Source organism: Cajanus cajan, chromosome 9 (assembly GCF_000230855.2).
Source record: "Cajanus cajan strain Asha chromosome 9, NIPB_CcT2T_4, whole genome shotgun sequence".
In the NCBI taxonomy this organism is placed as follows: Eukaryota; Viridiplantae; Streptophyta; class Magnoliopsida; order Fabales; family Fabaceae; genus Cajanus; species Cajanus cajan.
Window position 1 is genome coordinate 48545731 of NC_138525.1, and position 68365 is coordinate 48614095.

General features: G+C 33.9%; 3 protein-coding genes and 1 long non-coding RNA gene across 9 annotated transcripts; 1 reads left to right on the plus strand and 3 right to left on the minus strand.

Annotated features, from left to right (window-relative positions):
• Window positions 1-761: 761 nt before the first annotated feature.
• FAP2 (Chalcone-flavanone isomerase family protein) lies at window positions 762-7362 on the minus strand. The gene is made up of 10 exons (XM_020368333.3): window positions 6642-7362; window positions 5757-5979; window positions 3469-3544; window positions 3201-3303; window positions 2446-2514; window positions 1872-1908; window positions 1703-1777; window positions 1565-1616; window positions 1380-1424; window positions 762-1264 (listed from the first exon to the last, which is right to left on the minus strand). Exons 1-10 carry the CDS (start codon window positions 7106-7108, stop codon window positions 1167-1169), a joined length of 1245 nt encoding a protein of 414 aa, XP_020223922.1. The 5' UTR covers window positions 7109-7362; the 3' UTR covers window positions 762-1166.
• A 2151-nt stretch (window positions 7363-9513) lies between these two features.
• Window positions 9514-25325, minus strand: LOC109805973 (G protein alpha subunit 1). 5 transcript variants are annotated; one of them, XM_083062985.1, is made up of 15 exons: window positions 25079-25325; window positions 24837-24996; window positions 23755-23927; window positions 23591-23663; window positions 23190-23227; window positions 23013-23102; window positions 22771-22848; window positions 22158-22265; window positions 21950-22051; window positions 21274-21329; window positions 11460-11594; window positions 10904-10997; window positions 10659-10718; window positions 10496-10575; window positions 9514-10011 (listed from the first exon to the last, which is right to left on the minus strand). In XM_083062985.1, exons 3-15 carry the CDS (start codon window positions 23839-23841, stop codon window positions 9834-9836), a joined length of 1179 nt encoding a protein of 392 aa, XP_082919111.1. In that variant the 5' UTR covers window positions 23842-23927; window positions 24837-24996; window positions 25079-25325; the 3' UTR covers window positions 9514-9833. The 5 variants fall into 5 exon arrangements, with proteins under 5 accessions (XP_082919111.1, XP_020223878.1, XP_020223874.1 ...); XM_020368289.3 differs by having other exon boundaries at window positions 23755-23822; window positions 24837-25325; XM_020368285.3 differs by having other exon boundaries at window positions 24837-25325.
• Window positions 25326-40038: 14713 nt separating this feature from the next.
• Window positions 40039-45808, plus strand: LOC109806592 (S-adenosyl-L-methionine-dependent methyltransferases superfamily protein). Of its 2 annotated transcripts, XM_020369045.3 has the most exons (13): window positions 40039-40174; window positions 40273-40388; window positions 40459-40520; window positions 40730-40780; window positions 40881-40907; window positions 41246-41350; window positions 42127-42234; window positions 42992-43063; window positions 43152-43202; window positions 43834-43896; window positions 43977-44101; window positions 44321-44528; window positions 44860-45808. In XM_020369045.3, the coding sequence occupies exons 2-13, from the start codon at window positions 40298-40300 to the stop codon at window positions 45574-45576; spliced, it is 1680 nt and encodes a 559-aa protein (XP_020224634.1). In that variant the 5' UTR covers window positions 40039-40174; window positions 40273-40297; the 3' UTR covers window positions 45577-45808. The 2 variants fall into 2 exon arrangements, with proteins under 2 accessions (XP_020224634.1, XP_020224633.1); XM_020369044.3 differs by having other exon boundaries at window positions 40108-40388.
• A 2044-nt stretch (window positions 45809-47852) lies between these two features.
• LOC114916389 (uncharacterized) lies at window positions 47853-49736 on the minus strand. The gene is made up of 2 exons (XR_014429543.1): window positions 48473-49736; window positions 47853-48124 (listed from the first exon to the last, which is right to left on the minus strand). It is a non-coding gene; the product is annotated as an uncharacterized LOC114916389 (long non-coding RNA).
• Between the last annotated feature and the right edge of the window lie 18629 nt (window positions 49737-68365).

The following is a 68365-nucleotide window of genomic DNA, read 5'->3' on the forward strand; positions in this document are numbered from 1 at the left end:
AGGTTTAGGCCTTAGGGTTAAGTGAGTTATTTTCTTCTTTGCTTTATAGATCTATACTTCATTAACCAAGTTTAAATAATTGTTTAATTTTTCTCCCAACTGAAAAATGACATCATTTGGTATTTCCTGCTTGACAGATTTGCCGTTTAACTTGCAGGGACTAATGTGATAAACAGTTTTAGTAAGCTAACGGAACTAAAATGAATTTTTATGAGTTAGGAATTTTTAATTTAAATCTTACAAAGTCCGAGAATGGTGATTTACTCCACCTAACAAATCTAGTTGATATGAAAACAACGAATTTTGAGATGAAAATTTTACTGATGCAAGGGAAATTACATACCTTGTCAGCCGTAGAAATTTCCCCTACCTTGTTCGCTTCGGGAACCATCTCAGGTAATTACCTAAATGGTCATGTACACTTTGCATAAGAATGATCGAGGGATCTCAATGACCTAGCCGTTGCACCGTAACAATATTGCAAGAGAAATATTACCGCATAAATTCAACCTTGTATTACGCATTCCAATGATCGAAATTAAAGCGATCTCATACAGAAATGCTGCAAAGTCAAAAGAATATAATGGATACTCTGTATAGCTTTTCCCGATTGTATAAAGCTAGTTGAATGCATTACTATACTGAATATAAAGGTAGCATATACTTATTTGCTTGAGCAAACAGGCACAAACATTTTTATCTGCATTTTTTTTTCCTTTCATTATTTAAAATATAAGTATACATCTAACAAGAGGGATACGGACATTAAGAAGATGAATATAATGATATAAAAAATAAGAATTCCAATTTTCTGTAACTCCTTTTCACGGATTCGACTTCTATATATATAAAGTGGTAATCTCAATTGCAATTCCCTGTCCAGGCCAGTGATTGAATATCGATCTTTGGTTAAGGAACACAAATGAGTGACAAACCACTTGTACTATCGTACTTTGCTCTATGACATTTCAATTTAAGGTATCCTAAAGACTTCTATGATTCAAAAGGCAAACCGTGAAAAGTAATGCCTGCATATGATTTTGAATGCAGGTTTAAATCAATTTCACGAAACCAATGATTCTACTATAAGTTAGGGTATATGCCATGCCACCCGTGTCCAATTGTCCATTTTAAAAGTAGGACAACTGGATAGAAAATGAATCAGTTTAGCACCTCCTAATAATATTCGCAACGTTCATGCCGATGTCTTTTTTAGTTTGTTCGCACACGGGGAGATCTCCAATGTACATGTCAAAGAAAGCCCCTGCAAGTTAAAACTTTAGGTCATGAGTTCAGTTTCATACTCTAGAGTCTAGACAAAACAAATACAGAAACTCGAGTAGGTGCAATGCAAGCACATATGTTTGAACATGACTTACGACACAAATCTTTGCTGTGGACACTTCCTATCTGATTGCCACTAACTGTACAGGTAAAACGAAAACTCAGTTCAAACATCAGAGAGAAGACAGACAAAAAGAATGAGTTTAATCCCGTCTACCCCAAGGCAAACAGCATAAACATGGTATCAAAGGTCTAATGCGTGTTGACAAATATTACTCACTATTAGTGATCAGACGTCCATCAACTGTTCGTTTGAACTCAATTACTGTACCCTGCAACATTGCAATACATCTAATGTAACTCTGACACCATTAATGATTTTAGTATAGCATAAAAAAAACATTGATAAATTATTTACCAAAGGTATGGAGATATTCTCCGTGAAGAATGAACCAAATGTCCTTAGGCAATCAAAGTCCGTGGATGGATTTGTCTGACCAAATTTGAGGTTCACGGATGTTAGAAATAAAATTAGAACTAATTCAATGTAGAAGTACCAAAAAATCATTTTCAAGGAGGCAGAGTACCTTTACTAATCTAGCTCGTAGTGATTTTTCAAAAGCACTGCAACCAAGAATACCAAAATAAAACAAAATCAGTTGCCTGTTGCTTTGCCATTATAATTTTATAATTATAATCAGTTATATGCCTAATATCTTTATTAGAGGCAGCACCAGCAAGACTGCATTAGATGAGCATCAGACCGGCTCTTTTATAAATTTCATCCAATTGTTCCAAAAATCACTCAAAAATCTAAATCATGTTCTAATTCAAACAAAGTTCAGCAAAATCTTGGTGGGATAAATAAAAACTTCTCAATATTAGTACATCCAGATTTGTAAAATCGCAAGATGCAAAACTGAGCACAATTATTTTGACTTAAGAAACATGCTAAAATATTGTTTGAAGACAAAACAGCACGTAAGACTAACTATATTTTAACAGGAAAAAAAATAAAGTTTATCAGACACAAAAGGAATAAAGAACAAGTAGGAGAGGATAAGATATCTTCTAAAAGAATTAAACGAATGCCAAATCAAATTGTTAAAAAATATATAATTTAAAAATTGCACAACTTAAAAAAATAAAATTATTACTTACTCTTTCACGCTGTTAATTTTCATACCCCTGCAATTTACAACAAGCCTGACAGTCATATTGATATCCTCCCTGCAATGGTAGAAAGCACAACAATTCCATCAAAATTAAGATTAAATACCATAAACATCAAATCAATCAAACTGCTTATTTAAGTTTGAAAAGCTCAGAAGTAAATAATATTTATCCAAATCCAGCTGGAGGATATCCAATTGATTAACTCGACTTAGACTTTTATATCTATACCATATAATATATATATATATATATATATATATATATATATATATATATATATATCATATCATATCATATCATATCATATCATATCGTCATTATCATTATCATTATATTATTATATATATAAAAGGAATACCTTTTTTATTAACTACTTTTTTGGTCTCCAATTTTTCTGGAAAATTATACTCTTGATTAATAATTTTACACATAACAATTACCTCTCAACTGAACCTACGCACTTCACTCTTAAAAAACTGCTCCACTGGAGTGGGTGACTACTTATATATAAATAAACCACCCACTATTATTTAACCTCTATTATTTCTATTTTTATTTTTTAAACAAAATACATAAATGCACAAAGTACCTCTTCCACCCTTAATTACTTATAATGTTCCGTAGAACTCCACCAACTTTCACATGTACTTTATAATAATCAATGTGATTAATTGTCATCACCAATACCAGAAATCTTTCCCTCAAAATTTTACAGATTTATTAAAAAAAGTGTTTGAGACCTGAGAAGATCCTTGTAGAAGTCATCACGGTTATTCAGTTCATCGGCAGAAATTGATGCGTATTTTGGCCCCAATTTCTCACAGAGAGAGAATGGATGAACATCTGTTAAAGATCAATAAATTGTTAATAATGATTCTATATGGGCATCTGAAAAAGGAGTGACTCGATAAATGGGCACTTTTGCTAATAGTATTACACAAGAAGCATCAACAACGATTCTTGCTCTCTTCCAAAAGAGAAAATAATTCAGTAAACAAGAAAACTTACAAAATCCAAAAGCATAGACCTTCAGTGACTTGATTTTAACAATTGTCATGGTTCGGGATCCTGTTCCAACCAGGACCTGAAGCAGATTTAATTAATCAGTTTATGTAAAAACATAAGGTAAATATGGCATCTCAAACAAATCATGAGGTAATATAGGCTCATAAATTCAATTCAAAGGGAATCGGAAAGTGGAAACTAATACAAGTTACCAGATCACACAACTGATGATTCATGGATCACTACAAATAATGCAAGGAATTAAGAAATAATTTTACACTTCTCATGCACCCAATTACCTGTCCCATCCATAAGTCACCACATATGGTTCGTGGTTGAGTTTGACTAACTGGAAATTAGTTGGTTGGTAGCCAGTTATTACCATAATAATAAGTCGTAAGCTAAATTTCAGTTTCTTCTCACAATTCTCTCTCTCAGCAACCATGTTTTCCAACATGGAAGTATAGCGGTGTCATCTTCATCATTTTCTTTTCTACTTTCTACATTTTTTATTTCCTCAAAATATGTATCCAAATTTTCCCTTCATTTTCCCTCAGACTCTTCCATCAAATCAATTTTAATAATTCTCAAAATTCTAGTTCAATTTTTATCCTTTTTTCTGAATCATTAATTGCTTTTGGGATTGTTTAGCATCACAATATGATCTGATTGGTGTCCCACGGAGTCCAAATGTCAACTGATTGGTGACCAGTGATAACTCTAACAATAACCCTAGTGTGAAACTCATTTCAAATTAAAACTCAGTTCTTTTTCACTTACGTTAATTCTAGCATGATTCATTTTGCTTGGGAAGTAAACCATTGAGATACAGGAATACCCTAAAGAAAGGTCTAAGACTTTTTGAAGTTATGAACTTCAATTAATACAAAAAAAATCACCATTAAATTTTAGATTTTCTCTCTGGTTAACCAATTCCGATTACAGCATAAATAGTTGTATTTTGCAGTTAGTGTTTTTTGTTTTATTAATATATATATATATATATATATATATATATATATATATATATATGTATGTATATATGTATGTATTGTTCATCCAAAGTTGCAATGCTAGAAACACATCCTCCAGCTGGGAGGTACTATCACATGGCTCGTTGGTTGAGTTTGGTTAGTTAGATGATGGTGATTAAGTTAAATGATTAGTTATTTCTCTACTTGAATATAGGTCACTTTGTGCCCTCCATCGTAAACACTTTCCTCCTTCATTGAATTTTATTTTCTTCTCTCATCTTTCTTCCCTGAATTTTTCTCCTATCCACCACTTATCCAGTACTGCTAGCTATTTCTACAAGAATTTACAAAATGAGTGCCTCTACACAATTCAAAGATGCTTCAACACAATTACATTCACGCAAGAAGCACTGACACACAAAAGAACCTTGACAATGAAGGTGCATAAGGTGTTGGACAATGCCTCTAGAATTTCTCCAGGAAATGTGCTATCATGTGGGATGGAAGACTTTTTAGGAGAGGAGCAACTCCACTAAGTCTTTAGCATCTTTATAAGTGGTCCTTGTTGGGTGTCGGGTATATGTACCCTTAGGCTTGAAAAATAAGAGAAGAATAATTTTATCCAAACTTAATGCCCCTATACTTAGCAAAGGACTTGCATTTGCATCTTGCAAATACAACTCCCAACCATGCCAGGTTAAGAAGCCTAAACAAATAGACTTGGAAGGCACCACCTTGGCCATTATAATCCTCTTATATATACATACCCCTTCTAAACTGTAAACACACACTTAACAACCCAACACCAAGAAGAAAGCCATGGCCACTTTGGACCCTGTCCCTCAAACCTTTATTTAAATCTTCTACTTTCTTCATGTCATTCCCTCTTATAAGTATTTTCAGGAACAACCTTCCACAAAACATTGGAATCTTCGGTTCTTCACTACAAAAATTTGGTGCTCATTACTATTCCATAGACATGGATCTTCAAATTTTAGGCTCCTAAGCTATCCTACCAAACATTTCCATTGGTTGCCTCAACTGTTCTTTCTACCACCCAGTAGAAACTATATTCTCTATATATGTGTACATCTTCTTGCTCCATGGTAACTCACGCCAGCAAACTAGTTAGCTAAATTTCTAATCAACTATGTATTTGACAACAAGCTTTAACTACATGACATCAATAATGCGAAGAATCTGGCAACAGAATCTTAAATAAAACTTAAAAACAGTTGCATGGAGCACAGGAATCAAGCATACAAAGAGCAGAAGGCCAAATAAAACAGAAAATAATTTTGCAAACAGAATATTAACCTCAAAGTTGAATCCGTAACTTTTCTCCCCAGCAAATATATTGTCTAGAACCAAAGGAAATTCAATGCCAGTTTTAGGCTCCACCGCAGGTTTTGTCTGGCTCAACTCGATAAACGATAGGAACGGACATCCTTGGCCTTCAACCTCCTTAGACATTTGGTCAATGGCTCCATACATTTTCACATCAGGATTCTGCAACGGGCTACCTAGTACATTTGATGACCTATATGTAAAATTAATAATAATAAAAAAAATTACTTAAATGTCCCAAAATCAGAAAATGACATAAAAACCAAATCAAGGCTTAAATTGGTGAAAAAAGACAAAATGTAAGGGAATGCAAATGGAATGTCACCCCACCAATTACCATGTTTCAAAATTCTCAAAGTTGAAAGGAACACAATGGAACATGATAGACTCTTTTACTTTCCATTCCTCCAACACTCTTATTTTTCTCTCCCCATTTTAGGGATATGCATATATTATTTTTTGTATAAACTATAGACATCCACCATTAGAGACAATCTTGTTCAAGCCGAGTAAAACATTATAGATAACAAAACTCTCCATCTGAATAATTAATACAACTGCTCGAACTCAACACCAATGATATATTACTTGAGTTTAATTTTCATGCACAATCACCATCATCAAGACATCAACTAATCAGAAATCATTGAGGAATAACTTTTAATGCAATTACTCTAAAAGTTATCAAGCTTCCAACAATGTGTGATTGGATTCGCGTCAGTGCATCCTAGTTAGTTTCTAATTTTACTCCATTATATTCTATTCAATTCAACCGACCTTTCTCATCATTAGACATAAAAAAATATCCCAAAAAACTCAATGAAATCAACATCTTAGTTTCCAAGTGCGACATACAAGTTTTGAAACGGCGGCACCAACGCAGCAGCGAGCGACAGAACGGGAAACGACTTAAACCTCTCGACCTCTCTCCAAATCACCCGCACCGCCAAACTCGAAATCTTCCCCAACCGCAGAGGCGAACGCGACTTCCTCTTCGGCCCTACCGGAAACCCGAACACGCGCACATTCGACGACACAGCCTTAAGCTGCACGGTACCAAACGAAGTAGTAGGAGGAGGAGGAGAACCGCGCAAGGAGCGCGCGACATTGGAACCGGACGCGCGCGAGAGCCACATGAGCAACGCGCCGGCGAATCGCGACACGTGTCCGAACGCCTCCTCGAGCGCGAAGCTTCTGGAATTGTCCAGGAGCGAATGCAGGAAGTGCGAGCCGGCGAAAGTGCGGTGCACGAAGGGATCCAAATAGGAGAAGGCGTCGGGATCGGAATACAGCGACGGTAGCCAAATCCAATCGTTACTCATCACGCGATCGGTGGTTTTTCCTTTGTTTCAGCTTCGAGCGAAAGGAAAACGAGGGAATGAGAAAGCGGAAGGGAGAAGAAGAGAACGAGTAAGGTCTTGTTTGGTTTCGGGTCCAAGGATTTATTGCGATGCGATTGGGCTTTTGGCGTTGTCGTTGCGATGGAAAGGTGAGAATTGAGAAAGAAAGGAAAAGGGAATTGGAGAATATGCTTTGGAGTTTGGACAGGGAAATAGAAGAAGTCAAGGGGGATTCAAAGCAATACTTTGTGGGCAAATTTGGAAAACTGGAAAAGTGGAAAAGTGTTTTGGGTCGCGCCGCCTGCGTTTTAGTGTTCAGGAGGTTGAATGACCCCACCGTTTTGGGCTATGAGAACGCGTGAATGACGTTTATGACCTTTGGAATCTTTTTCAATCACGTGAAGTGAATGGTCTATTAACGGCGTCGGTTGAGGTCGGTTGGTACTTGCTTCTTTCTAGATACTTTCTGGAAATACTTATTGTGCTTTTTTTTTTCTTTAATTAGACAGATGTGACTTATATCTAATTTCTGTTTTGAAAATTTTAAATTGGGAGAGAATAATTATAAGTGGGTTTACTTGAACAAAATAGGTGATCCATTAGGAAATTTTTTTATAAGATTGATAAATAATGTTTTCTATAGTAAAAATAGATGATACCAACCCATTATATATATCATTCATGTAAGAATAGATCATAGTAATTTATAACTATATTATTTATTAGATTTGAATGATATGATAAAATCAACAATTTAAATTAAATTAATTTTGTTTGTTTTTAATAATCAAATCAAATTTGAATAAAATCAAGTAAATCTATAATATTATATTCATGTAATTATATAATTTATTACCATATTTATATTCATTAGTGTGTTCGTTGGTTTGGATGATATGATAAAATTAATAATTTAAATTAAATTAATTAAATTTGTTTGATTTTTTCTTAATTGAATTAAATTTGAACAAAATCAAATAAATCTTATTTTAATTTATTCAGATCACATATTTGTATTTTACAGATTTAATGATTTGAGAATCAAAATAATTAAAATTATTATTATTATTATTTTAATTATTATAATTAATATCTTAATATTATTTTATAATATTACGATTTTATTAATAATACTATACTACACTAACAATTTGACCGAATTGCAATAGTTCTTTTATAATATTAATATATTTTATAATATTATTATTTTATTAATTATTCAACACTTAATTTAAAATATTAAAATACTTTAATTTCAAATATTAGAGTGTTATATTATACTTTGTTTAACTATTTTAATTTCATATTTTTTACATTACTTTTTTTTGCTTATACTTGAATGTTATTTACACTCTTTTAATAATAAAATTTTATTAAGTCTTAGGATGAAATAATGTATATATTATGTTTTAAAAAATAAAATATTTTTTCAAGAAGATCGATTAATCCAAACTAAATTTTGGTTTTGTTTAAATCAATTTTTTTTTTTTTTTACAAATCCAATTCAAACCAAACTAATCAAAACCTTAAATCCTAAATCTTAAACATTACATTAATATATTTGTTGGTATTTAGAAAAATATAACATTTTCTTATAACAGTTGAAACCTAAAACCTTTCATATACTATTCTAACCCCACCACTAAACATGCTAATAGTTCTTATACATTTAATTTAAATGTACTAGTTAAAAGATTAAGATGATGAACATCCTTTTTTTATATATATATATAATAAATTAGAATGTACTGATTAAAAGGAAGTAAAAAAAAGACTAAGATGATAAGCACATTTTTAGAAGAAAAAAAATCACTCTGAACCTTGTTCATATGCCAATTAATATTTTTTTCAAGTTAAGACTAGTAATTAATAAATAGATAAAAGATAATAATTTTACAAAATTTCATTCATTTTCTATGTTGTAAACAATGCAATACCAATAATAATTTTATAAATGAAAAACAATAATTAATATTATATTAAAAATTAAAATAATACTTATTTGGAAACTTATATTTTTCTCTTATACAACGAAAGAAGTTATAAAAGTATGAAGCGAATACTTATTTGGATTCCATAACATACCCCTAAAAAAGGAAGAAAAAAAATTGCATTTTAAGATAAAATGAAATAGACTTCTTCCCATCATAAACCATTTCCGTTTGTATTAGGAAACAAAAGTTCAGCACGGAAGCACAAGTCCATAATAGCCAACGGTAATGATTCCAAAACAAAACGTGTACATGTAAATAATATGTTAAAAACACTCTAGTATCAGTATTCAAAGCAAATGAATATAGGTTTGAATTCAGAACAAAGCATGCATATGACACATGGCACGTCTCCAAATTATTTACACGTGTGCATGCACACCAACACAGCACCACTGAGACAAAATATAATCACTAACATGAAATATGAAATATATCATATGATTAGTGACTTTCAATCTATAAAAACATTATCACAAATCATGATATGAAATCTCGAAACTTGAGTAACAAATTTGCCCTTTGAAGATGGATGTGGAGATTAACCACAAGAGAGGGTCTTCTTCTCCACCCACTCATTCAACAAGATTTAACTTGAAATAAAAATCAACAAATCGATTTAATATGTAGTAGTAGTATACCTGACCCCCAGTATACCCAAAATCTGATCACCTCTTCAATGTAAAAATATTGTTATCCCTTTTATAACATATGGTTCATAACATGCCAGCCTCTAAGAGATTTCTTCGCCTCAATGTCTCATCAACAAGCTTGAAAGTCTTCTTCACTACCTTCTGATCAAGAGCAGTGGTCCGGTAGATCTTAAAGACTCGGTCTACGCGATCCGGTGCAGTGCTCTGGAAATATGATTCCTCAAATTTTTTCTTTACAAACCTGAAAAATGAAAAATAGATTATCCAAGTGAATTAATTGTGTTGGTTATGAGAAATCAATCAAGTACTTGGAATTTCAACTTTATAGTAATGGACGGATCATTTGGATTGAAAAGACATTCAGTTTTTACATGTTAATTTTACATTTATTTAAAAATGTCACCTTATTTTCAATTTTCTTTCCTCTTTTCAAAAGTTTGTATAAGAATTAATGAAAACAATAAAAAGTTGTTTTCAATGTTCCTATACAAATTTCTCAAATCAAACTTGCTTACTATGTTATAAACATGCATCAACATATGTTTTCTGATGGGAACACAACCAAGATTCTTCTGGCTTGTTATGCAAATAGAAACAGTTATATAGAACAAAGCAAGAATATGTCTGAATTTGGAAGGCCTCTATTGGCCAGGATCAACTATTTTTCCCTTCAGCAGGGTCCTTTATTCTATTATATGTCTCAGCAATATAAAGAAGTTGCTTACTCATATGCATGCTCAATCTCTTGTTTCCCTGTTGAAACCGGTTGGTAATCTTTGAACCACTCACATACATTAAGTGGAACCTGCACAATGAAAATACATTAGACTGAAATTATGATAACCTCTTTAGCAAGGATAAAATGTACAATATTAAGATGGTTCTTACTTTCAGGATCTTCTTCTCAAATATGTCAAACTTGTTTAAGAATAACATGAAGGATGTTTTCTGTGTATGGAAAAGAGAAGGACATTATTATTTTCTGAGATGAGAAGAAATCTTAACTGTGAAAAATATAAAGCTTTCAGAAGCAGGTATCTTATAACAGAACCAGAGAAAGAAAAAGCTGACATAAGAATTTTTCACATAATTGTAGTCGAAGTTAAAGTTAATAAAGACTATAAAAAATAAACCTCAAAACACGGTTGCTTCAGGACCCACTCGAAAAGTTCCTTAGTCTCCATCATTCTGTTTCTGTTTTCATCCTCAAAAAGTGTTTGATCATACCTGAAGGCAAGTGTGATTCAATACAATTTTAGCTTCGAACATTTTATAATTATGACGCTCTCTTGCCAGCAACATTGAAAGGATACAAGAGTTAATTAATCCACTCAAATGTCCTAGCACAACAATATTTATGTATTCCAACATTTTCATTATTATTAGTAACTAAACTAAACATACACAGCGGCAAGACTACAAGGAGCTCAACCTTCACTTTTGAGTAAAACCTGTATAAAATTAACTGCTGAAGAAGTGAAAAACAGAAAGTAATAATATCCAATAGTATCTAACAATATATGATCCATCTTCCTGCCCCCCCTCAAACAAAAACTTCAACTAGACATTGTATGTTTAAACTTTTGATTTGGTATGAAATAAAATCAAAGCACATCTATATGCAAAAACTTCATAAACGTATTTGAGACTTAACATCATATTAAAATAGAGTCAAATAGTAGACCATACTCGCTAATTGCAGCACAGAATATTACAGCCGACACTCCTTCAAACAAATGGATCCATTTCCTCCTCTCATTTCTCTGTCCGCCAACATCAAAGAGTCTATAGACTTCACCACTTTTCTTATTTTCCCCAACAGGGCTGTCAAAATAGCAAAGACAAACCAATATATGTTGAGTAGTTCAACTCTATATTCATGATCAAGAAAAACGTAAAGTGACAATAGACATATCAAGTAACAAGAGCACAATAAAAAAAGGTGGCTTGATATCAAAGTCAATCACTCACATACAACTACGACAAGCATGACAAATATCATTTAGAAAAAAAGTAATGCAACCAATTCTTTATTGCTTTTAACTATTTATCATGTAGTCAGGATAACAATAAAAGAATAACATAGAATCATAAACAATGAAGACCAATTACAGCAATTAAATGTGAGGACAATGCAAGAATGACAATTGTTAAAAGATTAGAGGTTTGGGATTAGGAAAGAAATGAGAGTTAGTTGCAACAGCTAAAAGTAATAGATTGAAAATATAATTAATGTTATACATCATCTTAACTTAATACTTATATTAAGACTAAGAATTAGGTTGAATACTAGCACTACTAGTACAGCTCGAAGCTCACTAACAATAATCTAAAACCTATACATATCAAGATAGTTTAGATAACTGCAAATATTATAATATTTCTTAACACTAGCCATGAAGCTAAACCTTAAAGAACACCAACCCCTCATGTCAACGAATGTAGGGTATTCATGTTCCCGTGAACAATAGAACCTTCAATTCAATACAAAACTCAATAACCTTCACTGGAAACTTAAGATAGATCCAAACAACCAGACAGAAGAGAAGAAACTACAACCTATTTTAACAAGAAGTCATCACTAAGAAGAGAAGAAAAACTCAACAGTAGCAAATCATAAACCATTGAAACACATCATGTAAAAAAAAAAGCAAAGCTCAACCATTCCTTTGTTGTCAAACTTCTAACTCATAAATTCAACTTAGAACCATAGAAGTTTGCCATCCAGGTACAAAGATCTAGTTAACTTACATTACAAATCATTTCTAGAGAGTGTTGTGAATATCATAGATATTTAGCAGGTCAAAAAAATGGTGTTTGTTTCTCTGTTTCCTTATTATTGTTATTTCCTTTTTTATACATAGCCATTTACCCTATAAAGGAAATTAATGAACGTACAAAATATACAATTAATACAAAATCATTTCATTTAAACTTGGTATTAGAGACCCTGATCTTGGGAGTGTTGTTTCCATTGCTCCACTCTTGCCGGCTATTATCGTCACCCTCTTTGCCACTGTCGCCTTCCAAACCCAATGATCAGGTCAACCATGACACAGGAAGTTTCTAGGTAAGTCTCCAACCCGCATGTTATCACTCTTCCTAATGCATGTAGGCCACTCTATATGATTGACTATGATACCATGCACCAGTTGAACCTGTCCAGATAGGCTAGTTGGAGCCTTCCCAGTTAATTCTAGGGGGTGGGGTCACCCAAATCCATGCAGTGTGTCCTAGATCTACATAAACTTCCACCACTTTTTCTTGTTTGCTGTGCTTTTGAGATTGTTTCGAAGCATATGGATTCTTAATTTTTGGGCAACAAACCACACAAACTTTATAACATACACCAAAACACTTGAGAAGCAACTTACAATTGCTAATGAAGACCATGTCCCTATTATTGGATCTGGCAACATCCAACTCCAATCATCTCTATCCCTATACAATGTTCTTCATTTCCATAAATTAGCTAATAATCTCATTTTCATACATAGGTTCCCTCAATACCTGAATTGCTTCGTAACCATTTTCATTGAGTCACTCAAGACCTTGCCTCAAGAAAGACAATTTTAGTTGTTAAAAACAAGTGGGTTTTACTTCTTGCAACATAAGAAGATTGATGATAGTATTAGAATAAAGGAGATGTCTTCAACTCAACAAGCAATCTCAAACATTTGGGCTGCTTCACAAATTTGGCTTCACCATAAGCATTTTGGACAGTCTGTTAAATTTACTTAAATATACATTTTCGCATTTGTTTTCAAAGGAATCTATTAAGTTCTTCAATTGTGATATTTGTCATGTATTAAGCACCATCATGCATCTTTTTTACCTAGTAATAATAAATGGTCGTTCCTTTTGATCTTGCCCATTTTAACTTATGGGACTTGTTAATAAATCTTATTCTAGGATTAGATGGTTTGTAACTTTCATTGATGATTGTATTTGTGTGACTTGAACAGGCATTGTGAAACACAAATATGAGATTTTTCAAATATCAACTTTCTTTGTTTTGTCAAAAACCAATTTGGTAAGTCAATTAAAATAATTTGGTCAGACAATGGTTCTGAATATGTTAATCTAGAATTTTATAAGTTTGTTATGGATGAGGGTATTATCGTGAGCTAACTAGTATCAATACCCCCAACAGAATGAGGTTGTCAAAGCTTTACTCTTTCAAATGACATTTCTAATGTTTATTGGGGAGAAGTTGTCTAACTACCACCTACCTCATTAATAGGTTACTCGTGTTTTTCAAGGAATTAATCTAGTTGAACACATGTCATTCTTCCCTTCTTCTCCCCTACTATTGAGTCTCCCATGTTGTGTGTTTGGTGTGTTACATTTGTCCATTCTCATAGTCTTTATCATCGTAAGTTAGACTCAACAGCGGTCAAATGCGTCTATAATATATTGGTTACATTTATCCATTGATATCACCTTTCATGAAACTTAATCTTTCTTTGTCAACCCTCAATCACACAAATCAATCAAGAATCACATCCTTTTCTGCAAATTGACCAAAGCTCAACTACAAAATAAGCCCCATGTTCATCAACACGTTACAAAGGAATGATTCATCTAACAGAGAGCTTAGAATCATGACCTATAGGAGAGACAAAAAGTAGAGTTCTGTTTCAAACTCCAAAATTTATGTTATGTTCTAGCAATTTCAATGCTGCTATTTAGTTTCTCATTCACTATTGAAAGGAGTATGTGCATATCCCAAGTTATTCAAGGTGAAGACTAGGTGTATTTGATGTAGAATACATTGTGGATGAACACTATTTTTGAATATTATTTTTGTCTTAGATAATAAAAAGTCTATGGAAGCTCCATTAATTCACATTGAATCTTGAGTTTGAAAATCTTGGACCACTCAATCTCCAAGAAGCAGACTCTTAAAGATGTAATGTACATAATATATAATATAACCATTTGTGTGTCTTCACCAACAGCTTAAACTTTTGGAATAGTTGGTTCGTGACATGGTACCAAAGCCACCTTGATGAAGTTGAATTTCATCACAACATAGGTGAACTTCTGCATTATGTACGCTTTAAGCCAAACTGATCCTCGCATGAGGCGATGCTAGAAATGTAATATAAAATTATTCTTGTGTCTTTGCCTAATGTTTAAGCTTTAGGATAGTGGGTTCAAAGAGAAATTAGGAAACTCTAGCAATACCTCTTTTCTAGTTAGCCAAAACCACAAGAGACAACTCTTGCTGCTAGACTTTGATCCTATTATGGTAACTGTTGGAAAACCACCTTATTGCGGTTACCTCTAGCTTGCCTTAGTTGCAGCCCCTTTGGGGCTACCTTAATTGAAGCATCAAGGCGGTTTAGTTTCACATCAATTAGAGATATGGCTTAGGTAAAGTTTATAAAACTTGGATAGTCCTCACTCCTCACCTTACAAGCCAATTTTGTAGGTGTTAAGATAATTCTGTTTAGATATACTAGTTTATCTTCTCCTAAGTTCAAGTTTAGTTTCCTTAGTCAGTTTTATCTAAATCCCTAAACTTTAGGGATTGATTATATTTTATGCCTATTTATTTTATTGTACTCATTCAGATTCAATAATAAGAAATTATTCATATTCAAGTTGGTACCAGAGCACTCTGGTCCAGGAACCCTAATCCAGCAGCCAACATCTAGGGTTTCTAGGGTTTTCGAGTTTTGTTCGCGGTTGCCGGAGTTGACACTGCCTGCACACTCAGAGGTCGCCGATCGGCCTCCCCGTCGCGAGCCACCGTCAGCCGCCGTCTCACGCGCGGTTATTGTTGAAGAAGCTCGTCGGCGCGTGGGCTTCACGCGCCACCCTCCCAGCCTCCGTTTGCGACGCGGTTCACTCCGTTGGACTCGCCGGCCCTCCCTCTTCCCGTTTTGACCCTTTTCAGGTTGTGGGTCACACTCTAGGTGGTCTGTTGGTGGTCGTTTGGTTGCGGCCTCGGAGTTTCATGGTCGTTTGGTTGCTGCCTCGAAGTTCCGTGGTTGTTTGGTTCCTGTCTCGGAGTTCCGTGGCTGTTTGGTTGCTGTCTCGGGGTTCCGTGGTGGTTTGGTTGCTACCTCGGAGTTCCGTGGTTGATTGGGTGCTACCTCGGAGTTTCTTGACTGTTTATTTGCTATTTTTCTTCTTTTTCTCTTCATGGCAGAGATTCCTAAGGAGAATCCAAAAATTGAATCTTCCAAAAGGGGGCTGGTCTCCTTTGCCTTTTCTGGATCACCTACTATTACATCTGAAAAGTTTAATGGTAAAAATTATTTGGATTGGTCCACTGCGGTTGAAATGTAGTTTTTAGGTCAGGGTCTCTATGATCATCTTACTAAAAGGGCGTCCGAAATTGATAAAGAGGTGAGAGATGAATGGCAACGGGCAGATTATCAACTTGTATCTCTATTGTGGCAGTCCATTGAGCCTAAATTAATGGTGCATTTTCGTTCGTACAAGACATGCTATGATATTTGGAAGAAGGCTCGAAATGTCTATGCCAATGATATCCAAAGAATATACGAGTCTGTTCATGGTCTGGCAACTCTTCGTATGGTTGATAATAATTTGCCAACGTATTTGAATCGTGCTCAATCCACTATTGATGAGCTCAAGCTAATGTTGGTTAGTGATGATCCTCAACAAATATTAAACAAACTTGATAATATGTTTATGGTGTTTATCCTTCAAGGACTCCACAAAGATTATAGATCTGTTCGAGATCAAATCTTGACAAATCCTGTCATTCCTACAGCAGAAGAACTCATAGATCGACTGATTCAGGTCCCTTCACCAGAGGCAGATCCTCACATAGAATCTGAGTCCTCTGCTTTTATCTCTAGTACAGCTGACCGTGGAAGTCAAGGGCGTGGTCGAGGTCGTGGTCGTGGTAAAGGGGGTAGAGGAAACCTCCATTGTACCTACTGTCAGAGAGATGGACATACACGAGACAGGTGTTATTCCTTGCATGGCTTTCCGAGCAAGACAGCTAATGTGGTTCAATCTCCAACTTCAGCTCTAGAGCTCAAGATTGAACCGGAGGGCAATCATCCAATCACATTATCTACCAATGATTACCAAGAGTATCTTCAATTGAAGGCAACTAAACAGGCCTCCTCTTCCATCATTGTTGCTCATACTGGTAATTCTACAGTTTGTCTCTCTCATTCTACTTCTATTGGACCTTGGGTTTTGGACTCCGGTGTTTCTGATCACCTAACTGGTAATGTCTCCCTTTTCCCTAACCTATCATCACCTAAAACTCCACATCATATCACTCTTGCGGATGGGTCAAAAGTTCAAGCCACTGGTATTGGCCAAATATCACCTCTCCCATCACTACCATTAAAATCTATTTTACTAGTTCCTGGATGTCCCTTTAATTTGATTTCTATAAGTAAGTTGACTCGGTCACTAAACTGTGTCATAACCTTCACTTCTAATTCTTTCTTGATACAGGACCGGAGTACGGGACAGACGATTAGAGCCGGATCTGAATCACATGGTCTCTACTACCTTCAGCCTTCTACCTCTACCATATGTGCATCTATTGAGTCTCCTGTTTAATTCATCGTCACCTGGGTCATCCAAGCTTGAATAAATTAAAGAAAATGGTACCTCATCTCTCACGGTTGGTGTCCTTAGAGTGTGAGTCGTGTCAATTAGGGAAGCATGTTAGAGCTTCTTTTCCTAATAGTATTAATAGTCGAGCTATGTCTCCTTTTGATGTTATTCATTCTGATGTTTGGGGTCCTAGTCGCATTCCTTCTCTTTTAGGACATAGGTATTACGTCACCTTTATTGATGATTTTTCTAGATGTACTTGGATATTTTTAATGAAAAATCGTTCTGAGTTATTCAATATTTTCCTAAGTTTCTATTCGGAGATCAAAACTCAATTTGGCAAAGTAATTCGGATTTTACGAAGTGATAATGCTAAAGAATATTTTTCAGATTGCTTCAAATCATTTATGGCTTTCCATGACATTCTACATCAATCTAGTTGCCCTCATACACCTCAACAAAATGGTGTAGCTGAGCGAAAACATAGACATATTGTGGACACTGCTCGTACTCTTTTATTGAATGCCAATGCACCCCCAAAGTTGTGGGGCGATGCTGTCCTCACTGCAGGGTATTTAATAAATCGAATGCCATCGTCTGTCTTGAATGATCAAGTACCTCATTCCCTATTATACCCATTGGATCCCCTTTATTCTGTTCATCCTCGTGTCTTTGGCTGTACTTGTTTTGTCCATGATCTTTTCTCAGGAAATGCTAAATTGTCTGCTCGGGCCATCAAATGTGTTCTTAGGATACTCCCGTGTCCAAAAGGGGTACCGTTGTTACTCTCCTGCTACGCATTGATTTTACACCAGTGCAGATGTCATTTTCTTTGAAGATACACCATATTTTATTGCCACAGATGTCTCTCTGGTTGACTCAGATCTCCTCTCTCAGGTATTGCCTATTCCTCATTTTGATCATAGTGTGCCTCCTACCACACTTGCTACTTTAGAGGCACCAAATCCTCCCGCACTACCAGGGTCTGACCATCCTCTACACCGATTTGGGATAACCTATGAGCGTCGATCACATACTGTTGTTCCGCCTAATGATTCTTCAATTGAGCCATGTGATTCTATTCCTGCTTCAGTCTCCTCACCTACTCCGGCCCCACCTACCTCAGTTGACTTGCCTATTGCTCTTCGTAAAGGTAGTCGTTCTACTTGTAATCCTCATCCTATTTATAACTTTCTTTCATATCATCGTTTGTCTCCTACCTATTATGCTTTTGTCTCTGCTATTTCCTCTATTACCATTCCCAAGACAGTACAGGAGGCCTTAACCCATCCAGGATGGCGACAAGCAATGATTGATGAGATGACAGCTTTAGACTCCAACCACACTTGGGTACTTGTCCCACCTCCGCCTGAAAAATCTGTTGTTGGATGTCGGTGGGTATTTAATGTTAAAGTGGGCCATGATGGACAGGTGGATAGATTGAAAGCTCGTCTTGTGGCTAAGGGATACACGCAAGTATATGGTTTGGATTACAGCGACACCTTCTCTCCAGTTGCGAAGATGGCCTCAGTTCGTCTCTTCTTAGCTATGGCTGCTATGAGGCATTGGCCTTTGTTTCAATTAGACATCAAAAATGCCTTCTTACATGGTGATTTGGAGGAGGAGATTTATATGGATCAACCTCCTGGGTTTGTTGCTCAAGGGGGGTCTGGTCTTGTATGTAAATTGCAAAAGTCCTTGTATGGCCCCAAACAATCACCTCGTGCTTGGTTTGGTCGGTTTAGCAAAGTTATACAGGAATTTGGAATGATCCGCTGCGAGACAGACCACTCTGTCTTCTTTAGACGCTCATCGACACATAGATTTATCTATCTTGTTGTTTATGTAGATGATATTGTGATTACAGGTGATGATCAGGAGGTCATCAGGCTCTGAAGCAACACTTATTTAAACACTTTAACACTAAGGATTTAGGTCCCCTACATTATTTTCTCGGGATTGAGGTCGCTCAGTCAAAGTCCGGTATTGCTATTTCTCAGAGAAAATATGCCCTTGATATTATAGAAGAGACCGGACTTACAGATTATAAGCCAGTTGACACTCCCATGGATCCTAATGTGAAGCTTATGCCTAATCAGGGGGAGCCTTATTCTGACCCAGGGAGATATCGGAGATTAGTGGGAAAATTGAATTATCTCACCATGACCAGACCTGATATATCATTTCCTGTCAGTGTTGTAAGTCAGTTTCTTAACTCTCCCTGTGAGAGTCATTGACTTGCAGTTGTTCGAATCCTTAGATACATCAAAAGATCACCAGGAAAAAGACTTGTTTACAATGATAGAGGACATACAAACATTGTTGGATATTCAGATGCAGATTGGGCAGGTGATGCAAGTGATAAGCGGTCAACATCAGGCTATTGTGTCTTCATAGGTGGTAATCTTGTCTCATGGAAGAGTAAAAAGCAAAGTGTTGTTGCACGATCAAGTACAGAAGCAGAATATCGTGCTATGGCTCACACCACATGTGAGCTCTTGTGGCTAAAATTCTTAATTCAAGAGTTGCAGTTTTGCAAGGTTGGTCATATGGAACTAGTTTGTGATAACCAGTCAGCTTTATACATCTCCTCTAATCCAGTTTTTCATGAGAGAACAAAGCATATAGAGGTTGACTGCCATTTCATCAGAGAAAAGATTCTCTCCGGTATCATCAAGACCTCCTCAGTTTGCTCCAAGAATCAACTTGCAGATATCTTTACTAAATCTTTACGAGGTCCTAGGATAACATATATATGTAACAAGCTAGATGCATATGATATATATGCTCCAGCTTGAGGGAGAGTGGTAAGATAATTCTGTTTAGATATACTAGTTTATCTTCTCCTAAGTTCTAGTTTAGTTTCCTTAGTCAGTTTTATCTAAATCCCTAAACTTTAGGGATTGATTATATTTTATGCCTATTTATTTTATTGTACTCATTCAGATTCAATAATAAGAAATTATTCATATTCAAATGTAGGATTAACTCAATTCTTAAGACCAAATTATAATAATACATCATTGGCTAAAAACACTAATCTAAGGCAGTTCCACCTCACCAATAGACTTTTCCACCTAGGATAGGCAACTATCTAGGGACAGCTTGATCTAATGAGCAACCATTTCCTCAAATATATCTACAGGTAACTCCATCTTGTGGGCAGCTCCTTGTCTTTAACATAGGCAGCTATATTACTCTTGCTAACAACTATAGCTAAAAGACCAAACAGCAATAACAGAAGGGAAGAGAATAAATGCCATAATTTATGTATTACTTAAGTAGTTAAGGTCCATCATTCTGACATTTTCCAAGTAATAGTACTCAGAAAATACAGAAATCTAATCTAGTTGTTTATGTCCGCTTGGGAGGATATTGTGAAATTTATAGAGAGAGAAAGAGAACAACAAAAAGTCACTTTCCACTAAGTGGGGTAGTTACATGGATCAAATGTAGCCATTCTACTCAACAAGTTTTCAAAAAAAGTCATTTAGATCCAAGTCTGTCTTTATGGTTTCATTTAAAGCTTTTATTGGCTTTCCTCAAGATATTATCCCCATGTTATCCACTCTTCTTACCATGCTTCTATTGGTCTTCTTCTTACATGACCAAATCATCTTACAAACGATTCTACCATCTTTGCCCCAACAGATGCTACCATACTTTCTCTAATGCATTTCTTATCCTAATCTTGTCTTGTATTCATATATAGAGAAATGATATTACCGTAAATAACACAGTTGTTCAAGACTAATCAACAAATCTGCCTCTTGTCTCCGGCTACCTCTTTCAATTACCAAGAATCCTTTAACTTAACCCCTCCCCCAAGAAAAAAAAAAACAAAAAAGAAACAGGCTATATATCTTCATTCTGACTTTAGAATAACAAGGACAGTAATAAGCATTTCTTTGTATCATTTCAGTAAGACAATCAGCATGTTTACCTGAACTGAATCTCTACAACACCAGTGGTACGCACTCTTGCATACAAAACATCCTCCTGCAGTTGTGAATCAGAGTGAGGAATTATGACATTCATGAACATACAACCATTTCAAATTTAAGGGTCTATGACTGCAAAGAGAAAATAAAAATTAATTGAACTTCTTCCAAGATATATCCTCTATTTAGTCTGTCATATGGGCACCAGGTTACTTTTGCAGAATATAGTATCACAAAAATAGTATACCAACAAGAAGCAAAATAAAACATAAGTTCATTTAAGGACAAAAGCAAAATAAGGCCAATAAGGACAGAGTTACATACTACCACTAATTACTTTAAAGATTAAGAGTGCTTCACTTTATCACTTGATCTTTTTCAAATCAGAAGAATATAAATTTTTTCATGCCCTTTTTAAATCACTTTATTTTTATTTTTATTGGTAATAAAATAAAGTGTCAAGGGTTATGAACCATGCCTAATAAATGGTACACCAACAAAAGCAAGAAAAGAAAAATAATAATAATAATTGGGCCCTCAAACCTGAAACATATAAGGAAAAAAAGCCACACCAACCAAAAAGAAATAAATCAGATCCGCAATGTACCAAGGGAAGATAAAAATGAAATTACTAATTAGCTTTAAAATCCATGTAAAAGTATGATAGATTTTGGCTACCTTTGTTGGAACATAATTTGTGTCAGATAGCCTTTGCAAATTTTCCATGAAATAATCAGTACAATCTGGAATTTGAAGCTCACTACCACGGACATATGTCTCCTACAGAATGTAAAATATCTGGTTCACAATACTAACTAACTGATGCAAGAAGATAACTACATAGCAAGATTTAAGTAAAAGAAGCCAAAGTATGCCATCTAGCCACCTGAATAGCAGGATCCTTCCACAGATTCTCAATTTCCTGTGCAAGTTCCTTGGTGAGATATGGGTAATCCAGCCTGCCTCCAATTTCTGATAACTTTTCCCCGATTTCCTGCCAGAAAAATTAAGAAAGCTTCATTTAAACTTCAACAAAAATTCTGTCATGAACCAACTGTCCCAAAAGCTTGAGATGTTGAATGCAGACAGGAGAATAGTTTTTTATTATATTTTTAACACAGCTCCTCATGCAATAGCCATTTGGGCTTGAAGTATGGATAATGCACAGGTCCAACTACCATGTGCCAAAAATTCAACTTTATATCTGAAGAATGGGGATGATTTCGTCAGAGACTTTGATATCATCTCATGAACCGACTATCCCAAAAGCTTAAGCTATTAGGTAAAGACAGATGGCTGGTTTTATATTATATTTCTAATAAATTCTTTGATAATTTGACAAAGAAACAGAATTCCACTAAAAAATAAGAAGCCTGTGTATAATTGATTATAGTTCCTCATAAAAAAAATTTTAAAAAATTGTTTAACAAGATACTGCATCCTAAAATTATTGATCATACCATAGTAGCGAATAATAGAGATGAAAAACAGTAAACTACCTTATTTTCATTGGATATAGCATACTTTGTGAAATCAACATCATTCTGGGCAAACTCCTTTGATCCATCATGCAGTAACTGTTTAATCACATCAAGTGCATATTAAGGATTACATTTTACTCAGCTAGCTCCAATGAAACTCGATTCACAAAAAAACTTTTTCAAACTATAAACAGTGGACACTGCAAACTCTGTATTTTAAAGAGAAAAAATAATAACACACCCTTTCAAGTATTGCGTACTTTTATTGTCTGATACACATTAGCATGAATGACTGGTAAGTAGCTTTTTAGTTCTGCCTCGTCAAAGCCAGTTTGAAACAAAAGTTTTATCTGCATATTATAGACAAATAAAAAAATATAAACAATCTATCAAGTATATACAATGCTAAAAACATGGACAACAATACATTTTCTTACCTGCTTAAATATTGTGGACTTCCCTGACTCTCCAGCTCCTAAACAACAGGAAAATTGACACAGTTAAACAAGTCCAGAAGAAAAATAACAAAATCAACCACACAAGAAATTAAAATATTATTACATATATGATTCAATTAAATGAATATGGCAATAATACACAAGTAATAGTATCAACATCTGGCAACCAAGTGCTTTTGAAAATGCTCCAATCACCAGCAGAAACTACACACAAACAATATTTGCTATTCCTTAAAATCCAGGGAGCATTATCACCACTTATACAATGCTATATTCCAAGTGCCTCCATAAGTCACTTAAATTGAAAAACTTTAACTTTAAAATGTATTAGTGAAGAATATAAAACAGATATATAACAAAACTGCCCAAATAAAAGGTACCAAGAAGTAGAAGTCTCTGAATATGCTTTTCGGCCTTTGTTTCTAACTCAATTCTTCTTTCAATCTCTGCAGCCTGCAAATGCACCCATTGGTAAAATTAAAGGCCATGTAACACTTCAAGATTAAGAACATAAAAAGTATGTACTTTATTGACTATTATGGACCTGTGCATTTTCTTCTGCATCAGCATCATTGTAACGACGATTTCTGCTACAGAGTAAGCCCATATTTTCTGTTACACAAGACAGCATAGAAGATGACTAGTCAAGCTCCACCAGAAATCAGTGTTTCAATGCCCTTCTCAAATGCGTACATGCATTAATGGACTTGATTTCACCTAACAAAATAAAACTAGGATAAGGTCAGGAGCCAAAACAAGACAAACAGAACCCCTGATCCCTGCAAAGGAAGATCTTAAGTCATTTCATAAGTTGATATTCCACTCAATTTGCCACATTACATTTGTAGTTGAGGACTATTTTCAATTAGTTATTTTCCCAAAATGCTATTTTGAATGGACAAAAAGGAGATTCTCCAATCTTTCACAACTGGGGAACAATTTAGTGATCACATATGAACAAAGTATGAATGACACAAAGGTCCAAGGTATACATCAATGTACCCAGAATTTCACCAAATATGGCTAAGCCCAACAATCAGATACAACTCACAGGCAACCTCATTGTTGAGGACAGGGTTATAGGTAATTAAGATACCCAGGATTGTGAAAGAAATTTACATGACCCATTATTTTGCGTTGTCTTAGCGAGTGCTTTTTTGGTTCCCCAAAATGTAACAAATCTCTTACAAGCTAAAACTCCCCAATTAGCCATAAAAAGAAAGTAATGAATTCATTTGGGCATACTCTCATTTTTTTTCCTTTCTTGATTTTCTTAATCTTATCGGTCAACTAGGCACCCTACCTAAACAGAAATAAACAAATTCCTTCACACTGAGCAAGAAAACTCAGCAGCTCAAATACTATTAAAAGCATTAGCATGCAAGTCCAATCAACCCATGAAAGATAACACATGCCAAAATGGTACAAACATCAAATGCAAGATCACACACACACCCACATCTCGATCTGAATATGCAAGTGCGACATCAATTACAGAGATCTTTTAAGCCAAAAAAAACAGACCAACCCATCTCAAATTACCAAGAAAAGGAAGGATCTTTAGAGAGAGAGAGAGAGAAAGAGAGAGAACAAGAATTAAGAATGCAACAGAAAAATAGAGTTTACCTGAAAACAAGCAAAGGGTATTCTTTTCTTTTCTTTGTGATATGCCGCTAGATTTGACTGATGCGTTGGTTGAGAGATTGTTGAACTTGAAGCTAAAAAGCAACTACTTCAGTTGCTTTGTTCATTGCATAGAGAGCAGAAACCAGGAAGGTACATGACTCTAGTATAAAAAACACAACATTAAAAAAACAATAATTTATCTTTGTTTAGTTTAAGGTAATAATAATAAAATAATGGATTACGATATTAATTGTATTTGGGGTGTGTGGGTAATAATGGGTACACAAAACAACAAGTACTAGTGTGTCATAGGGACACAGAGATGAATATGATATGAGGAAATGGAAGCAAAGAAGAGGGTGAAGGGAAAGAAAAAGAGCGCCGAAAGCTGCTAAGGCTTCTTCCTCTTCTTTGGGTTCGGTCAAAGACAGAGACAGCGAGGCAGAGCGATTATATCACTTTTCTATATGTCTTCTTGGGAAAATACACTAACCTCACTCTCTTCTCTCTATTGTTATACCCGTCATCACAGGATAACAACAACAACAAATTATTTGGTCATTTTCATCATCTTTCTGTCTCACAATAATTTCAAGTTTTTATATATTCAGGACAACAGTTTAAATTTGTAAGTATTTTTATAAAAATATATTATTTTTATAATTTTAAAAATTTATGATTATTTCTTTTTAAAAAAAAATTAAACTTATCATATTTAAACAAAATTAAACATCTTGAAATCATTTTTCAGCAAATTTATTTACACAAAATGTCATCCTAATTATAATTGATTATTCATATAATTAATTATTAAAATAATTTAATTTTGACAACTTTTTCAAACACACTTGAAATGTATTATTCTTTTATATAATTTTAGTAAAATAATTTTTCATCACTATAGATACATTCTTTTTAATTGGGGTAGTTAGAATAATTTATTAAAAAAATTAAAATATTTTTCAAATGTTAAAATTACTATCATCATAGAACAAAAAATAGTAGTTTTTTAAATATTAATTTTTTAACATTAAAATACTTAAATATATGAAATATAATAATCGATTAAAAAATCTATAGTTAGTGATGTGAACCGGTATCTAATAATTTGTGGAAAACAATACTATTGCTAAATAAATGTGAAATATTGGACTTGGTTAGTACGTCTACATTGCACTTTACGACCAATGTTTCTAGAGGGGTTTAGGGAAATGGAAAATTCAAAGTAAAAGGTCAATGGTCGTGTTGTTGTTGTTGTTAGATCTTCTCTTTTCTTTTTTATTTTCCTTTTCTTTACATCATCTTTGAACCGACCATGCTCCTTTCTTAATTATTTGATACTGATATATTATTATATTATTCTGTCAAAGTTTGACTCATTTATGTCACTAATCTTCAACGTGTTTGCTAACATGGTTGGGTACAAGGAGTTAGTAATGAACTGAGTTAACATGAAATTGTTTCAAGATTCGATATTAAAAATTGAACTTGAATTAGAAATTTTTAAGTTTAATTTGATATATGCATAGTTTAATACTTTAATATCTTTGATTTATGAACTGGCTTGAGATATGTGTGAAGTTGAATTTGACATAAAAATTGAGGTAAGCAAATTTAACTTGAGTTATATATAATCTATTTGGTTCACGAATAAGAAATATATCTGTTTATCTACATTCTTTTTAAGTTATGACCATTTATATTTCACTTTTATACATTAAATCATGTGACGTTGAGTGGTAACATATTAACATTGCAACTTGTAAGAAAAATCTTTATTTTCTCAAAGAAAATCACATTTTTCATACTAAATATGTTTCATTTATATATTTGTATACTTATTTATCTAATTGTGAAAAAAAAATTAGATGCAATTGATCTTGAAGACACTAAGCAAATTAAAGAAGAATATTTTTTCTCACAATAAATGAAAAATAGCGTGAAAATATGGAAAGGAAAAAAAATAATTAATTGTTTTCACAAAAAATTACAATGCATGTTGATATGAATTCTCTTAATTTCTCATTATATTAAATGATAATTTCTATTGTTTACATTAAGAAAAAGTTACGACTAAACTTTAAATGTTATAATTAATATGTAATTAGTCACATCATTTACAATTTTTACTTTTTTAGGACATTACAATTTGTATTAGTTGACATTACAATTTCATGTTAAAAATTTAAATGATTTGATAACAGGACATGTGAGTAACTAAGTTATACAAATGTATTATCGCGAATACAATTAATTCTTTTACACAAATATTAAAATTTAATAGTAAATAATTAAATTACACTCACAAAATACTTCACCAGTATTTTATAAGTGTGTCTATGATTGATTATTTTATAAAATATATTTGAACAAAGAGAGGATTTTAGAATATTTTACTCTAGATAGTCACTCATATATATAATGATAGGATGGTTCAGTTCAAAAGAGATAAATTAAATGGTTGATACATTTTATTGGGTAGGGATAAATTATTTTAACTATAAGAGATAAATATAACCTATCAAACTTCCATATAATTATATATATATATATATATATATATATATATGAAAAGGATCAAATAATTTATAGAATAATTTTATCTTCATATTTCAAATTTTTATTCTCTTTTAATTTAATGGTGTCAAATCGATTCTAAATATTATTCAAATTTGATAAAATTTATTAGCTTTCTTTTTATTTACAATAATTTTTTTAATTGCCATAAATTATTCTCATAATTAATTTATCTTTTCTCATTTTTGAAACAAAGCTTTAATCTGTATCATAAATTATATTGTCATGTGCTTAGCATGGAACACAACCTTCATTCTTAGACATTTAAAGTATAACATATACATTCACTTTACTAAGACACAAGCATACAACAATATAACTACTACTAAATGATTAGTTTCATAGACCAATAACAAGCTATAACTAAACTAGTGATACAATTTATAAGTTATAATTACCAATTTTTAGGGGTTTTCGTACGCCACTCTTTATTTTTATGTATAGAATGAATAACAATGCAGAAAAAAAAAATTAAAGACAAGTAAAGGAAAGTATCACCTTTATTCATCAATTGAAAAAGAGTGTACATCAAACATAATAAGAGAGGCTACTTAATGCAAATAATCCTTAATTTGGTACATATCATCAAAATCAAAATATAACTTTGATAAATATAATCAACTGTCTTATAATCAAAAGATAATTAAGATAGTATGCAAATAATCTTAAATTCAAACTTTGATTTTGTGATTATAATTTTAATGGATAAAAAAATTTATTTGGTAACAGATAAATAGTGTTGGCAAAGTTGCACTCCTTCATAATTCCATGGAAGTATAGTTGAGAACGAGCATGCCTGTTTGTCCAAGCTTGATAGAGTTGAATATATCTCAAAAACAACATTTGTAAGAGAGAATTTGATTGCAAATTTGGGATGTCCCACACAGCCCGGAAACATCAAAAGAATCTTAATAAAATTGTTTATGATTTTTTTCTTTGATTTTTACCCGAGAAAACCATTAATAATAAAGTATAATTGAGTTGAAAAATCACCTTTTGACTAAAAGAATTAAAAAATAAATTAACTATAATCCAACCAAGTAGTCAATTATTACAGTAATTGGAGTTGATTGTCGCTCTAATTTTGTAATATTATAGTGGGATCACACAATCATGTTTGTGAAAAAAATTTGATTATTTTGTTTTATTTTTCCTTTTTGATATGCAAAGAAGGAGAAATGTAAACAAAGAAAGAAAAGCATAAGAAAAAAGGATAAATTGATTATTGAGACTAATTTATGCCAATCAAGAAAAATTATTGTAAATAAAGAGAAGGTTAATACATTTTACTAAAGTTTAGTAATATTTAAAATTGATTTTGCACCATTAGATTAAAAGAAAATAAAAAACTGAGTGTGGAGTAACTTTATAAAGTCACTTCATGGGTTATAAGATCCTCCCTTATATATATATATATATATATATATATAAAGAGATCTTTTTACTCCAATAGTAAATCTACCTAGATTTATTGCGTTCAATAACTCATATTCTACATCAAATTTCAACGATCTAACCGTTCAATTTAAATTTCTTAATGCATAGATCAAATCTGCAAATTTTTAGAAAATTTGAAAATCATTTGATACTTCATTTCATTAATTCAAATTGACGGATAATTATAAAATCACCTTATACATTGTGTTGAGTCAGACGAAGCAATTCCCAGTAAGGTTTTGAATGAGCCAAATATAATACATGTTGTTATTTCTAACAAGCGTGTTAGTGTTTCAGAAAAACATAAGTACAGGCAAGTTGTGAAGAATGGAACAAGAGCCACTTCATACACTAAAAAAGAAGGCATCAGGCTGAAAGGTCAAAACAAGACCATAGACGAGGCCAAACCAAACACAAGAAGGAAAATGATCCCAAGGAAGTCAAGTATCAGAAAAAGGTGTGTCAAGACCTCTAGTGCAACATAAATAACTTAAGACGGAGCATGAGTCAAAAGAAAGTCAACAACGCATAAGACGAAGGACAGCACAGACTAAAAGATATTTCAGACAAAAACAAAGTTTGTCCATTCACATTGTTGACCAGATCAAAAGAAAAGTCAAAGCATTAAACTTAGATGCTCAGACGGAGATCAAGATTGAGATGCATAGGACTAACAGACGCAGACGAAAACTGTCACGCAAGAAATTAAAGAATCAAGTCTCAAAAGACAAATCAAGGCATCATCTACAATCACTCAAATGCTCTTAACGTAAACGCGTGATCAAAGGAAGAGAAGAAGAAGAAGAAGAAGAAGAAGAAAAGAACGCAATAGCAAAAGCATGCATGTGTCAGAAAAAGTACAACACTTTTTCAGATAAGGACAACACTCTACAGCTACATGATCGGAAAAGGACAAAAAGGTTCCTAGGTCTCTGCGAAATTTAGACACAACTACTAACAAGGAAAAGAAGACTTCACGCAAGGTCTATAAACGAGAATCAACATTTAATGCAAGATCTTGAGCATTAAATGAAAGATCAAACTAGTCATGAACGACTATATCTGCTTCAACGGACACTTGCAACGGGCAAATTCTACAAGACAATATATATATCACTATCTCAAACCTTGAAAGGTTGGCTTTTGAATTCGAAAAAAAGTGATATCAAGCCCACAAAACAACGAAACCAGAGATAAAGGTTCTAGAGTCAAATGTACCATAGTGTATTCATCTCTGTAGACTAAGAAGTTCCAAGCATGTGCATCTTAGGAACAAAAACCTTAGTGAGTGTACCAACTTATGTATCCTCTCTATGAGAGTAAACCAAATACTCAGTCGTTGTAAAAACTAAGGTTGCATACTTAGTGAGTGTACCAACTTATGTATCCTCTCTGTTAGAGTAACCCAAACACTCAAACCAAATGAATTCAACTATCATATGTAAAGCTTGAAGAGGCTAGGGAAATAATACTTGTAAAGTCTGGAGAGGCTTGTCAAAGAATAATCACTACGAGCCATAAGTGGCTGATTAAATAATACTAGCACTAGTGAGTGAAGCTGGCGGGCCAGGAGGTGGTCGAGAATACTTATTGAGAGCCATAAGTGACTGATTAAAGAATATTAGCGCTAGTGGGTGAAGCTGGCGGGCTAGGAGTTGGTCAATAATACTCACTAGGAGGCAGAAGTGGCTGAACAAAGAATACTAGCGTCAGCGAGTGAAGTTGACGAGCTAGGAGTGGTTGAGAATACTTGGGACCAGGAGTGGTCGTGACCTGGGTGATCTATAATACTCACTGCGAGCTTGAAGAGGCTGGACAAATAATACTTGTACTTCATTGAACATCTAGTGGAACCCTTCATTTGAAGGAGACTGGATGTAGCTCAGTTTGAGCGAACCAATATAAAATACTTGCACTATTTTAATGTTTCAGATGCACCTTACTTGGTTGATCTAATATACTGAAAACTTCGTCTAATGTTTATCGTCTATTAAAAATATCTTCAGATGAAAACCATACCTGTTCAACCTGTTATCCTAAAGAATGGTTTTCGTTTAAGAAGTATTTTCTCTAAGTAGACGGTGAAACTCCCAGACGCAAAATGATTTTGTTAAACCAATCCTGGGCAGTTTTTATTTAGCATTCACTAATACCATTTTACTGGACGAAAGAGAGTCTTCTTGCAAAAACGTTTTTAAATGCCTTTGTTCACACATACATATCCAACCCCCCTTCTATGTGTTTTTCATCTAACTTTAATTGGTATCAGAGTTTAACCCCTTGGGTTGAGCATCTAATAATGTAGGGGTACGTAACGATCCATGGAAGAACGAAGGACAAATGGAAGCTAAAGAGCAAGGAAGACGAACAACTGGTATAGAGCTTAACCCCTTGGGTTGAGCATCTAACAATGCAGGGGTAGAATACGATCCATTAAGAACGAAGGAAAAATGGGAAGCCAAAAAGCAAACGAACAACTAGTACAGGTAAAACAGGTATCATTTTATCTACTTAAATGAAGCATGTTCTATACAATATAAGAGTAGATCACATCTGATACACTAGAATATTTATATATAAGGGTGAGCAACGGGTGGATTTGGTCGGGTTCGGGTGAAAAATGTCCAACCCGTTGTAAACCGGCTTTGAAAAAATGTGACCCATAACCGACCGACTGAGCTTTCGATTTGAGGCGGTTCGGGTTGAAACGGATTCAGATTTAAGCGGGTGGGTATAATCGGGTTTGAATTTTTTTGTAGACCAATTTATCTTAACGAAGATGAAGCTTAAAACGATAAAAAAAATATTTTTAAAATAGTGTATAAAAATAGAATGAAGGTGACAATAGATGGTGTAAATAGATTCGTAGTTGAAACATTTACAAACTAAAGAAGCAAAAATAAAAGATAACAAAATTCATAGTTGTTACATGGAAAAGAAATATAAAGTTAGATTACAAAACCATAAGAAATCACAGTCACACAAAATGTACTCAAAATGGAGATAAGAAGATGGAAAAGAAAGACAAAGAAAGAAGCAAAAAGATAACTCTAAAAATGGACTAGTGTGTTGAGAAGTTGAATGAGGAAGGAGAAGACAAAATAAATATCTAAGTTATGAGAAAAAGGAAAAAAATAAGTTACAAATTGATGGCTATATTATACTTGAAATAAAGACTTTTAAATTTGGACCATTGTTGTTTAGTTATACAAAAGTAATAAAAATTTAAACTTATCTCATTTTCGGTTGGGTTCGATTTTTAGCGGGTTTAAAAATTCAAAACCGAACCCGCCCAATATAACCCGTATAAAATCAAAATTTAACCCGATTTACCCATAAGACCCGCCCGAACCCACCCAAAAGCAATATTTTTTTTCGGGTTTTTTGGGTTCGGTTCGGGTGTCGGTTTAATGCTCACCCCTATTTATATACATCTACCGTCCAGTATAGTAAAAAACACAGCAGGAAAACAAACGCAATAAACCACTGCGTCTGAATATCCCTCAGAATGTTGTAAGAAATTACAGCGTCTAAAACTCTTTGTTTGATGAAGTGTGTAAACTACTTCTCAAACGTCTGAAAATTTAGTCTTTCATATTCTCATTGAATAATCTTCATTAATAAACTCAAAAAAGTCAGAGACAAATATTCTCCGCATTTAAAGGAATAAAACGATTAAATTATTAAAAGACAAAATCATCGTTTAGGGTTTTTATTTGAAAGGAGATATCCTTTATCCTAAATTTAATGCGAGCTGTACGACACTCTGCACAAGGAAAGCAAAAAGGGCGCCATGTCATACAAACAATAATAAAAAATCAAAATGGAAAACATTGTTAAAACCTGACATCTTTCTCGCATTTATTAACATACCATCTACGCTTCATAATTTCAAAACCTTGAACTCTCAAGATCTCTCTCTCAAACCCTAACTCTCTTCTCTCAAATCTTTCCTACTCACTACAATGGCCACACAAGTTAGAGAAGTTGCACTTGTCATAATTCCTGATAAAATGCGCGAAGCCACCACCTACATTCATACATTCTCTACGAAGGAAAAACCAATCATATACTTGGAGCATCACTTCAACATCAGACAGATGAACAAATGGGGAATACCCATTTATGAGAACCTAGCCGACTGTAGGATTCTCGGGTACTTCAACATTAAGGAAGTTGTATACCCTGGCTTGATAAAAATGTTCTACGAGTCCTTGAGGGCCTTTTAAGGATTCTTTGAAGGAATTATGCTTGGAGTGAAGGTCAGAATCTGTCCTGCCTCAATCGCACAAGCCATTGGATGCAAAAGAACAAGCCTCCTCTACCACAAGGAGTAGATGTCTGACACTGGTGGTTTGACCAACGTCACCAAAACCATTCACAAGGAGGGTGAAGAAGGACCCATAGTCTACAACAAACTTGACGACAAGGCTAAAATATTTCAGCAGATTCTAAACAAATCAATCCTTCATAAGGTAGGCGCCAAGGACAGCATCTAAGACATGCACAAATTCTTCTTGTTCCAAATGATGACTGGAGGAGCCTTCAACTTGCCACAGATACTCTATCAACACTAGAGAGGGTGCTTGAAAGATTGCAAGGACTTCATGGTTCACACCATGCTTCTCAACAAAATCCTCTAGGGTCACAAAGTTTACCACACCCTCTTCTCTCTTGAAGAAGGTGAGAAGCAAAGGATCTTGGCAATGGGGAGGGATAAGAGATTGCACCCCATTGTCTTTGGAAAGGCTAACCTGGGGAAAATGCCTATAAGTTACACCATCACTGACCCCATATTAGCTATAAAAATAAAGAAGGAGATCGGAGGAGAACACCAGTAACACGCTCCAGCAGGAAACGTCTATCCTCTCCATCCCCAAATAAGGATGAAGCCTCGGTTGTTGCTGCACAACCAACTAAGAGGAAAACCATACCTATTCAAACGCACCTTACTTGGTTGATTTAATATACTGAAAACTTCGTCTAATGCTTATCGTCTATTAAAACTATCTTCAGATGAAAATCATACATGTTCAACCTATTATCCTAAAGATTGGTTTTTGTTTAAGAAGTATTTTCTCTAAGCAGACGATGAAACTTCCAGATGCAAAATGATTTTGTTAAACCAATCCTGGGCAGTTTCTGTTTAGCATTCACTAATACCATTTTACTGGATGAAAGAGAGTCTTCTTGCGAAAACGTTTTTAAATGTCTTTGTTCACACACACATATTCAACCCTCCTTCTATGTGTTTTTCTTCTAACTTCACATTGATTTGAATTAATGAAACGAAGTATCAAATAATTTTCAAATTTTCTAAAAATTTGCAGATTTGATCTATGCATTAAGAACTTTAAATTGAACGGTTGGATCGTTAAAATTTGATGTAGAACATGAGTTATTGAATGGAGTAAGTATAGGTAGACTTACTCCTAGAATAAAAGGATCTCTCTTCTATATATATATATATATATATATATATATATATATAGAAAGAGAGAGAGAGAGAGAGAGATAAAGATAGAGAAAGGATGGATCCAGTTGATCAAATAGTAAGTTATGGTATAACTACTCTACTGAATAACTCATGATATATGTGAGACCCCCCTTCCCGTTCATTTATCTCTCATTCCCTCTCAACCAACCCTTACCTTCACTTTCACTCTTGAACTCTCTTTCTCTTTGCTTTGCTAAAATCCATTTTGGTGGCTGTGGTGATCTTAGGAGCTGAGTGAGTGTTTGGAAGCTAGTTGAAGCACGAATTCACTTCTCCTTCTCTGTTCGTTTTTCTCTCCTCTTCTTCTCGGAGCTCGGATTTCTTCTCCACCGAGGTAAGGGAAGTTAGAATTTGTGCTGGTTATTTGGGAGTGAGTTAGAAACTCACGGATTGTTTGATTCTCGAAGATCGATGAGCTGTTTTGATGAAAATCCATTTTTTTGGGGTTTCGGGGTTATGGTGAAAATTTGGAGTTTTTCTATGTTTGGTGGTTGCATGTGGAAAAAAGGGATGATTCTTGAGCTGTTGGTTGCAAATGTGGTTCTTTGAATGGTTTGCATGTGCTTGGATTAGTTGTTTGTGCAGGTTTTGATGAAAATTTTTGAACTTGGAGAGTTGCTGCTTGGTAGGGCGCCGGGTGCAGTTCTTGGCGTCGGGCGCGTGACCATCAGAGGGCTCTATTGTGCAAGCCCGCCGGGCGCAAGGTTGTGTGCGCTGGGCGAGCTTGAGAATGGAAGCCCCTGGATGTCTCACGCCGGGCGTGGTTGGACCGTGTTGGGCGTGATATCAGTTAGTGACTTGGCATTTTGGGGTTCTGGTGTGGCGCTGGGCGTGACTATGTCTTGCCGGCGTGGAGACTCCTTGGGTCTCTACCAGGGGTGGCGCCGGGCGCAATTGCTATTGCGCCGGGCATAAGACCTTAGGGAGGTCTCTGCCTTTCCTACGCCGAGCGCGGGTTTGGTACGCTGGGTGCATGAGGCTCCTTAGAGTCTCTGCCTTCGTTTACGCTGGGCGCAATTGGTATTGTGCCGAGCGCGTTTGAGCTTTAGAGCTCTCTAGTTGGTCCACGCCGGGTGCGAGTACTCTTGCGCCGGGCGCAGATGTGTTTTCCTTTTGTATATGCTGATACATGTTGATAGATGCTGATATATGCTGGTATAGGTTGATATTTGCTGAGTTAAGCTGTTATTGATGAATGTTGTTGAGTTGATTGATGATGAGTTGTACTGTCAGATGTTCATGCTGAATTATGATGTTTAAGCTGTATTATTGTAAAAGTTGAGCTGTGCCGTATGTTATATGTTGTTAATGTTGTTATGTTGTGTTGTGCTGCATGCTGATATAAACTGTTGTAGGTTGTAAGACTGAGCTGTTGTAGGCCATAAGGCTGAGCTGTTGTAGGAGATCTCCAAGCTGATATGTGTGACGACGCATTATTTGTTTAATGTTGTTTTTGCTGAATGATGTGAGTTGTATATGTGATGTGTTGTATGCTGATCTTGCTGAACTCAATGATGTGCTGATGACCTGTAGCTGTTTATAATTTCTGTAATTATATATATATGTTGATTCTTTTCACTAGCTTACCCTTATTGTTTCCATGTGGGTTGCACTACAATGATCATACTATGTATGAGAGCAGAGTAGGGATAGGTTGATATGTTGAGGCAGGTCTGTAGCTGGCAAATGAAGATGATATTTTTGATGTTTTGGCTACTTAGTGTAGCAATTTGACTGTATTTTGTATATTGACTTTGAGTCCCAGGCTAGACATATGTGTATATATTCTGTTTTATATATGTATGCTCTATTCTGCGTGGTGTTGTTTGCTGTGGAGCGACTAAGCGGGTCGTTACAATATACATTAAGTTTTAATAATTTAATTGTTAAATTAAAAATTCTTAATGAGTAGATCAAATTTACAATTTTTTAAAAATTTGAAAATTACTTGATATCCCGTTTCATTAATTTAAATTGATAAATTATCATAAAAATAATTTCTATAGTGATTTAAATTTATATAATGAGGTTTCCAATAATTTTCAAATTTTTTTAAAAATCTGCAGACTTGATCTGTGCATTAAAAACTTTTAACTCAATTGTTAAAATTTAATATAAAATATGACTTATTGAGTGAAATAAGTCTAATTGTACTTATTCTTAAAGTAAGTGAATCTCTCTCTCTCTCTCTCTCACACACACACACGCACGCACGCACGCACGCACGCACAGAGAGAGATATATATATATATATATATATATATACATAATGAGAGCATGTCTTATTACAAGAGATGAAATCAATAAATCATAACCTTTAGATTATAAATAAAAATAACAATTGACTAAGAATAAAATTTAATTATAAACATTCCCTTATAAGATTATTACTATTATCCTTGCATAGTAAATATATCAACTCTACAAATTTTTCTAGAGTTTGAAAATCATTTGATACCTTTTTATATTAATTAAAATTAACATATAATATTTTGTGAATAACCATAAATTTAAATTAATGTAACGAAATATCAAATAATTTTTAAATTCTATAAATTTTTGTAGAGTTTATTTATTCGTTAAGAACTCTTAATTCAACAAATATATCCTTGAAATTCAGCATAAATTATAAGTTTTGAGTGAAATAATTCTATCAAAAGTCAAATACTTACTCTTTTAAAGTAAATGAATTCTTCCTCCTCCTCATCCTCTTCCTCACTCACTCTCTCTCTCTCTCTCTATATATATATATATATATATATATAGAGAGAGAGAGAGAAATAAAGGAGAGATCCACTCACTCCAAAAGTAAGTCTACCTAGACTTACTCTGTTTAATAACTCGTGTTCTATATCAAATTTTAACGATCCAATCATTGAATTTGAAATTCTTAATGCATAAACCAAGTCTGCAAATTTTTTAAAAATTTGAAAATCATTTAATACTTTATTTTATTAATTCAAATTAACGGATAATCATAAAATCATTTTATACATTGATTTAGATTAATGAAACAAAGCATCAAATAATTTTCAAATTTTTAAAAAATTTATAGATTTGATCCATGCATTAAAACTTTAAATTCAATAGTTGGATTATTAAAATTTAATGTAGAACATGAGTTATTGAACAGAGTAAGTCTATGTAGACTTGCTCTTTGAGTAAATGGATCCCTCCTAATATATATATATATATATATATATATATATATATATATATATATATATATATATATATATATATATATATATATATATATATATATATATATATATATATATATATATATATATAGTGACTCAAGTGAGAATACTTGTTAATATAAGAATATGAGACCAACTATTAACAATCCTTAAATTAAAATATATCGTCGCATTGTAATTTTTTCTATTATTGTCATTATCTTCATCACCTCTACCTCCATTGCACCATTGCATATGACTACTACCTCTACTAGCACCATTGTCATTACAGTTGCCATTATCATTGATTTTTTTCTTTGATATTTTTCTTTAATGAAAATGTTTTTAGAATTTTTTTTAACTTCTTATATAATTTAATTTTTATTTATCACACTTATTTAAAAATTAAATTTTATTATATTTAAAAATAAAATCAATGAGAATTTTTCAGAATTTCTTTCAGATTCTTAATTAATTCAATTTTTATTTACCATATTCATCTATAAATTAAAATAATAATTTTAAAATATATTATCAATAATTAAAAATAATTTTTTGTCATCGTATAAATTATTTATTAAAAATTTAAAATATAATTTATATATTTAAAAAATATTTATTTATACAATTTTTATTATAATTTATATATTTAGATATAGTATTTATTTGTATATATAATTTATTATAATTAAAGATTAGCTTGTGTAACACAAAAAAATAAAATACCAATAGGAGTTGTATTCTTAAATCAGGAATGCAACAAGTCGGATTTGACTCTTTAAAATAAATGTGTACTTTAGAGGATAAAACACAATAATAATTTTTATTAAATACATGTATAATATAATTTGAAATTAATTATAAAATCTATTTTTATTATTTTAATCAATAATTATTATTGCACTTTATTTTCTAAAGTGAAATCTCTTTACTTTTAACCAGTCAAATACCAACAAATCATTCTCTCTATAAATGTCCAACTCTCTTCACACTTCCTCACATTCATTCTCATTTGAATTTTGAGAATGGATAAACTTTACTTTCCTAAAGTCCAAGTATCTCTTGTATTTTATTTTATTTTTTTTTATATCAAATGAATCATTGATTATGATATCTAAATATCAAAATAAACTATATATATTTTATTTTCAAAATTCAAATATTATCTTCTACATTATTTCTATTTTTATTTAAATGTTTGTCTCTTATCTCTTTAAATATAACATTTTCATATTTATTTTAGTACTAATACTTTAGCCTATATAATGTACAAACTAAATATTTATTATATATAATTAAAATTTATAATTAATTATATATATAAATAAATAATATATTATAATATATAAATTATATTTAAATTTTGTATAATTAAATATTTAAAATATATAAATTATATTTTAAATTTATGATAAATAATTTATATTGTAATATAAAATTATTTTTAACTATTGATAACTTATCTTAAAATATTAAAATTTAATTTATAAATAAATATTAAAATACACAAAAAATTTAAAAGAATTCCTATAACTCTCTAATTGAAGAAAGATCACCTAAAAATACCATGATTAAATAGATATCTCTAAATACATTTTCACATAAACAATGTTTTTAAAATTGAATCAATCGTTAAATAGATTAAATCACTAATTCAAAATTCAATGATTTAATTATAGTCAAATTAATATTAATAGAATAATAACAATAATTAAATAATACATAAATAGAATTAAATAAAAATAATATTATGATTTCATAAAACTGAAAATCAAAATAAAATTTCAATATTCAAAGTAACCATAAAAGTCCAAGTATAGTATTTGGTTGGGGTAGAAGGTTTGATCCTGTGTAATTTTTTCTATAGATAAAAAAAAGTCCAAATATAATATTTATGTTAAATTTAATAAAATATAATAATATCTATCAACAATAAATTTTTTTGGTATAGAATTAAAAAAGAGAGTGAAATTAATGTATAATAAAATTAAAAAAGTGTCAAGATATAAAAATTATAAATTAATATTAATGATTAAATTCTTCTTCTTAGAGATAATTAAAAATAATAACTTAAATATTTATCAAATATATTTATTTATTTATTATAAAATATTTTAAATAAACTTTAAAATTACAAAAAAAAAGTGTTGACAAAAGTTGTTATTTTTTAAACATTACATATTCAATTTATTTTTGAACCAATTTAGTATATGAAAACAAAAAAATTATTATTATTATTATTTTATATCTTTAAATATATGATCTTTCATATTTATTTATTTTTTCTGAAAATAATTATTAACAATTATAAATAATTTAATATCATGATATAATTATTTATCATAAATTTTAAATATAATTTTTATGAAAAAACTTCATTTATTATAATTTTTAATTATATTAAAAATATTTAGTTATTATAAATTTAATTATATAAGATAAATAATTATCCTGTATATTTTATTACCTTTAATCAAATATTTTAGCCTCCACCGTGCTCAGTGCTACTGAATACTAATGCCCTAATTTCAATAAAAAAAAAATTAACTAAATACACAAAAACTTAGCAGAAAGAGGGATAAACCCCGAAGCTTGAAACTGCATTTAGCTTTAGCATTTAGCAAATGCTTGAAGAAAGACAATAGGTGGGTTTTGAAGTGTGCGTACAAAAGCCTCTTCTTTCTGCAATTTCATTGAAACAAATGTTTGATCTCACTTGTTCTAACATTCCCTTGTGTTTAAGTAAAACTCACAAAGTAGGCACGACAATGGCATCGGGGGAGCAAAAAGCACCATCCCAAACCCAAAGGTTGCAAATTTATCCCAATACAAATTCTGGGGTCACCCCTTTCTGGAGAGGTACCTCTCTCTTCTATTTGAAATTCCCCCCAAATGAAAAAAGTTTAATTTTTTGGGTTTTTGTTTGCAGAAAAGTACGAAAGAGAGGCCAAGAGGTATTGGGATGTTTTCTACAAGCGCCACAAGGACAGAGTTAGTTTCTTAGTACTTGTGTTTGTGTTTGTGTTATCTGTTAACTCAAATTTTGTTGCTCGCTTGTATGTTCGGTCAATACTGCTTGGTTTCCTCTTGTTTGTGGTGTCTTTTGATGTATATCAATTACCTAGTTTTTAAGGCTCTTTGTTTAATTTTCAAGGCATTTGCTATGTGTAATTTGACTTTGGTGATAATATCTTGTTCAGTTTTTCAAAGATCGGCACTACTTGGACAAGGAATGGGGCGAGTACTTTTCTGTGAGTGATAGGAAATAACTTTATGTTATTTTTTTTTTTTTTAGTTTCATTTGTGTTTTTTCAATGTGTTGTAATGGTTTAAGTGATTTTCAATTTTCAGGGAGGAGGGAGAAAAGTGATTTTGGAGGTATATCTGCCCGGATCATACTCTTTCTGCTTCTGTGGTTTTTTAATTTATTGTTTAGGTGACTCAGGAATTATAATGTTGAGCATATACTCATGCCACAATGTTGCAATTGGATTAATGTGAAACAAAGGATAGTTATTCTGGTTATAAGATTTGTACGAAACATACTGTGATTTTGGATACAGATCCTTCCTGCATTGATTTTCTTTTCTTCTCTTCATCATTTGTGATATTTGTAATGGTTATTTATTGATGACGTTTACTTTCTGCTTTTGCTCCTCACCAGGAGGTCTTTGGTCTAGTAAGTTTCTTAATAAGTGATGCTGTCTGCTAAACAGGTTGGCTGTGGAGCTGGAAATACCATCTTTCCCGTGATCGCGTCATATCCAGATGCTTTTGTTTATGCATGTGATTTCTCACCACGAGCTATTGAGTTGGTTAAGGTTGGAAATCTCCTTTTTGTAAACTCTATGTCCAATCATCATCTGTATGTGTGCTTGTATAGTGACTTGGCTGTATGCTTCTTGATTCAATCTTAATTTTATTCGACTGCAAGTATGTGAGTAAGAAGTCCCACAGTCGGTAGGAATGGATGATTTGAGTGACATATGCGGAGAATCCCGCAAACCTAATGTCTTAAGGTTTTGGTTTGGATATGGTGTCAAGTTCACTTGTGTAGTCTCTTTGTAGGTCATTAATGGAAATCTCTTTGGTGTTTTACCCTCTTGTATTCCCCAACAGATCGTTTAGTGTGAATATTTTTGGTAAAGTTCATAATACAGAGAAATATAAATTCACACAAGTGACAAGTCTCTGTAACATTTTGTAAATCATGTTTTCTCAAATAGATAGACAATGAGGAACCATCCTAGTTTGTGGTTTTTAATGCCACATTACAAGTGCAATTGTGTAAACTACCACTTTTACAGAGTTTATTCATTAGGAATCTAGGATGTAAATGAAATTTTGCAACTTTTCTCCCATTAGAATGTTCCATACTTCCATGTGGTGGTTGTCTTCCACAATTTAGCTAACTTTGGGCCTTAGGTGTTCTTAATTCTCTTATGATAAAATGGCACACATTATTTTTTTTAAGAGGAATGAATTTTTATTGCTTATCTATTCTGTTATAAAATAAAGAAATGTGATACTTTTTGTTTATATACATCTATTGAGAACAAACTTTTTTGTAATTTTTAATTTTTAATTTTTATTGTAGACACATGAAGACTTCAAGGAATCCCATGTTAGTGCTTTTGTCTCTGATTTGACAGCTGATGATCTGTGCAAAGAGATTCTTCCATCTTCAGTTGATATTGTTACAATGGTATCTGAAATTCTGAATGGCAGTTTAAATCTTAAAGTTAATGTAGAGTAATTATGTGATCACATTTGCTTTTGTTTGTTGCAAGCTACTCCCTCTGGTCTAAAACTATTGATGTTTAAACCTTTCTTTTTCATTCCAAATCTATTGATGTTTTACAAATTCCAAGTCTCATTAATTATTATTTTTTCCACATATACCCCTTTTAATAATCATGTCTTACTCCACAACTACTATTATAAATATCAAAGGAGAGTATTTTAGACTAAAAATACTAGTTTATGGGCAGTACTACCATTGTTTCTATTTATAAGATCCAACTTAGAATAATTTCTTGTATCTTTAATTCTTTATATAAGACTCAATCCATATTGTCTTATGTAATAGTTATTTTCAGACTAGAATGCCCCTAATTAAAAAGGGTTGGTGAAATGTTGTAGTAATTAAGAGAGAAAGAATATTAATTAGGAGAGAGAAATTGTATAAGGATAGTTTCGGAGAAAAATATAAAGATAAGACAACTTTATTGTTATCAACTGCATTAACTACTTTTCTTAATCTTGGAGAATTAAATAATTGGGTTTTATATAGAGGAACATAGTTAGTATTAAATATTTCTTAAGATGTGTGCATGACCCTTAAACATCAATAGTTTTGGATGAGTGAGTGTCATTTTCTTGCCTTATTCAAGATAACTTTTGTTTTCTTATTATTTAGTATTCGGCAAGACTCTTCTTTTTGTGGCTGACATGGTAAGCAGATATTTATGTTGTCTGCAGTGTCCCCAGAAAAGATGCCTCTAGTTTTGCAAAATGTTAGAAAAGTTATCAAGGTAAAATATAATTCATTATATTTTCCAGAAACCTTGCTAGATAACTAGTTTGCATGTGATGAAAGTCATACCCTTTCTCCTTTTGCAGCCAAATGGATATGTGTTGTTCCGAGACTATGCTACTGGAGACCTTGCTCAGGTGGAATTTGTTGAACTTTATCTTTTTAACTCTTCTACTAGAAAATTGAGAAGTGCGCAATTATTATCCAATTTATTTTCTTCTGATAATTATAAAACAATAGTAAATAGAAATATAACTAAATTTTAGGGAATAAACAAACAGTAAAAAAGTTCCTTGATGGTCATACAAATTTATTGATGAAACATAACTAGAGGGAAATAAATGAAGCAAAGAATATTCAGATTTGTTCCAGAAAAGCCAAACTTGTAGTCATTTTGACTAAATTTTTACAGAAAGATGATACTATTAGTGATAACTGATAAGTGATTTGGAAAAAGAAAAATTTATCTTTGATGACCAGAAAAATCCAAATATAATTCTTATTGTTTTAACATTAAAACATTTTAAATATTAATGTCTGTATTTTTAGGCTTTAGCTATGATTATACCAAGGCGGGGCAGTTCTAGACTACTTGCTTATTCAATGTGAAACTGCTAGACCCTAACTCCTTAACTAAAATATGGTATCATCAAACTAATTACCATTTCAGTGTCGGAAATGGAAACTATTTGACTAGCAAATTTTGGTTGGGGATTTCCTTTTATTTGAGCATTTGATGATTTGTATATCTATTTTTATGCTCTATAGGAAAGGTTCTCTGGCAAGGATCAAAAGATTAGTGATAACTTTTATGTTAGAGGTGATGGCACTGTAAGTTTTCAGTTCTGCCCATGTTACCTTGTACCTTAGCGGCTTAACTCTGATGGATACTCCTTTCGTTTCATTTCCAGCGTGCTTACTATTTTTCGAATGAGTTCTTGACAAATTTATTCAAAGAAAATGGTTTTGATGTTCACAAGCTTCATGTATACTGCAAACAAGTTGAGAACCGCTCAAGGGAGTTGATAATGAATCGGTAATATATTCTAGCACAAGTTCCTTTTGCTCATTTTTATATAATATATGGTAATAATAGTTTTAAAAGAGTTGTGTTATGCTTTATGTAACCTATCATACAAATTGTTATCTTGATCTCCTGTGGGTTTAGATTTTAGTGATGAGATTATATTTGTTTGCCTTCACACATATTGACTATATTTATTCATTTTTATTCTGCTTTGTTTGTTGGTTTCAGGCGTTGGGTCCAAGCTGTATTTCGTGTATCAGATAGCTCCGATTCTTCTTCCAGTAAAGAAGCTGAGGCCAACGATCTTAATAGTGATAAAGTTGATAAGGAAATCAAGCAAAATAATTTGAATGGTAGTTTAAATGACTCTGCAGTTGACTTGTCTGAGGGTGTGGCAGTTGACATGTTCGGAGTCTTACCTTCCAGTGAGTATGATGTAAGGCTCTCACTCTAGCTTTGTCATTACTGATTCTCTTTAGTTCTAACACAATTTTTTTTCTCAGTATCTAAACATATTCTATCTGAGGTTACTTCTTTCAGATGTTCCACAAAATTTGAATATCTGTTGGCAATTGTGGAGGCCCTTTTTCTTTTCCCATTTTAGCAATTTTTGTACAAATTCTTGGAAATGAGAAGCCTAATTTTCCTTCACTGTTATTCTCAATTTTGATTAATTAGGAGCATTTATGTCCTTAACAAAAGCTTCATCGCCACTGTTTTTGCACATATACATGTTCACTTTTCATGACTCGAGTTTTTCCTGTTAGATTATTGACATCAATCTTAGAGGCTGGGATTTCAAGATTAGTTTACTTTCAAAAGAGTACCAACACACTTGCAAGTCAACAGGTTTGATGCTGTGGGAATCGGCTCGGTTGATGGCTTCAGTTCTCGCAGAAAATCCCAACATTGTTGCAGGAAAAAGGGTCCTCGAGTTGGGGTGCGGCAGTGGGGGAATCTGCTCGATGATTGCTGCTAGATATGCTGATCTAGTAGTTGCAACAGATGGAGATGGTTTTGCTCTTGATCTCCTGGCCAAAAATGTTGCATCCAACATTGAGCCATCATTACTGACTAAACTAACCACAAAAAAGCTGGAGTGGGGAAACAAGGACCACATAGAAAGCATAAAGGAAGTAGTGAGCGATAAAGGCTTTGATGTCATCATGGGCACAGATGTGACCTATATTCCTGAAGCTATATTGCCTTTGTTTGCAACTGCCAAAGAACTGATTGCTCCAACTGGAAGCAGTGAAGATGATAATGTTCCTGCACTTGTTCTCTGCCACATCTTTCGCAGAGTAGACGAACCAACCTTGCTTTCTGCTGCAGCCGATTTTGGGTTTAGATTAGTGGACAAGTGGCCTGCTGGAACTTCAACTGATTTGTCTCAGAGCATTATTGGCAATTGGTTTGTTGACAATGGTTTAAAGGATGATCTTCCAAGTACAGCATTAAACATCTTGCTCTTCTGCAAGGAGTGATATTAAGTTTAGCATTCTTGCTCAAAATAAGTTGGTTTCTTGATTCTTCTCTTCATTACAATTAAAAGTGAGAAGTGAAATGTAATTTCTTAGTTGATTCATTTAAGTACTAGACAAACCGCTTAGGCTCACTTGTATAAGTTTTTGATGGGGACTTGTGGTCGAGATTTCTGTTTTATTTTATTTATTAATGAATTTTGTTGTTTAGCTCCCCAACTTGGGGGCCTTATTAGACATGGACTCATGGTGGTTATGCACTCTGCATCACTTGCTTGGAAATGCAAAAGGACCACCTTTTGTTTAGTAAGTATGATTGTCAATTGAGGAGGGGTAACAACACTTTTTCTATGGTTCTACATGGTAATATATCCATTTTAGACTAGTAAAGAGTTAAATACACAAGCTAAAATAAAGCACTTTTTTGTTTACATATAGTAATTTGAATGTGCCAACAGTGTATTTTTTTTTTTAATATTGTCATTTAATTATAGATTATGTATAGTCAAGTTGTGGATTTTTGTAATAATTATTTTTATTGATTTTTAATTGGTAGACATTTAAAAATCTTTACCTTAATAGAGTATCAAAATTAATTTATTTTATTTCTGCTATAACATGAGTTTGTTGGGTGGCATTATTGCTCAATACTTTTTACACAGAATATGTTAAATATTAATTTCAGTTAGAATTTGTTCAGATTCAAATGTAGTTGCCGGATTAGATAAATCAAAGCAGTGAAAAAGACCAATTATCCATCTATGATAATAATTTATTTAATACAGTTCTAGCTTATTTTATTTTATTTTTTATTATAATTATTTTCTCTATGGTTAATGCGGTCCAAGTAAAGGCAAAGGAGAATTTCTTGGTGATGGTATTCTTATCCAACAAGTCCATTAAACCAATGGAGCTCAACTTACTCCTTCCTCTGTACGGCTGAAATTTCAGAAATAAAGAAATGAAAACAAGGACCACTCAAGCTACTGCTATTGAATTCATTGCTAGCACATTCACTTTTTTATTCAAATAAAAGCCTTAAATTATATATAATTTTTTATGTTATAAAAAGACTAAAAAGTATGTTCATATTCTATGAACAGTTTATTCCTGGCTGCATGCTCATAATATTCTTCGGTTCTATATTTGCATAGGATGCAGCTCACTCTATTTACCTTTCCGTTACAATAATGTGAGGATTACTCTTCCATCGAAAATTCCTTTGTTTAAATATAAGGCAATACTTGCTGTTTAATCTTCAACAGCTTAAGGGGTTTTCCCAAAGAAAATAATTAGGTTAGTTTTCTTTGAGCTTCTTACCATAGCAAATACGAATCCAATATCTCACCTGTGAAATTTTGGTGGTTTCCTATGCTTATATAATCAAATTGACGAAACATCTTTTTTGGGTGAGAAATTATGAAGTATTTTAATTATTTTGTTAAGATTTTCGACTATTAAATATTTGTGAGTTTTCATATCATAAATTACAGGTTTTAACTAAAAAACTATAAGTATTTATCAGGCTAAATTTTGTTCTTGTCGTGATATATTATATATACAATTACATGATAACTAGTTCGGTACCTATACTTTATATGCTTTACAATGTGGAAGCATGTTAACTCACGTATTATTAATTATTAATCTGCTTAGCAAAAAGAAACCGTGTATATAACAAGTATATTGTTTCTTGCTCTGATCAGAATTCATGCTTAAATTGGAAAGGAAACAGATGAAGTTCAAATCCAAATGTATAGTTACACACTCCATTAATAGTTCTTTTTCAGAAAAATTGCTATTTTAGATAAAATGACACTACTTGAAGATGAAATTCTCATGACATGACACTCCCATTAATAGAAATTGACAGGTTACATGCAAAACGCTTTTACTATTTTTTGTTTTTATTATGTTTCAATATTTTATGGCTCGGTATCTTTAGAAACAACCTTGAGTAAAAAACAAACAAATCTCTAAAATAAAGAGTAGGATAAATGTGTGCTTACAACAAAGCTAGAATTGATTATGAGTAGTTCTGTTTGATTTAACTAGGAATTGTGTTAACAATAATATATTTTTGTGAGATAAATGAAAATGAAAGCAATGAAAGAGAAACTTAAAATTAGCGATGCAACCAGTCAAACATCAAAATATGGAAAACTTTATTAACTTGTTTTTTTAAACCCTTTGCACTTTCACCCTCAATATATAGCAGCAATCCCTACACAATTAATTAGCATGATTATGACTGTTTAACATGGACTGGCACATATATATTGATCAAAGTATTACATGGTTGTGTATAAATCCTTATTATCCATGTCATCACTCGTTTCTGTAAAAATTAAATATACACATACATTCATCATGTTGGCATATAACAAGATAATTAACCACCACAACAACTCCCTTTCCCAGAGCTCTTCCTTTTTTTCAACCATAAATATATACAAAAACACATATATTTGTTTTTAATTTCCCACGCCATTGAAGCTTTTGCTGGATGATTCATTTGACGGTACTCCATTTCAACAAGACTTTTTGCAACCTGAAAGTGATATATGAAAACTTAATATTTTAGTGAAACAAATATCAGGGGTTGAAAATATGTGTACCTTAAGCTAAAGTACTATAGTATCTAATAAGGAGACAGTTAATCAATATACTTCATTAATTTTAAAATTAAGTTCCGTGATGGAAGATTGATTGAATTAACTAAAGTAGCTCGTTGGTATAGAGATTAACTACTTCCATGAAGGTCAGGGAATGTGACTGAATTTATTTTAAAAGCTAAATTGATTCATAAGAATATAAAAGCTACTCCAACATCCTTCTAACAAACCAAATAAATACATTCTAATAATACACCATTAGAAAGAAAGAGAGATGAGTAAACCTAAACCATGACCTAACACCTCCACTGCAAAATCTAGAAGTTCATTGCTGATATCAATTTTTCTTCTTAGCCGAGTATCCTCCAAAACCCTAATAGTTTAGTACGAACTCAAAATCAGGAGTAAAAGAAAATTTGGATGAGATTTACATATAATATGTTAATTTTCATATAAACATCACCAGATGCAATCATAAACTGTTGTTTCTTAACTTGCTAGGATTTTCCTGGTGCTTTAATTAGTGAACATTTAATTAACCTCTTAAACTGGTTGACTGAGAGAATCAGATTAAGATTCATCAACTAATTAGTCACATATATACATATATTTGCGAAAATAATCTCTCCATAAGCACACATATATGTGCCTGAGATCAACAGAAATAAAATTGCTTTTCATGATGAAACTGATGTACTCAAATCAGCATCCTAATCAAGAAAAATCCCATATATGCAGCAATAACTGTTATATGGAAAAGACATACCTGTGGTACGGAATGTGATATGACTGCAAGAGTCTAAGTTGCTAGCTAGGGTTACTTGTAGCATATGGAAGGGAAAGTGATAAAAGAAAGAAACAAAATATGTAGATATATATATATAGTAAAAGTGAAAAACAAAGTGATAGAAATAGAGTTGGTGACAGATAGAGAGTGAGCACACATAATTTCAAGCATGAAACATTATCATCCAAGAAAGTACCATGTGTGCTCACTCTCGTCTGTCACCTCCCTTACCCTTAATCTCCATAGATTTAGTGGAATTATCATCATTGTTGCTTGCTACCCTTGCAGCTGAAGATGGTTGGATGAGGGTTAGGGGAAGAGAACAAACTGGCCTTAGGCATTTTCTCTCTACGTTTAACAAAAAAAATTGTTGATCACTTTCTATATATGGAACAAATGACAAAGTTAACTTGGATTGAATTGGCCTTGTGTGAAGAGATGAAGGGGGATGCAGGGGTATATATAGAGCCAGAAAGAGGAATTGCTTGCATCACGTATGTATGCACGGAATAAATGTGGGGTTTATCTTCCATTGCTCATTCTATAATATTTTAATTGTTATAACGAAAGGAAACCATTGCTCTCTCTATAATATTTTAATTGTTATAATGAATGGCAAAAGAGAAATCAGAAGTACTGTAAAAACTTTATAATCTCTACATCCATATGCAACCCCAACCACAAGTTCATTTATTCTTTGCTACTATCAACGATCTTTATAAGCCCTAGCTTAAAGGCATCTTCACATTCTAAATCCATTTACCACCAATCATGTTTCTCAAGTCTCTTCAAAGGATTGATTACATACACATATGACTTAGGTAACAAAAAATTAATTACTCCATTTGTCTCTTTTTATTCTTCTTCTTCCGGAAGTTATTTATTTATTTGTCTATTTTTAAGTTTAGGATGATATTAATTATTAAATATTTATTTATTTGAATTTTCATTTTCAAGTCTTACTTTTAATTTTTTTTCTTCAATATTTATTGTACAAATCTGTAAGAACAAGAAACAAATCGAAAACAAATTGATAATTATGTAATTAAAAAATGAAAACACAAATAAATGAGTCCTGATTCATAAATTATGCCATTTTCTTCTTTCAATCCTTAAATATTTTATAAACTTGTATCAAAATTAGAAAATAAATAACTCATTAGTTTCAATAGATTTGAAAAATAAGGTCTCTACTGCAAAATAAAATTGTCGTCTAGTGTACAATACTTATTACTAAAATTAATTTTACCTATAATATATATTGGTATATGTTTATAAATATACTTATAATTATTAAAAAATGTAGGTATAAATTATAACAACATACAATACATGTTGAATTTTATTTAAAATTAATATTAAAATTATGTATGATTATATATCAAATAAATTTATATTTATATATAATAGATACTTTTTATATGATATTATATAACATTTTTTGTAGTGCTCGAATTTGAGTTATATATATATATATATAAAAGATATTTAAAAGAATTTTTTTTTAGCAAAATTAGTCATTCACAAAGCTAATAAATATCTCACCATAATAACATGGTTAAGAAAATGAGATCACCAAATAGTTGGCTAGTTAGTTACTATCTGATTAGCCCTTGAATTTGAAGTGCTAGCAAGTGTTTTCCATTGATGCGATTCTTAGCAAGGACATTAACTTTTCGATCTTTGGAATTTTAGTCATTGTACACGTGATCAAAAGCTGCTAGAACAGATATCATATGATATTATAAGTAACAATTACATATTAATCTCATTGGGTAACAAAATTTTCAATCAACAACAGCAACGGTGTATGATTAAGCATATATTCAACGAATTTATATCCACTTTTTGAAAAACGATGAGTTATGTCTAGCGATTCTTATTAACGACAGAAAGTCAATGAGAAAGGTTCTTGCTCTGAATGATCATGTCAAAAACTAAGTGCAGCATTATTGTAGTCCATCTTAAAGGAATATTCATGGTTGTAATTACGCATAGATCGAATTGTTGTGCAACACATGGAAACTATAATGGCATGGTCGATCCCTTGCTTTAATTAAAGAAGGAAATGCTGTTCACGAGCTAAACTAGCCAATTATTGATCAACAAATGCAATTAAAGATTCATAAACGCAAATATCTAATGCGGCGCTAAAGCAGTTTAAAGTATATTTGCTTTATGCTTTATATTACTTAAATCATTATTGATGCAAAGTAAATCATTGACGCTAAGTGCTTGATTTGAGTTTGAGTCTTATGCCTTCAGCACATTCCCCCAACAGTAAGATTAACATTTGCATTACTTTTACACATGCCAGCACCAAATTTAATTCTTGTTCTGTCAAAATTGGATGGGGATAATGTATCTATTTCAGAAAGAATATATGATCGAGTTGATGTGTCCGAAATAATCTGTTGGAAGTCTGGGGTCTCCTGTTGTTGACTGTTAAGTAACTCTTTAGATGGAGAATATAGATAATTACTTCACCCATCTTAAACTTTTTGTTCTTTAAGGATACATGAATTAAGAAAATTTTAATAGATGTAAATTGATTTTAAAATATTTATTTAATACCTTATTATCACAATTTATCATCTTATTTTTGTAAAATATTAAGTGAAAAAATGATGAGAAAAATGTCTATTGAGAATTGGTATATAATTAATTGAAAAAAATGTTAGTTACATTTTGAAATTTTAAAATGACAATTGCTTTAGAAAAGAAAAAATAAATAAATTAAAAGACTAAAGATTTGAAACTGAAGGAGTCGTCACTGAAAGTATAATAACTAATACTACAATATACAAGTTTAATGAATGAATGTTTAAAGAGGTATTATTTCAAACTAGCATTGCACACACAGAATAAGATATAGATATATCAATAGAGATAGAGAGAGATGCAATTAAGTTAGGTGCTTTGGACATAGGGTTACCATTGAAAGTATTATTTTCTTTTATAAGGACTGATTCCATGAAAAAAAATTATATCTCCTTGTTAAAAAAACAGTTGTTTCAAGTAATGAAATGCATATGTATTATTACTCCTTTCCTTATGCTAGCAATGTATAGTTGAAAGTATATTTAATAACTACCTTTTTTTTATATATTAATTAAGGTGAACAGAAATAAATTCTCTTATGTGAAATTTTCACTTAGATTTTCTCATGTGAAATTTTTACCATCAAAATCTCATATCTTTTATATTTTTTTAACTATTAAAATCTTCTCTCTTATTTTTAATTAAGAACTGAGATTTCATTAAATAAAAATGTCACATGAGAAGTTCCACCCTATGTACCCATGGCATGATGTAACCTCGTGATTTGAGAAAGTTAAGCTAATCATTTTTGGTAAATGTATTAGTAATTGTAATGGTATCCTAAGGACCTAATAAGATAAATAGGGTTAGTGTGGATGACACGAGCATGTAGGGTGTTTCACGCTGGCCGGCATGCATGATGTACAAATTTTGAGGCCATTGCCTTATATGAACATAATCAATCACCATATCACCATATCTTATAGAAGTATCGTACCAGTTATAATGATGATATGAGGTGGGGCCATGGGGGCATGAGAAAACTTTCCCCAATAGGGAAGTGATATGAATATAAGATTTTCTAAACTTGCCCTTTTTTGCTGGACAAGAAGGATATGGTTAAGTGGTTGTTGATTCCGAGTGTTTGTTTGAATGAAGAGACTACATGAAATGACAGGGCAAGAAAATAAATTAAACAAATGTTTGTGGATAAAACAATGGCCACTTGCATCAACAACACCAATTACGATGAGCATCTTCCTTCTACCACGGGCAATCCTCTCACTACTTTTTGGGTAATCCTTATGGCCGCTAAAGAAAAGAGATCAATCTTTTTGGACCAGCACGTTCATCCTTTCAGATATGTACTACGTGCCCAGTTCCACTAACACCAAATGAAAATGTTTGTCATCTCTTATCCATCGTGAATCCATTAGTGTTAGAGTACATGACTACTTCTTATTTTTATTTTATAAATTAATTTTATAAGATTAAGTTAAAATTAATTTCATTTTTTTAGTATGATATAGAATTTATCTTAATGATGTTATCGTGTCACTTGTTATTAGATTAATTATAATCTCTAGTCATTACAAATTTTATTTTAGGTATATACATATATTAGTGTAAACCAATTTTTATTTTATAAAATTGAATTAAATTTAATTTCATGTTGTCATTACAAAACTCTATTTTGATTCTTTAAGCTTGTTAGTATAAATATTCAAATTAATCCAAGTGTTTAAGAATATAACAAATTTTAGAGTTTTGCTGACTAGTATATTGAGAACACCTATTAAAGAATAAAGAATGTGAATTTTTTAATTGATAAAAACATTCTTATTTTTTATTTCTTATAATGGGTGCCTCAAAGACTTGCTAGCTTTTTCCAAAATTTTATATGCCAAAAATGGTACAAGGTCAAATTGATTGAGACAATTAATTGACACATTGCGTGGTTGGGGATGGTTTGCAACGGCATGGGCAAGTGGGAGATTGATTCCATTGACTTGAAATGATAAACCCTAGCTAGTTGGCCTTAGCTTGTCCTTTGGATCGGAATTCGTGTGTTGGAAACTGGCCAACAAAACCAGCCAGCGAGTCAAAGACAGCCTTTGCATCATGCCCTAATGAGAAACCAGTGGAGTAATGAAATATTTTTGATTGGTTATTATTAATTTGATACATTGGCACCAGGAGAGAAATGTGAGTATAGCATGCTATTTTAAAAACACTTTCTCTAATTACTTAAAATTTATTAAGAAAAACATAAATTTTGATGAATCTTACATCTTATTTAATGTTTCTTTTATCAGATTTTACCATTAAAAGTAAATGTGTTAAGAGGGATGTGTTAAAAAATATGTTGTTAGCATTTCTAGAATGTAGAAAGATATATGGTGGGGTTAGAAAGCATAGGAAGGAGGCATGTGAGTTGGATTTGGAGGCATGTGCTAGAATGAATCACACACTGTGCACGCCAATATATATTGGCTGAGTGTGGCGGTGTTGCAGTGATCCCCACCAGTGCACTATGCATGCCCCCACCCCTGCACTATCACACCACACTAGGGGAGATGGATCATGTCAATTTTTATTCATGGACTTTAAACCACTTACTACTTTCCCTTATTTTAGTTTTCTCTAAAGAACACTCACTTTATTCCTTTTGTTTTTTAATTCAAGAATGCTTATGACTTTTTGTAACATATATCAAAGGAAATTAATGTGTACTACTTGTTCATATTCGACTAGTATATAACAAAAGTAAAGTGAAAATGGAATGCGCCAACACATGTATATGACGTAGCAGCTGAGATTTATTTTTTCTTAAAAAAAAATTAAGTGAGTTGGATCTTGAGACTTATCAGGGTTGGAACAAGTTTCAAGGTTTTATGAATACTTATAAAGATACTTATACATTACTTATAAATAAGATTCTTACATTCATAAAAATCAAATCCATATTCTTTTTGGATATGAGTTTATTCCTTGTCAACTAATAGATTAAAGTATGAAAGGATTGAAATTCAGCCATGTAATTAAAATAGATGATAAAAATTAGTCTCAACTATAAATGGATGATAGTTAATGACAAAGAACTACATTGACAAATGGTATAATCAAAATATAATATATAAGTAAGAAATATTCTATATAATCAAGATGATATTTTAGAATATATCATAATAAGTGTTGTTGAGTTTATTATGACACTCATTATTAGACTACATATTTAGTTCCTAATGTGAAGAAGAAATATGTTTGTAAGATTGAATTAAATTTATAATTCATATTTATTATTAAGAGTTAGATAGATAAGTTGAATTTTTTTTTTCATCATATACGATATAACCAATATTTAGGGTGTTTGGAAGAGCTTATTTTACATAAATATTCCGTTGTGTAAAAATTTAATAAAACTTATGAAAATAACTTTCTATTTGTCCATAACTTTCTAGAATATTTTGTGAAAATAATTTACCGTCATTTTCTGCTCAATTATAACCTTGCCCATTGAAGACTTCAACACTCTCACTGATATATGTCTTGTTTATTTATTTAGACTTCTATTATTTGAACATTGTGTGATATATTGTGTATGATTAACTTTATTTTCCACCCAGTAAAAAAAAAAACTTTATCTTACAGTACTATTTTTTTTTTTAATTTTGTGTGTATAATATATATATATATATATATATATATATATATATATATATATATATCACAATAAAATAATCAAAAGAAAATATTTGTTATCCAAATTTTGCATTAAGAAATACTCTATCCAGTTATGGATATAAAAAAATCTAATATTTGTTGATTTAATATATAAACAAAACTCACTTTATTTAGTGTTGTCATTTTTAAAAGGACTCTTTTGTTAATTGAGATTGTATTTTTAATATTTTTTTTATTCTTAATACAAGTTTCAAAAAATAATAGTTTAAAAAAGTTATTTCTTAGATGAGATTAAACAAATTAAATGATATAAATAATATTTTTTAATTAACATATATAAATTAATTTTAATTTTAATTTTTGTTTATGCTTAGAACCACGGAGTGAGTTTTTATTTTTATTTTTTATTTTTACTATCTATTGATGTATGTGTGTTTGAAGTTTAGCAACATGTTGAATCTTCCTATACATCACCAATATTGGAATCATCTTTCATGTTAATTAGCCACACATGATTATTGTTTGCTAGATTTCATATGCTTTTGTAAAGCATGCTTCCTCGGGAGGCGTGATTCACTTGTGCATTGTGATTATCACTCAATGAGATTAATTAATTAAGTGCCTTATGTGTGCTGCACTAAACTTACTTTTGAAGCCAAATTTTGATTTCCAAGATGTGCGTGTAAAGAAGCTTCATGAAAAGAGAGAAAAAAATAATTTCAATCAACGGATGTTGTAAGCGTAAACACAAATAGTTGAATTGTTTTCAATCAATGGAGTTTTTTTTTTATTTAATTAGCTTACACATTTGAATTTTTTACTCAAATAATATATTTTTTAAAAAAATTTACCTAAATAGCAACTTTACAAATTTATTTCCCCAACTAGCACTATTTACTATTCACTTTTTTTTCCGTGCGTTTGGAACGGTCCGTTCTGCAATCAGAACGGGCCATTCTACTTGAACATGTATTAATTTTGCATCTGAAACAGCCCGTTCCAAAGTTAGAACGGGCCGTTCTGATACCCAGAACGGGCCGTTCTAAAACCAGAACGGGCCGTTCTAAAACCAGAAACGGGCCGTTCTAAACTAGGTTTTTAGGTGTTTTTAGAAGTTTAGAACAGGCCGTTCTAGTTTTGGAATGGTCCGTTCTGGAAAAGAGGGGAATGATATATTCAAAAGGTTATTTTGGACCTTTAAACCATGCATTGATGGTTTTTCCTTCTGCAAACCAATTGTTCAAGTTGATGGAACATTTTTATACGGCAAATACAAAGGTACAATATTGGTTGCAGTTGCGCAAAATGGTCGCAACAACATAATTCCTATTGCATTTGCTATTGTTGAAGGTAAAACTAGCGATGCATGATTTTTTTTTCTTAAGAACTTAATGCAGTATGTAACACAGCAAGACGAGTTGTGCCTAATTTCTGATCGTCATGAGGCTATTCAAAGTGCATACTCAAGAAATGGAAGTGGTTGGACGGAAAATAATTTTGTTCATGTCTATTGTATTCGACACACTACACAAAACTTCATGCAATGATTCAAAAATGCAGCACTGAAAAAGGATGTCGTCAACATGGGTAATTCTATCATTACTTTTTTTAAAACATTTAATAATTAGTTTTCATTATTTAATTATTTTTTTCAGTCTATGGGATGACTGAACCTAGATTCTTTTATTATTACAACATAGTAAGAGATACTAATGCTGAAGCAGCCCAATGGTTAGACAACATTCCTTGGAAAAAAAGGACACTAGCATGGGACAATAGACAACGTTGGGGACACATGACAACAAACCTAACTGAGTCTATTAATTCTGTATTGAAGAAAACACGAAATCTGCCAATTTGTTCCATGATAATGGCCACATACACTCGTTGCAACAAGTTTTTCATTCAAAGAGACAGGCTAGATGAAATGTGGTGTGATTGTGGCAAGTTCCAGAAAGTTCATATCCCTTGCTCGCTTCATGCTTACATGCACATCACAACTATCAAACCTACATGTCTCCCATATATACCTTACAACAAGTTGCAAAGGTATACGAAGGATTAGAACAGAGATGGATATTAGAAAACAACATAATCGTGTAAAAAATTGTTCCTATTATCACACCTCTCGTCACACTAGGAAGACATGTGTCCAAATATTGGTCATGGATTTAGTTCCTGTCACCATTGATTTTATTGTTGTAATGAGTTTTAATAACTTTATTTAGTTATATTTATAATGTTAATATTCAATAAATTTAATCACTTGATGTTACTCTTTGAGACTACGTTGTGTTTGTGTTGAAAGGGTAAATTGTATTCGCTGCAATGCTAAGTTTGAAGCTAGATTTAAAGGAAACACCTTTGAAGTATGAAACTATAGTGTCTTAAACTTAAAAACACGAGATGATAATAATGAGACCTTGTCTTAATAGATTCGAAACTTGTACGAGTCAAACTGTGACTAATAATGAAAAATATGGATAACATGCACATCACACTACGAAAACATGTCCAAATAATGTATAATTATAATAGTTTATAAGCTAAACATTAAAATTTATATTACATTGAAAAAAATAAAAATAAAAAGCATAGTGCATAAATTGGCCAGAACGGGCCGTTCTAAAAGCTGAACGGCCCATTCCAAACTACAAAAAAGGGCTAAAATCCCTAGTTTAGAACGGGTCATTCCAACATTTAGGTTATGTGAAAAACTCAACTCTAGAACGGTCCGTTTTAGTTTAAGAACGGGCTGTTCTAGATGCAAAAATAACACTACGAGACTGTATGCAGAACGAGCCGTTCTAGTTACATAATGGGCCGTTCCAGATGCAAAATTCCCAGAAAACCTGGACCTACAATGAAAAAAAAAATTAAAAAATACGTAAACAGTAAATAGTGCTAATAAATTTGCACAGTTGCTATTTGGGTAAATATTTTTTAAAAATATATTATTTGAGTAAAAAATTCTACACATTTTCTTTATTAATATATATAAATCAAAATCACATCACATTTTCATTATATTTTGATTATTTTCCTTAATTTTTGGACGAAAATTTGGAGTGTAAAACTTGATTCTAACAGTTACTACCAGAAAATTACGAGAATTAAATAACTTGATTATACATGAATCTAAACAGGGAATCCATTTTCAATTTGTCACTCATGCAGTATAATTTTTTAAAAGATTTTTTTATTGAAGGATAAATCAAACTCGTAATTAAATAAAAAAAGTCAATATCAATTACGCTGCATGAGTGATAGTTATCACAATAATAGGTTCTCCATAAATATAAAAGTCCATTTTCTTAAGATGATAAAAAAGTGGACCCAATATAAAACCCTAAATCATTTTATATATTTAATGAGAAATACTCATTAATATATATATATATATATATATATATATATATATATATATATATATATATATATATATATATATATATATATATATATATATATATATATATATATACCTATGTGGAAACTGGAAAACAATGTTAATCTACATCTTCATATATTTGTTTGGTGCCTATATGTGCACACTCATACAATACTTGCTACCCGCTCTTTATTTTAAGTGCAAAATCAATAAAAAAAAATAATAATTAAAGATTGCTATAATTTAATTTAGAAATTATTCTTAAATCATCTAACTATGACCATACAACATTATAAATTAATATTACCACTTAATTAACTTTTTTTTTTGAGAGACCACTTAATTAACTTAATCATATCTTAAATGAATATAATTCTTAAAGTTGATTTATAATCTAATAGTTGTTGCACATCGTGTGCTAGTGCTCTTCAAAACCTACTAAAAAAATATATATTTTGACACTAATTAGTTTATAGTTTTATATTAACAACAACAACAAAAAAAAAAAGTTTGTGTGGCGAGGTGTATATGGTGAGATGAGTCCTATTGTATTTAATTTGGTAGCAAGTTAAAGGAATAATTCCGCATAAAGCCAAGTGAAATTATACGGAGTCTGTATTATTCAACTCATTGAGCTACAACATATGTGTACCTCTATATATACAAATAAAATATTATCTAAATCCCATAAGAAAAAAAACTATTCTCAAACTAACTTATCAAATAAGCACTTAATTATAGTTTTGAAAAAAAAAAAATCAACCCTATTTAATTTACTAAATATAGATAATTTAGATTGATTATCATGAATCCATTATAATTCATCTTATCTAATTCATGTGCGAAATGAGTTTAAGATGAGTTGAATTAGATTACTTATTTGATCGACTTTTTAATTTCTTTTCAAAGAAGTAGTGTATTTAGGGATGATAAAAAAATTTGTACTTGCAGGCATCCACGGATAAATCATTATAGATTTTAAATAGATGATTAAATGAATACTTAGTTAATAATGAAGTATAAATGTATAGTAAGATATTCATACCTCCAAGTATTTATACTTTAAAAATATTGAAAATATTTTTAATTATGTATAAAGTAGTTTAATTAAATTTATTTTTACACTAAATATATGTGTCATAATTATTTATTTTAGTATAAACATGCTACAAAATCATTTTTTAACATAAATATACGTTTTAAGATTATTTAATTTTTATTTTATTTCTTATATTTTTTATTTAAAATTTTATAAATTTTCAAATATTTACAAATATTTATAAATACTCGCATATATAAAAATGTCATGAATACTTACGGTATCTTAAAACGTAAACCATAGAAAAATATAAGAAGATGGTTAAATGGAGTTTTAAAGATTTTTACAAACATTTTCATAAAACAGGATACCGGCTAATGAAAGTGCTTATGAACATAAGACTAAACAAGGGATGTATTTGACTTCATATAAAAAAATATTTTAAAATAATTTTAACTCAACATTTTCTTCATAAATTAATATAAACAATAAAAAAGACGTAAGAAAACGAAGGAAGAAGGAAAAAACACAATTTTTACATTAGTTTATCTTAATCTACGACTGCATCTAGTTTTTAGAATAATTCACTTTGAAAAACATGTTGTAAATCAACCTTTTTAAGCTCTGTACTATCCGTACCGCTATGTCAAGTTCGAGCTCGGCATCACAGCGCGGAGTGACCTCGGACACGCGCTAGGCGACATCAGCTCGCTATCCAATTAGGTCATAAACTGATCTCGGGCCCAAGGCCCAACAAAACCCTAATACACACAAAGGTACGTGCATTACTTATACGAGACTCATACACCCACAAACACTAACTTTAGCATTGGAGTCTCTTTTGCAGGTACCACCCCCATCTTGGAGCATCAACGTACCAGTGAAGGAGGCTCACCGATCTTACCCAACAGATCGTCCCCTACGACCGATCTCCGGTAAGAACATTTGGCGCCCACCGTGGGGCCGATCAAGACAGCTCTTATCGGCCACGCTTATGGTATTCACCCGAAGCCATAGTAGACGCGCAACAGACGACGCAGATCGCACGACAAGCATGGACAACGAAGCAGCATTGAGAAGGCTGATCGAACAAGTCGAGCAGATGAGGCAACAACATACCGCCGATCTGCAAAACATCCGTGCCAAGCACGAAACTGACCTAGCGGCGCTGCGTACTGCGAATGAGGCTGACCTAGCGGCGTTGCGCACCGAGAACGAGCGTATCCGCGCCCAGCTTCCTCGGCGCCTTTCTGATCAGCCCCCTCAACCGAGAAGTCAACACGAAGAGGAGGGGCACTCGGTCTCTCAACCTCCAACCGCGCCTAGGGCACCGACTCCCCGACCTGCCACACATCGGTCTCAAGTGCCAATGAACAGGTCGGCCCATGAAGTCAGCAACGCTCCGGCTCAAGCTCCTAAAAATCGGACGAGCATTCGCCGCCATCCCTTTGTGGACGACATCATGGAGACACCTCTGCCTTTCGGCTGGAAGCCCCTCCACATCGACCGCTATGACGACACGACGGATCCAGATGAACACATTGACTTATACGTCACACAAGTAAACCTATACACTAATGAAGATGCTATTCTGTGTAGGGTTTTTCCAACCTCGCTCAAGGGATTGGCACTCGCTTGGTATACCCAATTGCCAATGGGATCAGTCGATAGCTTCGACACTTTGGTGAGGCGATTCACGGCGCAATACGCAACGAGCCGACCTCATCACATCACATCCGCTGCCTTGGCCAGCCTCAGACAGGGCGACGACGAACCATTAAGGGCATTCATGGAGTGCTTCGCTGGCGTCTCTGTCAAAATCCGCAAATTAAACCCCGAGGTCGCACTGCACTCCATGCTCATGGCGTTGAAGCCAGGACCTTTCGTCGACAGCCTTTGCCGACGACCTCCTCCCGACATGGACGAGCTCCGAGCTCGCGCTGCTGGGTACATCCAGATGGAGGAGCATGCCGAGTTCCGCAAGGAAATTCGCGACAAACCACAAGGAAAGCAAGACCAAGGTCAGGCCACGAACATTTAAAGTTGGCGACCTTGTTTGACGATTACGAGGAGAAGCAAGAACAGACCCCTCCAAAGGAAAATTTGGAACTTGGAATTCCACCCACCTCAAATTTTATTTCTCTTAACTTGTAAATTCAGGTGATGTACTCTTTTTCCTCCTCAGTCTTTTTTCCCACTAAAGAAAAGAGTTTTTGGCCAAGGAAGGTTTTAATGAGGCACACCTCATAAATAAATCAACAAAGCAACTCCATTCCCATACATTTTCGGTATTGGCACATTAACCATGACGACTTGCCAAGGTCGAGTTCGAATCTTGATGTTAAAGTCGGGTTCGAACCTTCAAATACAAATTATGTTGCCAAGGTCGAGTTCGAACCTTGATATGCCAAGGTCGAGTCCGAACCTTGAGGTCACATTTTCTTAACCAAGGTCGAGTTCGAACCTTAATATGCTAAGGTCGAGTCCGAACCTTGAGATCACATTTTCTTAACCAAGGTCGAGTTCGAACCTTGATATGCCAAGGTCGAGTCCGAACCTTGAGATCACATCTACTTAACAAGGTCGAATTTGAACCTTCAAACAACAAATTTGGGAACTCCTCAGAAGCCCCTTTGCTCTTACATCACTCGGTGCTTGGGGGGAAAGTGTACTGGCCAGCCGAGTTACCGACTTGTCCCTCACCAATCTGCTGACTCGGTCAAAGGTTTACCAGCCTAACCAAGCAGTAAGCTCATTATTGCCGAGCTCCTCAGCCCGACCATGAAACATGGACATCGAAACACCACATCGGCCCAAAAAGGCCACGTCATCAAACAAATAAAAATACAATCTTGTCACCGCGCCGCCCACGCGTTATGGGAACGAGGTGATGGTTATGACACATGGCGTCATGACAAATAGGCGTACGCGAAAAGTCACGACCCCTTGTCGAGCTCGGTCTTAACTCCTCGACCTACGGTCTTCGGAGCTCGAGGGGCTAGTGTACTATCTGTACCGCTATGCCGAGTTCGAGCTCGGCATCACAACGTGGAGTGACCTCGGACACGCGCTAGGCGACATCGGCTCGCTATCCAATTAGGTCATAAACTGATCTCGGGCCCAAGGCCCAACAAAACCCTAATACACACAAAGGTAGGTGCATTACTTATACGAGACTCATACACCCACAAACACTAAATTTAGCATCAGAGTCTCTTTTGCAGGTACCACCCGCATCTTGGAGCATCAACGTACTAGTGAAGGAGGCTCACCGATCTTACCCAACAGATCGTCTCCTACGACCGATCTCCGGTAAGAACAAGCTCAATCAAAAGTATTCTTTGAATGTATAGATCCTTTAAGATTCTACCAAATGGTCGTAGAAATGGTTAAGAATAAAACTCACACACTACTGCATCTTAATTAAGTTCAAGTAGTCTTTAGTTTTTAACACACAGAATTTTACACTTAGATTGATTTATAAATTGTTTGAGTATATAGGTTTTTGTGGAGAGCAAATATATTTTCTATTCTCCATGTCTTTGTTATATATAGGCTTCTGTGAACATGGCCATTGTAGTATTGTTGTGCTTTCCTCTTTCTTTGGTTTCAGTAGAGCTAAAATGTGAATGTTGGACATTAAATTAATGCAGCATAATTATCAATTGCTACGTTGATAAGATAAAATATGTAATTTCGTACTAAAGAGGTCACAACTATTTTTTGTTTAAGAAAAATAGTCTATTTATATTAGAGAAAGAAGGAAGTGATGATATTTTGGGATATTTAAAAACAAAAAAAAGTAATAGTGGAGTATTAATAAATAAAAGAGTACAAATATTAATAACTTAATTTACATTAGTTAATTGCTGGCCCAATTCATTTCTTATTTGAGTTAAATTGTTAAGTTGTACTTTCATTCTTTGTATAATTATAAATCGAAAACTTAAGCTTAAAAGTAATTATTTAATTTCTTGTATATAATTTTTTAAATATTAATAATATTGTTCTTACCGGAGATCGATCGTAGGGACGATCTGCTGGGCAAGATTGGTGAGCCTCTTTCGGTGGGTACGATTGTTGTTCCAAGTGGGGGTGGTACCTGCAAAAGAGACTCCGATGCTAAAGTTAGTGTTTGTGGATGTATGAGTCTCGTATAAGTAATGCACGTACCTTAGTGTGAATTAGGGTTTATCTGGGCCTTGGGCCCGAGATCAGTTATGACCTATTTGGATAACGGGCCGACGTCGCCTAACGCGTGTCTGAGGTCACTTCGCGCTGTGATGCCGAGCTCGAGCTCGACATAGCGGTACGGATAGTACACTAGCCCCCTGAGCTCCAAAGACCGTGGGTCGAGGAGTTAAGATCGAGCTCGACAAGGGGTCGTGACTCTTTGCGTACGCCTATCTGTCGTGATGCCATGTGTCATAACTGTCACTTCGTGTTCCAAAACGCGCGGACGGCGTGTTAATGGGGGTGATGGTTATGTAATGATGGTCATACTTCATCATAATGGGGTCCCATTAATGCGTCGTCAGTCCTATCCCCCATCTCTCCACGTGTCACGTTCGATTTGAATTTTGGGAAAACCCCTTTTCTCTTTCTCTCGCGCCCTCTCCTCTTCACTTTACTCTTTTCATTCCTTTTCTTTCTTAGCTTCCTCTCGACGTTTCAACCCCCTTTGCCCACTCTTGGTCTTCTTCCCTCATCTCTGCTCTTCTCCGTCGTCACCGTTACTGGAAATCGGGTCTCCGACGGCAATCAAGTCCCCGTATTTCCACTATTCTGTCATTACCAAAGGAGTACCAGGTACTTCGTTCTCTTTGTCTTCTCTTGTCATTCTTCCTCTTCACCTTCCTTCTTCCTTGAGTCTTTTTACCTTTCGATGGCTGGTGATAGCGGCGCCGCCCCCTCTGCTCTGGCCAAGGGTAAGGGCAAGGCGCGCGGCAAGGCAGTGGCCGTCGAGACGACCGCTGCTGAAAAGAAAAAGGGGGGGAACCAACCCAGGGAACCCTTCCCCATCATCTCTGGCTATGAGTGGGTCAGGGGTGACGTCGGAGAGTTCCAGAGCGTCTTTAAGTCGTTCTTGGAGATCAATGTGATGTGGAAATCGCACAGGATCTGCCAATCGTCCATCTCTAAGCTCATCTGGCTTGAACCTTGTCAGCCTGACGAGCGTGTATATATGGGGGGTACTTCGAATCCTCCTTTTTTCTACATGTACCAATGTTGCTTTAGGGTTTTAGGGGTATGCCTTCCCTTTACCCAATTTGCATGCGATTTTTTGAATTTTGTCAACTCGGCTCCTTGTCAGTTGCACCCCAATAGTTGGGGTTTTTTGAGGGCTTTTCAAGTCCTGTGCTCGACCCTAGGGATAGGGTTGTCTCTGCCTGTTTTCCTTCATTTTTATCAACTGAAATTGGGCGTACCTCCTAATTGGGTGTCTTTGAATGGGAGTAAGGCTGGGGGCTGTTTTCTCTTTACTCCCAGTCTTACAAGAATTTCAAACAAGAGTTCTTCCAGGTTCTGCCCAAGGAGGTCGACCCACTGAAAGATGAGGTGTTCCACTTTGGCGGATTGCCGAGGTTCCCACTCTACTGGCAGTAGGATCCGGTCAAGTTCAACGGGTCGGCCAACCTTCAATTGACGACCTCGGATACTGCTGCCATAAAAGACCTAGAAGCGCTTCCGCGTCCCCTGGATTGCAAGCTCGTCTTGTCGCTTGCTAACTCAGCGTACAAGGAGAGGGTCTAGAGAGTGAGTACCTCGTCATTTTTAGTTGTCAGGGTTTGTAAAAATTTTCTTTTATTGATGTATTTGGCTTTTATACTTGCAAGCATAATGGGAAGGAGCAAGTGGCGCGAGCTGAAGTCTCGGTACAATGTGGTTGAGATTGAGGTTCCCAAGCCTCAGGAGGAGGAGCTCGCCCCCCTAAAGACTCGTAGGAAAAGAAAGAGGGGAGAGAAGGAGGTCAGGGGGGACCTCTGCCCCTCAAGATGCTGAGGAGGTGACTTTGAAGGCTGCTGATGCCGACGTAGTCGACTTGACAGGAAGTCCTCCTCCTGAGGGAGCGTCCCGAGCTGCCGTGGAGGAGGTCGCTCGAGAGGCGCAGGTTTGTGTCTTTCCTCTTGCTGTCTTTCTTCCATATTGTGTGGTTTTCTTGCTTTATACCTTAGGGAATTTTTGTGTTTTTGTAGGCAGAGCCTAAGAGAACCGCCGCTGAGGTCCGAGTGGAAGCGAGCTCGGAAGTGCTAGGGCTGAACGCCCCCGCTGCCACGCAGGCGGCCTCTGCCCCGACTCCTACCAAGGTTCGCAGAGAAGGCTCGAGCTTTGAGGTCCCAATGCCAACCCCAGCAGCCACGGCGCCGCCATCTCGTCCGTCGAAGGAGGCCCCCAAGGGTAAATACATAGCTCAAAGCTTCGACAAGGGTCGTCCTTTGACGAGGTTGGATCATGTGAGCGCGTCATCTGATGTGGACTCACTGTGGAGTTAGGGGGTGATCGTTGAGACCTTCTACCCAAAGGGTTCGACGCGCTCAGCTGATCAGGCGATGATCGAGAAGGTCGGGCCAGTGGAGGGCCTTGACTCTATGAAGGTCTTCATGTAGAGGGCGATGGCTATTGTGGACCACTAGAAGCACCGGTGGTCAAAATAGCAGGGGGACCTCGAAAAAGCGAAGAGCCGAGTCCAACCTTTAGAGGAGGAAAATCAGGCGTTGGGGGCCGCTCTGGGAGAGGCTAAGAGGCAGAACGAGGCCGAGCTTCAAGCTACAAGGAGAGATCTCGCAAGGGTCCAGAAGTCCTTGGAGATCGCCTTGAGGGCCAACGAAGTTTACGCTGCTCAGGTTGGCGAGCTTCAGGAGCTCTCCACTTTCTCTCGAGGTAGAGTGCGTTCCCTTGAAGATGAGGTCTCGGAGCTGAAGGCCGAATTGGGGCAAGCTGCTGAGAGGCGTCTCTATGACGAGGTGCTTCTTAGTGGCAAGGAAGAGGAGGTCGCGGCTCTGAAGGCGGACCTTGACAAGATGGCCGACGCTAAGGCGGGCTAGAGAGGAGGCTCGTCGAGACTAAGCGAGCTGTTCTGTTCGAGCACAAGAAAGGCTTCCTCAAGGCAGCTCGTCAGGCAAGGTTGCTTGCGCCCGGAGTCGACCTCTCCGCTATGCACGTGAAGAAAGAGGTGCGCTTCGGGCGGCTGGTGAAGGAAGACGACCTCCCGGACAGCTCGAGTGAGAATGCGTCCGCCTAGGCTGGTTTTGTAATAATTTAGCTTATTTTGCTTATTTGCTTTTTTGGATTCATGTTTTGAACCTGCAAACTTGTTGTGTATATATTATTTTCCTAAGTTTTCATCTTGCGCTCTTGATGGTTCTAGTTTGACCTTTGGTTTTGCGCTCACGTTTTAGGCTTAGTTTTTGCCCGTTTTTGTGATTTGAAAACACGCTCAGAATTTGTTTTCAATTTGCTCTGTATTTTGCGCTTTGGGGCTCAAATTTGGCTTAGCGTAAAATGATTTGTACTATGGTTCGGATTCGACCTTGGCTTAAGATTTCGTACCGAGGTTCAAACTCGACCTCAGCTTAAAATAAGATAATTTGCCACAAGGTTCGAACTCGACCTCGGGTTAAGATTTTGTGCCTAAGGTTCGAATTCGTCCTTAGCGTAAGATAAGATAATGCGTACCGAGTTTCGAACTCGACCTCGAGTTAAGATTTTGTTCTTAAAGTTCGAATTCGACCTCAGCGTAAAGTAAAATAATTTGTACTAAGGTTCGAACTCGACCTCAGGTTGAGATTTCGTTTCAAGGTTCGGACTCGACCTCGGCTTGAGATAAAACTATTCGTATCAAGGTTCGAACTCGACCTCGACTTAAGATAATGCATTTTACAATAAAACAGGGTAAAATTAAGAAGTCATGAATGGAGTGAGTCATTTTATTAATGTCATGGGTGTGCCTCGTTAAAAACTCTCTCAGCCAAAATCCATTTTTCTGTTTCTTGGGACAAAAGACTGAGTCAGTAAAAGAGTGCACAACTCGTTCGTACAATTTCAACTGAAGTATAACTTGAGATGCATGGCATTCCAAGTTCTCGAGATGGCTTTGCCGCTGAGCTCTTCTAGTCGGTATGCCTCATTTTCTAAGTTTTCTATGACTCGGAATGGGCCATCCCAGTTAGGCGCGAGCTTCCCTTCTGACGAATCTCTGCGGGTGTCTCCTAAAAGTCGCCACACCAAGTCGCCAACCCTGAAGGAGCGAGGTCGGACTCGCGTGTTGTACCTTCTAGAGGCTCGGAGCTTACAAGCTTATTCATGGATCCGAGCTTCTTCTCTGAGCTCGTCAATCAGGTCGAGGTTGGCCGCTATCTCTTGAGCATTTTGCTCACTGTCGAAAACACGACGTCGGTGAGACGTCTCACCGACCTCCACTGGGATCATAGCATCGGCTCCATAGGTTAGCCTGTAAGACATTTCCTACGTTGTTGATTGGGGGGTACAATGGTACGCCCAGAGGATGCTGGGGAGCTCGTCGACCCATTGTCCTTTGGCGCTTCCTAGATGCTTCTTGAGCTCTCGGAGTATCACCTTGTTTGCAGCTTTGGCTTGGCCATTGGTCTGTGGGTGCTCCACTGAGGTCGGGAGGTGTTTGACTCCGAGTTCACGAAGAAAGTCTTCGAAATTCTGCACAATGAATTGCCTGCCGTTGTTAGTGACCAGAGAATGTGGAATGCCAAACCTGCATA

What these genes read in the sequence shown, in the direction of transcription:
- FAP2 (XM_020368333.3), bottom strand. Translation starts at nt 7,108, where the DNA reads ATGAGTAACGATTGGATTTGGCTACCGTCGCTGTATTCCGATCCCGAC. An exon ending in TACGAGCTAGATTAGTAAAG is followed by an intron (nt 1,778 to 1,871) that starts GTACTCTGCCTC and finishes AAATTTGGTCAG; the next exon opens with ACAAATCCATCCACGGACTT. An exon ending in TGGACGTCTGATCACTAATA is followed by an intron (nt 1,425 to 1,564) that starts GTGAGTAATATT and finishes TTACCTGTACAG; the next exon opens with TTAGTGGCAATCAGATAGGA.
- LOC109805973 (XM_083062985.1), bottom strand. Translation starts at nt 23,841, where the DNA reads ATGCTGTCTTGTGTAACAGAAAATATGGGCTTACTCTGTAGCAGAAAT. An exon ending in ATGCAGAAGAAAATGCACAG is followed by an intron (nt 23,664 to 23,754) that starts GTCCATAATAGT and finishes GTGCATTTGCAG; the next exon opens with GCTGCAGAGATTGAAAGAAG. An exon ending in AGTCCACAATATTTAAGCAG is followed by an intron (nt 23,103 to 23,189) that starts GTAAGAAAATGT and finishes TATAATATGCAG; the next exon opens with ATAAAACTTTTGTTTCAAAC.
- LOC109806592 (XM_020369044.3), top strand. Translation starts at nt 40,232, where the DNA reads ATGTTTGATCTCACTTGTTCTAACATTCCCTTGTGTTTAAGTAAAACT. An exon ending in GGTCACCCCTTTCTGGAGAG is followed by an intron (nt 40,389 to 40,458) that starts GTACCTCTCTCT and finishes TTTTGTTTGCAG; the next exon opens with AAAAGTACGAAAGAGAGGCC. An exon ending in AGGGAGTTGATAATGAATCG is followed by an intron (nt 44,102 to 44,320) that starts GTAATATATTCT and finishes TGTTGGTTTCAG; the next exon opens with GCGTTGGGTCCAAGCTGTAT.